The sequence below is a fragment of the Salvelinus alpinus genome, chromosome 27 (assembly GCF_045679555.1).
Source record: "Salvelinus alpinus chromosome 27, SLU_Salpinus.1, whole genome shotgun sequence".
NCBI classification, from domain to species: Eukaryota; Metazoa; Chordata; class Actinopteri; order Salmoniformes; family Salmonidae; genus Salvelinus; species Salvelinus alpinus.
In genome coordinates, this window is record NC_092112.1 from 13016660 (window position 1) to 13088537 (window position 71878).

Consider the following 71878-nt stretch of genomic DNA (forward strand, 5'->3'; position numbering starts at 1 on the left):
GCGACACGAGCGGTGTGGTAAGCATGTAAGCATACAGACAAAGCAATACTGGAATGGCTTCAGAACAAGAATGTGAAAGTCCTTGAGTGGCCCAGCCAAAGCCCAGACTTGAATCCCATTGAAAATCTGTGGGAAGACTTCAAGATTGCTGTTCACCGTCGCTCCCCATCTACCTTAACAGGGCTTGAGAAAATCTGCAAATCCAGATGTGCAAAGCTAATACTGACATACCCAAAGCTGTAATCGCCACCAAAGGTGCTTCTACAAAGTACAGACTCAGGGGTGTGAATACTTATGTAAATTAGGTTTTTGTTTTTCATTTTAAATACATTTGCAAACATTTTTAAAAACATGTTTTCACTTAGTCATTATGGGGTATTCTGTGTAGATGGGTTAGAAAATTGTTTATGTCATCCATTTTGAATTCAGGCTGTACCACAACAAAATGTGGACTAAGTCAAGGGGTATGGAATACTTTCTGAAGGCACTGTATATGGTGATATGAGAGGGCAAATGCATTCTATATGGTGATATGAGAGGGCACTGTATATGGTGATATGAGGGCACTGTATATGGTGATATGAGAGGACACTGTATATGGTGATAGGAGAGGACACTGTATATGGTGATAGGAGAGGACACTGTATATGGTGATATGAGAGGGCACTGTATATGGTGGTATGAGAGGACACTGTATATGGTGATATGAGAGGACACTGTATATGGTGATAGGAGAGGACACTGTATATGGTGATATGAGAGGACACTGTATATGGTGATATGAGAGGACACTGTATATGGTGATATGAGAGGACACTGTATATGGTGATATGAGAGGACACTGTATATGGTGATAGGAGAGGACACTGTATATGGTGATATGAGAGGACACTGTATATGGTGATATGAGAGGACACTGTATATGGTGATAGGAGAGGACACTGTATATGGTGATATGAGAGGACACTGTATATGGTGATATGAGAGGACACTGTATATGGTGATATGAGGGGACACTGTATATGGTGATATGAGAGTCACTGTATATGGTGATATGAGAGGACACTGTATATGGTGATAGGAGAGGACACTGTATATGGTGATATGAGAGTCACTGTATATGGTGATAGGAGAGGACACTGTATATGGTGATATGAGAGGACACTGTATATGGTGATATGAGGGGACACTGTATATGGTGGTATGAGAGGGCACTGTATATGGTGGTATGAGAGGGCACTGTATATGGTGATATGAGGGGACACTGTATATGGTGATATGAGAGGACACTGTATATGGTGATATGAGAGTCACTGTATATGGTGGTATGAGGGGAAATGCATGTGACATGAATAGGTCTGTGTAAAAACATAAACGCCTTGCCCGAGGCATTTTTGTTTAGTTTCTGAGAACAGATATTGCTGGGAAAAGAGACTCACTGCACTCGTTTTAGCTTCTGTTTATGAAAATACCTCAATGGGAAAAGATGTCCATCTGAATCATGCTATACCAATCTGTGTTGACTGCCATAACAAAAAAAGTTTGCACTCTGATAGGAAGAAAATGCACTCTTATGGCTCAGGCAGTAACGTTTGTCCTTAAACAACCTCGGATAACGGGACTGTAGCTAGGTTTGCATCCAATTGACGACATTTTCATGCGAATATTCTGAAATCCGCATTAAGAAAATATGCCCATTCCCCCCACCAGTGGCGTTTCCACCAAAGGACTTGTTGCATTTTTTTAAACAGTTCATGATGACGTAGGGCACACAAAATGTACTTTTTCGCTTAAGTTTACATATACCTTGTAAAAAAAAAAAAAATCACAAGTTCCGTGTGTTTCCTCTGTTTTCAACTCTACGGATAGTTTTGTCACAAAAACACCTTGCGTTAAATAGCAAATGTGGCTACTCTGGTCTTGACACGTGCGATCTAGCCAACTGGCAGATACAGTGCAGGTGGACTGGTCTACATGATGAGATTATTATGGATAAAATACTTTTGTATTTGTCAAACCGCACGACAGTTACATTGATCATCATATCACCAGAATCAGACCCTCGATATTAACTGGAAAGGTGCATCAAGATCACCATGCACTTTCATCATAATGTATCTGTCGCCTAAGAAACTGCATGGTTTCCTGAGTCGTAGTGGGAGGACCACACACAATATCATCACGTGACTCCAGTCTTACTTCGATATGATGGTTATTATATTAATATTTGGGCATGGAGGCGTTTTCACTGCCATTTATCGCACCATTAATTTTACCGACCAAAAATATCCCACGATGTCGAACGAACAAATTGTCGGCACTTCCTGTTTCCATCACAGCTGTCGTGATTTTTCTTTATAGGTATGGCTTTACTCGCATAAAAACTGTATGGAAACCTGGTTAATGTCTTTGATCTTGAGGGAAAAACAAACTAGCACGTAAATGGCCATTATCATAGATGCTTTCCATTATCATAGATGCTTTGACTATCGACAGATCTCTGTTTAGACAGGGAAGGTGCGTATTTCCGGGTGTCAGTAAGTTTTTTTTTTTATGTAGCAAGGTGACGTCAATATTTCCCGACGGCAGAGACAGCTGATGCAAAACGTACACCTGCTTGTCGGCTACATGATTTCAGCTAGTGTATTATAGTTATATAGAAAACGTATCCTTGTTGAAATACGGAAAGTAAACATGTTGCTGCATGGCAGACTATCAGAATTGTGTATTTTTCTACAGGCTATGTTTGTTTTAGCGTGCTGTTTTAGCGATATAGAATCGGGGCCTATCGCGACGAGTGGATCTGCTCAACCAAACGGGGATCGTTTCAAACTCGAGGGTCGGGCAATCGTTCCTGGAGTGAAAACACAAGACTGGATTTCATCAGCCCGAGTCACGGTAGAGGGAGAAGAGTATATAGGCTTTATGAGGTAAGACTTGAGGCTTGAACGAAGAAAAACAACTAATAGTTACAGCTGTCAGAATGTTGTGCAAGTTAAGGGCTAACACTAGCCGGGGCCCTGTGCTGTGGTCACTACTAGCAATCATCCTCGATGTTGCTAGGTTAGTTTGTTGTGGTACTTTTTACCACAATTTCGTGATATCCAATTGGTAGTTAGTCTTGTCCCATCGCTAGTTTGTAGTTGACAGCTAGCTAACGACGTTATCGGTGTCATCATCCCAGTCTATTTGCAGTCTGGCTTAACAAATGCCCTGATAATTGAGATGAAGAATAACTAATTGAGACTATGCTGAGTTTCCAACTTTTTCATGTGGTAAATTCCAAGTTCCACAGTGCATTGTCAAGGGGTTTAAGTAAATGTTTGCTAGTTAACTAGCACACACACACTTTGTTAGTTCCCACTCTGGCCAAGGGCCCAATTTGCCAAAGACTCCCAACACCTGTTTATAATGCTAGATCAAACTGAACATGGCTGTTACTGTATAATGTTAATTGATTCCTTAGTAAATCCCTAACCTGCAACTTAGAATTTCTCAATCCTCTCTGTCTCTCTGCAGAACTGATGGCAGCTTTGTCGTCAATGATGTTCCCTCAGGATCTTACGTTGTGGAAGTGATCTCACCTGGATACAAATTTGAAGCAGTCCGTGTAGACATCACGTCTAAAGGAAAAATGAGGTACAGTTGTTTTGTTCAGGGTGTGAGAGTCATTGAGGGAGGTGAACAAAACTGCATTTTTATACCGTATCAGCATATCTTCATTCATGATCTTCCACATGTATTGTCCACATACTTGGGTCCGATTTCCCATTGACATTATGAGACTAGTCTTATTCTGTGTCTGGCAGAAGTGCCCTTGATGTCTTGCCTCTTTGCCAGTGTAACAGTATAACTTTACGTCCGTCCCCTCGCCCCGACCCGGGCGCGAACCAGGGACCCTCTGCACACATCAACAAATGACACCCACGAAGCGTCGTTACCTATCGCTCCACAAAAGCCGCGGCCCTTGCAGAGCAAGGGGCAACACTACTTCTAGGTTTCAGAGCAAGTGACGTAACTGATTGAAACGCTATTAGCGCGTACCCGCTAACTAGCTAGCCATTTCACATCCGTTACACCAGGCGTATAGCTAGTGTACATGGTAGGGAAGGAGACGACTTGATGTCTTGCCTCTTTGCCAGGCGTATAGCTAGTGTACATGGCAGGCTCATAGCTAGTGTACATGCCAGGCGTATAGCTAGTGTACATGGCAGGCTCATAGCTAGTGTACATGGCAGGCTCATAGCTAGTGTACATGGCAGGCTCATAGCTAGTGTACATGGCAGGCTCATAGCTAGTGTACATGGCAGGCTCATAGCTAGTGTACATGGCAGGCTCATAGCTAGTGTACATGGCAGGCTCATAGCTAGTGTACATGGCAGGCTCATAGCTAGTGTACATGGTAGGGAAGGAGACGACTTGTTGTCTAAGCGGTGGTTGACTTCACAGGGCCCGCCTGGTGAACTTCATCAAGACGTCTGAGGTGATCCGCCAGCCGTACCCTCTCCAGCTGAGGTCTTCTGGGCCACACACCTACTTCATGAAGAGAGAGACCTGGGGGTGGACTGACTTCCTCATGAATCCCATGGTGAGATGATCAGATGTGAATGATGCATAGAATAGTGTTTACTGTGTCCCTTGGCACTTATTCTGAAAGAGGGCCATGCTGTGTCATCAGATTCTAAGTAAATGTGAAGTTGCCGCTTTGTGATTGGAGGAGAGTCCTACTCTGGTAATAGTGTAGTATTACTGTATTGTACTTGCTTTACTGTCCCATGCAAAGGTATCATACCGGTCCTTCAACACACATGCCTCCCTAACAGGTGTCATTTAACTAGTGCCTTTTTTTGCATGGTGTTTGTACTAGTGAGTAATAGAATAAAAGGTTTAGCCAATATCAGAAAAATAATAGGTGGTGCCCTCTGCTGTTTAACATTTGGCTGTCATCAAGGCAAAGGGTGGCTACTTTGAAGAATCTCAAATATAATATATATTTAGATTTGTTTAACACTTTTTTTGTTTACTATGTCATCCCATGTGTGTTATTTCATAGTTTTGATGTCTTCACTATTATTCTACAATGTAGAAAATAGTAAAAAAAAAATAAAGGAAAACCCTGGAATGAGTGGTACTGTGTGTGTAATATACACTACCGTTCAAAAGTTTGGGGTCACTTAGAAATGTCCTTATTTTTGAAAGAAAGGCATATAGATACTCAACTAGTCTAAAGAAGGCCAGTTTTATTGTTTCTTTGATCAGAACAATAGTTTTCAGCTGTGCTAACGTAATTTGCAAAGGGTTTTCTAATGATCAATTAGCCTTTTAAAATTATAAACTTAGATTAGCTAACACAATGTGCCATTGGAACACAGGAGTGATGGTTGCTGATAATGGGCCTCTGTACGCCTATGTAGATATTCCATTAAAAATCAGCCGTTTCCAGCTACAATAGTCATTTACAACATTAACAATGTCTACACTGTATTTCTGATCAATTTGATGTTATTTTAATGGCCAAAAAATTTGCTTTATGTTAAAAAACAGTGACATTTTTAAGTGACCCCAAACTTTTGAGTGTGTGTGTGTGTGGATAGAGAGATATTGTAGATATCATATTTTTTTTTTTTTACTCTGCATTGTTGGAAAAGGACCCGTAAGTAAGCCTTTCACTGTTAGTCGACACCTGTTGTTTACGAAGCGTGTGACAAATATTTGATTGATTTGATGCGTGTCTGATTCCCCAGGTCCTGATGATGGTCCTTCCTCTGCTCATTATCGTCCTGCTCCCTAAGGTTGTCAACACCAACGACCCTGAGATGAGAAAGGTAAACAAGGACAGCTGTACTCTGACACTATCTCTCTCTCTCTCTGACACATCTCTAGTCACCTGTCGTGAGTTGTCTGCCATCCAGGACATTCAGTGTTGTTCCATTTAGATAAACTTGCTCATAATCTAAGTGTATATTTCATAGTAAGGGAACTCACCTCATCCACCACCAATGTGAAGCACCTACATAATCTGTTTGTGCTGTCTTGCCAACTCTCATCGTCATGCCATAGCAGAAACAGATCTGAGACCAGGCTATAGGTCACACCATTGTCATACTAACTAATCTGGTGTGTTTATTCACTCTACCTTCCCAGGAAATGGAGCAGTCAATGAACATGCTGAACCCCAACCCTGAGCTACCTGACGTGTCTGAGTTCATGACCAAGCTGTTCTCCGGCTCCAAGAGCTCTAGCAGCAAGGCTGTAGGTGGCAGCAAGGCTAGTGGCCGCCCAGCAGTCAAGAGGAGGTAGTACCAGAACATTACATGTACCCCCGGGGCCTGAGGAACCACTCTAACTAGTCATGCCATGGAAATAATACAATTTTTAAAGAGATTTTTCATTTTGTCTGTTGTACAGTTGTTTTTTGAGAGGGGTCTTTTCATTTTGGTCTGAAATACAAGTCTGGCTGTCTGATAGTAAGTGGAATGACTGAGGATATGAGAAGGCTTGAGGTTTAATTAGTATTTTTTTTGCACTGCACTGTTGAAACCCATTTTACTCTTCATTTGATGTTTTGCATTGTACCTGTGAATGACTTTGTTATGCCTGCTTGGTCCCTTCATATACTCCTTATTGTTTAACCCTTGCCTCCTTGGATAGATGGGATAATTGTCTCTAACAACCCTTGGGTGTGTGTACTACTTTACTGCGGCATCATACATATATGTCAATTCTAATTCTTCCACTACTTGAATGAGAGATTGCATTAATATTCAGAGATTTTATTTTTTTGAGTTAGGGCCTAGGTCATTGGTATTCAACTCTGACCCTACGAGGTCCGTAGCCTGCTAGTTTTCGGTTCTACCTGGTAATTCATTGCACCCACCTGGTGTCCCAGGTCTAAAGCAGTCCCTGATTAGAGGGAAATATATATTATTATTTTTTAAGCAGTGGAACTGGCTTCGGGGTCCAGAGTTGAATATGAGGGGTCCAAGTAATACAACTGTGAATGGACTGTAAAATGGATATAATTTTAATTATCAAGAAGAAAAAATACTTATTTAAATACCAAGATGAAATAAAATGTAAATGGTGAAACTGTCTTGTTATCAGTTGTGTTCTGTGGATCGTGTATTCCTTGGGGAGGGAACTTGAAACATTTAAAGGAGAGCCACACACTCTAGGAGCTCAGATGCAATAATTGAACCTAATATCCAACGTTTCGACAGACAAGATGTCTTCATCAGGGTATAATGACACACTGCGGGGGTGACGAGTTTATAAAGTGTCAAAGGACACACACACAGGTGTCTGTAGTCATGGCTGGGTGTTGCCTGATATCATTGGTTCATTCTCAGATATAAAAATAACATACCAAAAACTTGAATGGATAGCATACGATCATAGATACAATTTGGCTACATAGGCCTACAAGCATTTACAATGAATAGCAAAATCACAATGATCACAAGAATGGCTTCTGATCAATGTCTGTAGACCGAAGGGAGCAAGGGTATTTAAATTAAAAGATCCAGGCAGCCTCTCATCTTAACAATACATTTTCAAGGTCACCCCCCCCCCCGATGCCGTTACAATGTAGGGGCGAAAGCGAGTGATTTTTTCCAAGAAGTGAGCCGCAACTGGATAAATCGTGTTTTTGCACCTAATGGTGCTACGATGCGCCGAGATTTGTACTTTTAATTCGCACTTTGTTTTACCCACACACTTTTTACCACAAGGACAAGTTATAAGGTAAATAACACGTGATAACACCTTTTAATTAATTGGGATCTGTTTCCCTGTTGGGGGTGTTTTTAAGGATCTACTTAAGTGCCATTGCATTGAGCACAGCCATTACACTTGTAGTTTCCATCAATAGATGTTGTGCAGGGATATTTTAGGGTGGTAAATCAGAGTTTACCAATTGATCTCTGAGATTTCTTCTGCCCCGTGAAAATATGACCAGGGGAGGGCCCGAAAACACATTACCAATACTGTCATCGGATCTTAGAATGTGCCAGTGTTTGTGAACGATTCCCTTCATTCGTTCAGAGCACTTTGAAAAGCGGCTAGATAGAATGCTTATTTTTGTGAGACTCCTTGAAAAAGATAATGTCTCGGTTTGTTTTGAATTTTCACAGTGGCAGTATTAATCTGACCATTTTTGTACCCCCTCTCCTTTAATTTTCTTTGCGTTTCAGCCATATTTCTGTCAATCTTTGGGAAGGGAACACCATAAAGACCGTTGGCACTACGTGTTGAATCACCACCGTTCGCCTACACACAGCAGTTTATCTAATGCGCACGGCCGCTATGGTGTGTTCCCTCTCTTTGACTGTCATGTTCTAAAACTGCCTTATTGGAATGTCTGGTGGTTTCTATGGGGATGTGGAACATCACTGATTAATAAACATTGATAAAAAATGTATCAACCAGTCAGTTTAATGGTTAACCCACATGAAAGTGGTTTAACTAGGCACAGTGTAGGTTATTTTCCAATTCTCCCGAGGTGAACACTGCTCTGGCCATGTATAAAGCATTGGATTGCTGTTTGTGGGCTAGAGAACCATATTTCTTACACCTGATACATCTTTTAATTGCTAGATTTCTGAGTGAAGTTCTTAGTTATCATACCTTGGTTTTGTGTTGTATTTTGCATTTATCATAAAGTGGTCCCTGGGGTTTATTTTAAAAAACAGTGTATCACCTGCACAGTTTGTAAAGTGTAAATGAATTGAGATGACATCGTCATCCACTAGCTACATCTCCCGACAACTTCTCCAGGCTTGGACAGCTGTTTAAAAAATAAATAAAAATGGAAGCAAACAGAGGCAAAGTGTAAATATACATATTAAAACGTATTGTCCATGATACATGTCCTCAATAAAAACCACTTGATGATCAATTACACTCAGGGTTGCTATAGGGACAACTGTTATGATTATTTACTATTTATAGACCAATCTAACATGGGAGAGATCGTTGTGTGTCCGAAAGGGCTCCGTATGTAATGCACTGCTTTAGCAAAGGGGCAGCCACCTGCTCTGTTCTGAAACACATCAGCTTGGGTAACATTTGCAATGGCCCACTATTCTCTGTCTAGATCCCTGTCCTCTAGGTGGGTGTTACTAGTCAATCAGATCGCTGAGGTGTCCCTCTGTTCTCTGTAAAACTCCTGGTACATAGGCAGGGTATGAAATGAATCCTGTCATTCACAGGAGAGATCATGTTGATGTGTTCCAGAAACAAAACAGTCGTGATGTGTTAGCGACTGTAGCCCAGGGACCAATGAACCACATGAGTCACCTCAGATCACTGTCTCCTAGGTAGTTGGTGTCTCTTTGTCCTCTGCAAACCCCTCCTGTTACATATGCAGAGGGTTTCAATCATTAATGTTCTATTATGTTATACATGAATAATAATAATTAATAATAATTACAGTCTGTGTAATAAAAGCAGAGTGTGCCCATGTTTATATTTTAAACAGTTTTGTAGGTGTCAGTGTGCTTGGCTCCCCCATGCTGGGAACCATGTCCTTAGATGTAGGGTCTTCCGTTGAGGTTCTGTTTCTGTAATAATAATACTTTCAACACGTTGTAAACAAAGCATTGTGTTTACAAAAGAACATTCAGAGAATCTCTACTGATATTTTTCAATTGGTATTATTTCACTGATCAGATCAAAGGGACACAAGCAGCATACTATACAGTAGAGAGCAAGAGAAACATAGCGTCATCATGTCCTCTGATCGCAACACAAGGCACAGAACTTATAGAGGAAACATTTTACATTAGAAAGAACGTATGTATTGCAATAGTATACAGCTTCAAAACCTACCTCAACCTCATGGGTACTTAAGGTACTGCAGGTGAGGAGTGAGCGTCTCACAATTAGATATGCTGTGTCCAGTATCCACGTTTTACAGTAGGGGCAATGACTATATGAAATGTAATATTTGTAGGAGGATGTTATTTTGGGTTGGGATGTGTTTACATCAGTGGAGGCTGCTGAGGGGAGAACAGCTCATAATAATGGCTGGAATGGAGCCAATGGAATCAAACACCTGGAAACCATGGAAACCAAGCCCGTCCTCCCCAATTAACGTGCCACCAACCTCCTGTGGTTTACATGTACGTACGGTGTATAATGTGATTCACCTCTGGCTCTGCTTACAGAGGTAAAGAGGAATGATGGTAATGAGTGTGTTCGCGATGAGTGGGCGTGTACAATCTCCACGAAGGCTTCTAATTGCCATTATATTGAAACTGCAGACCAGCATAACAACCTGTAAACATTGTATAATATTAGCCCTTGGATGCAAGATCAATCTACTTTAACTGAAAGAACACGACTAAAATGAATGAATTACGATTATAAATATTTAACTACTAGAAATGCACAAGGCAAAGTACGTTACATACAACTGTAAGTAAAATCTTTACAAAAACTTGAGGAAAATGCTTTTCTTTATACAATACAACAAACATACTTGTTGAACTGTGTGTAATGCGTTCAATATGTACATTCTATGAGAATCACAGAGTAGCTGTGATTATTTAAATTAGCCGTGTAGTGGGGGGGGGGGGGGGGGGGGCTCCAGGGCCAAGTTTGGGAAACCCTGGGGTACATGACAAATTATGAGTTTCGAAAGCCTCCATTTCATGTGCAACTTTTTATAATTTGATTAAAGCACAGATGCATTCACCAGACACTGCTCAAACGCTATGCCAGTTTTACAGTTCATAACGTTGGGTCAATTGTGCTTCGTTGATTAGTGCTTGGCACTAGCAACACCAGTTGTGGGTTTAATACCCATATGGGAAATATATGCTGAACATATCTGCTTACTGTACAGAGAGTAGTTTTGAATAAACAAAAGGGGTCTGCTGCTGAATGCCCAAATATATATATTCTCTATTCCGCACCACATCATGTCATCTTGCTGTTGATTGCCGGGTTCTGTCCGCACCAGTACAGTTTATCCTCCCCTCTCTTCTTCCTCCACTGACACATCAACAGCATCTTAAAGGTCTTCTGAAAAGTCTTATTACACAACGCATAACACATGGGGTTAATGGTGCTGTTGACATAGCAGAGCCAGTAGCCCAGGTGCCAGAGAGACACAGGGATACAGTCAGAACAGAAGGTGGAGATGAGCACCATGATGTTGTACGGCGTCCATGTTAGGATGAAAGCCAGGAGGATGGCACTGAGGGTCTGGGCAGCCTTCTTCTCCTTGATGAGGACCATCCTCTTCCTCTTGGTGATCTGGCTCTTCAAGACGGGGTCCATGGGCTTGGTGGTGGTTGTGGAGGATGATGGAGAAGAGTTCTGGTGTTGGTTCTGTCCTCCTGTCTGGTCAGACTCAGAGAGACACGGAAGGGCTGTTTTAGGGTCTGTGTTGGGTTTTTTGTCATTCTGAGGGCTGCTGGTATCCTTCGAGACCGGTTTGAACTTGTAGGAGATTCCCTTCTTGCTGGGGTTTTTCGGAGGTGGGGTGGCGGTCGGAAAGTACTTGCTTTCTTCGTCATCACTATAACCAGCGGGCGCCTGTCCGTTTTCAGTCTGACCTTGACCTTTGGATGACCCCTGGGAAGTTGCAGCGGAAACAGGATGATGAGTCTCCTCTTCAGATGAGGTGTAGCTGTTGAAGGATATGACCTGGTCGGCGCGGGCCCAGGCCAACTCGTCCGACCGGGTCGTGGTCTTGGTGACGTTACTCTGATTGGACGAGGACCACGAGGCCTGGTTCCTTCTGTCCCTCCTGTCGTTGCTGGAGCTGAAACAGGACCGTAACATAACTGTTTTCTGGGGTTTATTAGCAGTCTCTGGGTGACCAGATGTGGTGAGGCCCTGCAGCTCAGCCAGGTCCTTGGTGCGTTTCTCTGTCTCCTTGTAGATCTTACAGTAGAGGAAGGTCATGATGGAGACAGGGATGTAGAATGCTGCGATGGCGGTGCCGAACGTAATCACCGGCTCGGAGAAGAACTGGATCTGGCATTGGTCTGCCGGGACAGTCCGACCTCCGACAAAGTACTGCCAGCACAGAATAGGCGGTGCCCAGAGGACAAACGACACTAGCCACGCTAGACCAATCATAATAGCCGCCCTCTTCGGCGTCCTCTTGGCCCTATAGGTCAACGGCCTTGTGATGGAGAAGTACCTGTCGAAACTGATGACTAACAAGTTCATAACGGAGGCATTGCTGGCCACGTAATCCATGGCTAACCAGAGGTCACAGGCTAGGTTCCCTAAGGACCAATAGCCCATTAGGATGTATGAGGTGTATAAGTTCATGGACAGGACTCCTATAATGAGGTCAGCGAAGGCTAAGCTGAGAAGGTAGTAGTTGTTGACTGTCTTTAGTTGACTGTTGACCTTGAACGACAGCATCACAAGAACATTGCCTACAACTGTTATCAGGCTGACGATGGCTGATACGGTCGCTATGGTGATGACCTCCCATAGGTTGTGTGGGACGGGCTGAATGTCTGATGTGTTGCTTTCGAACGTGGAGTTTTTGATCTGGAGGTCCTTGACGTCCATTTTGAGTGGCTGACTCTTTATGTTACAGTGAGGCGATAGATAGGGAATTGTCTCTCTGTGGCTCCATTATTATTTACCGTGGGCTCTCCTGAAAGAAACGAAAAAACAAGGATAAGACACAATCTATATCTTGGTGTATCTTTCAAAAATCAGTTTAGGCTTTTTGACTTTAAAAAATTATTTAAAAAAATCATATGTAATTTGTTGTTTGATAAATGTTCATCACTGAAGTGTTCTATTTGGTTTATAATTATTTAAACAATTGGTCATTCATGTTTTTCATATCTTGTAATTTGTAAGTCATTCAATGATTAATCATTGTTAGGCGGAAACAATGACCCGAGGTGGAGGTGACAGCGGGACCTCGAGTGGTGAACACAAGGTACGGGGAAGACGGACAATATGGAATGGGAAGGGGCAAAAGGGACCATTATCGAGGCCGAGGTGTGCGGCGGGTCACCTGCCACATTTGGAAGGGTGAGGAGCTGGCTAAACTTATCACACTCAAATAGCTGTTGTTGTTGCGATATCGATAATCAGTTTATTAGCTAGCTAGCATGTTGAACATCTCCGGAAAGTCTTTGAACTAAAATTGTCTAGTTATCGATCACGTTTTCAAGTGAAACACACGTCATTGGAAGTCAGTCATTGCATGTGTGCAATGTTGTTGGTGTTGCTATGCACAGCGCATGCCGAATGGCCAGCGTGGGACACTTCTCACCTCGGCAAGGATGTAAACATATTGAGTTTCTTTTTTTTTTTACACATTTCATCAATACCAATGCCCTCATCCAACCTAATTTTCACATATGGAAAAAGTTGGATACAGCCTTCAACTGTAAGCTTGAGAGAAGTCCAAAAAATACTAGAGATGTACAACTCAGTCAAATTGTTACATGTTGTGTTTATATTTTTGTTCAGTGTAGTTTTAAACATGTCTATTGCAAATTGAGTTACAAAACCATGATGCATCTGCAAAAATCAACTATCAATCTGAAGACCAAGATGTCAAGTTTCTGACAAAGTATCTTACTGTCACGTTCGTCATAAGGAATGGACCAAGGCGCTGCGTGCGTAGAGTTCCACATATTTTAATAAATAGAAACTCACCAAACAAGTACAAACGAAACGTGACGTTCTGGCCTACTCACAGGCAGCTACACAAACACAAGATCCCACAAAGCACAAAGGGGAAATGGCTGCCTAAATATGATCCCCAATCAGAGACAACGATAAACAGTTGCCTCTGATTGGGAACCATAACAGGCCAACATCGACATATAAACGCCTAGATGACCCACCCTAAATCACACCCCGACCTCACCAACATAGAGAATAAAAGCTCTCTATGGTCAGGGCGTGACACTTACATTAAAAACATTTTAAATTTTTGCCTGAATTTTGTACGTTTTCACCCCAAAATTCTCAGGTCATTTTATAAAATTTTACTTGAGAAAAAAATGCATTTATTTGAATTAACCAAAAAAATATGTTGCTGTAGTTTGTCCATAAATCATACAAACTAGTTGAATTCGCTTATATGCGTTCAGAATGAGGTTCTTATTCTGATCAAAAAACATTATAAAATAGTTAAGTACAGATACTAATCTCGGTCATCCAACTTCGTAAAAAAATTACAACTTTTTTTTGGGTGGGGGGGGTCAAATGTCAGTTTCATGACCCAGGTAAGGAATGCCTGACGTTTTCCTTTTAAATGACCTAGCCAGTGTGGTCCTGACAACAGATTTAGCTCTGTCCTGACTGAGAATGTCATTCAGAATATTCTTGCTTGTATTACAAGCTTGAGCTTTGATGAACAGTGCTGTCAGTCCCGCCTGTCAGTTAGGCTAGTCTTACAACTTGTGATAGTTTCAGAAGACATGTCTTTCTCTGTCCTTATGTAGCCCATCCAGAATCGAGTAAATGTGCCAGACACTTAGCTAGACTTTTTCTTGTTTTGCCTTGGAAAGGCATATCATATTCCTTAGGAACAGCACTAGATTGGCTCATGCTTGAAGAATGAGAGGTAGGCATACTATATAAGATGGGCATTGGCCATTGTTCTCCAATTCTAAATACTGGCACTATCTAGAGAAGCAGTGATTCACTGACATAGCATAGCCTGAACATTCTATCCTAAATTAACTCCCTCAGATCACAAGTTGCACACAGCAGTTGCGCAACATTACATATTTATCCTTTTATTTTGGGGTGAAAGAGTATACTCTGTTGAAAGTATAATTACACATCATGTAAATTACAAAGCCATTATTGACCTCTGTTAGCAAACCTGAGACCTTTTTACTAACTCATAGCTGGTTAACTACGACCTATTATTAGGAAGAGTTCTCTCAAGCCTGCCTGGTTGAATATAAAAAAAGCTCTCCCTCAACCTAGAATAGTAAACATTTAGGACACTAGAGAGAGAGGTACTAGGGAGAGAGGAGGAGAGAGAGGTACTAGGGAGAGAGGAGGAGAGAGAGGTACTAGGGAGAGAGGAGGAGAGAGAGGTACTAGGGCTGGAGCAATGCTCTGATAAGGCCTCTGTGTGGAGGACATGAAGGTTAGGTAGACTTAAGTGATTTTATAACACAATTTCTTTCTCTTTCTCTACCTCCCGCTCCCTCCTTCTACCCCAGCATATCTCTCTATCCTTTCTACCTTGTTCCATTTGCCTTTCTCTCCCTCTATCTCCCTGCCCCTCTCTCCCCCTCTATCTCCCTGCCCCTCTCTCCCCCTCTATCTCCCTGCCCCTCTATTTCTTTGCCCCTCTTTCCCCCTCTCAGTGTCAGAGTGTTACTGTGGTGATGTGGCTTGGTGGCTCCAGTGCTTAATTTGAAACGGATCCTGCTGGAACAGGATTCGTCACCTCTCAGTTTTATGGACTGTTTCGTTCCAGAACCTATTTACCAGGATCCAGTACCTCTCATGGCATGAAACATAATTTTCACTGTTTGCAATGTAAATTCATAATTCAAGTTGCCTCCTCTGTAATTCTCCTGCCCCCTAAAAAAAAGGGTAGCCTAATGTGAAAATGAAGATTTTCTGCCAGCGCCTGGTATTCTAAGAATTTATTTGGTTTGGGGTTTATGGTTTACACAACACTGTAGCCTAGAGACCAGTTGCTGTGTGCCTGTATCTCTCACAGAACAAGAATGAAATTCACTTTCTATGATCTCTTTCCCTCTCTCTGCTCTGATAGTGACGAGCCTGCAACTCTCATCTCTCCGTAGTTGTACTTTATCATTTGTTTCCTGATAGAATCATAGTCGTGGGAGGGGTCTTGGTGGGGATGCAGCACCGCTGATAAATTAAAATACATTTTCCAAAGTTATAGAGTTATATTTATTTTCAGAAATAAATTAAATTATTCATAATACTACACCAGGAGTAGCCTATAATTTAGTCACAGAGGATCAATAGCTGTGGATAGTGTGTAGTCCAATCACAAGGCATGCCTACAGCCGAGAACGTGGGGCAAATCTGTCAGTGAACAGTATGCAGCCAAAACAGGCCTTATATTTTATCAATTTCCAAATAGCCCTATTGAGCGAACAGCATTGTTTTTACAAATGAAAACGAAAGAGATAGGCTTTTGGCACCAGCACATCGGCCTCTGCCGGTGAGTGAGCTGCTCATCATTGGGTGAGTCATTTGAAACTGTAAAGAGTTTTTGGATTGTAATTTCCTCTTCATATTGTACAATAGGTGTCTCCTCCACACACCGAGGCTATTGACGGATTCAATACAAGGTCGATATTAATGATATTCTCAGTTTGTCAGTGTCATGGTAGCCAAATTAAGAACTGAGTGGCCCATCTCTCCTCTCAGAGGGTTACTGTGGTGACGTGTTGCCCTGGTGGCCCCTCTCTCCTCTCAGAGGGTTACTGTGATGACGTGTTGGCCTGGTGGCCCCTCTCTCCTCTCAGAGGGTTACTGTGGTAACGTGTTGGCCTGGTGGCCCCTCTCTCCTCTCAGAGGGTTACTGTGGTAACGTGTTGGCCTGGTGGCCCCTCTCTCCTCTCAGAGGGTTACTGTGGTAACGTGTTGGCCTGGTAGCCCCTCTCTCCGCTCAGAGGGTTACTGTGGTGATGTGTTGCCCTGGTGGCCCCTCTCTCCTCTCAGAGGGTTACTGTGGTAAGTTGTTGGCCTGGTGGCCCCTCTCTCTCCTCTCAGAGGGTTACTGTGGTAAGTTGTTGGCCTGGTGGCCCCTCTCTCCTCTCAGAGGGTTACTGTGGTAACGTGTTGGCCTGGTGGCCCCTCTCTCTCTCCTCTCAGAGGGTTACTGTGGTAACGTGTTGGCCTGGTAGCCCCTCTCTCTCTTCTCTCAGAGGGTTTCTGTGGTGACGTGTTGGCCTGGTGGCCCCTCTCTCCTCTCAGAGGGTTACTGTGGTGACGTGTTGGCCTGGTGGCCCCTCTCCCCTCTCAGAGGGTTACTGTGGTAACGTGTTGGCCTGGTGGCCCCTCTCTCCTCTCAGAGGGTTACTGTGGTGACGTGTTGGCCTGATGGCCCCTCTCTCCTCTCAGATAATTACTGTGGTGACGTGTTGGCCTGGTGGCCCCTCTCTCCTCTCAGAGATTTACTGTGGTGACGTGTTGGCCTGGTGGCCCCTCTCTCCTCTCAGAGGGTTACTGTGGTAACGTGTTGGCCTGGTGGCCCCTCTCTCCTCTCAGAGGGTTACTGTGGTAACGTGTTGGCCTGGTGGCCCCTCTCTCCTCTCAGAGGGTTACTGTGGTAACGTGTTGGCCTGGTGGCCCCTCTCTCCTCTCAGAGGGTTACTGTGGTAACGTGTTGGCCTGGTGGCCCCTCTCTCCTCTCAGAGGGTTACTGTGGTAACGTGTTGGCCTGGTGGCCCCTCTCTCTCCTCTCAGAGGGTTACTGTGGTGACGTGTTGGCCTGGTGGCCCCTCTCTCTCCTCTCAGAGGGTTACTGTGGTGACGTGTTGGCCTGGTGGTCCCTCTCTCTCCTCTCAGAGGGTTACTGTGGTGATGTGTTGTTCTGGTGGCCCCTCTCTCTCCTCTCAGAGGGTTACTGTGGTAACGTGTTGGCCTGGTGGCCCCTCTCTCCTCTCAGAGGGTTACTGTGGTGAGGTGTTGGCCTGGTGGCCCCTCTCTCCTCTCAGAGGGTTACTGTGGTGACGTGTTGCCCTGGTGGCACCTCTCTCCTCTCAGAGGGTTACTGTGGTGACGTGTTGGCCTGGTGGTCCCTCTCTCTCCTCTCAGAGGGTTACTGTGGTGATGTGTTGTTCTGGTGGCCCCTCTCTCTCCTCTCAGAGGGTTACTGTGGTAACGTGTTGGCCTGGTGGCCCCTCTCTCCTCTCAGAGGGTTACTGTGGTGAGGTGTTGGCCTGGTGGCCCCTCTCTCCTCTCAGAGGGTTACTGTGGTGACGTGTTGGCCTGGTGGCCCCTCTCTCCGTGTTTTGCCCACACTGAAAGATTAGTCACTGTAGAGAAGAGAGAGGAGCAGCAGTCCACAGCTCTCTAGAGGACTCTTCGTGGGCGGAAATGTGTTTAGGAGACGCTTTTCTGGGCAATTAGTGTATCCATGAAATCAGGAATTGTGTCTACATAATGAGCCCCCCCCCCCTTTTCGCACTCTCTTTTTCTCATTCTCCCTCTGCTCTTTTTGTACTTCTCACTCTCTCCTCCCCTCTCCCAACCCCCACCCTTTCTCTCTCTCGCTCTCTATGTCTCCCCCCCCCCCCCCTTGACTGGTGCCTGCTCTGTAGCAGCTTTAACTGTGTGGTCATGCTGTATCCTAACCTGACTGTTGTAAATCCGAGGCGTTGTGTTGGAGTATCCACTTGTGTTTGTTATGCCGGGAGAACAGGACAAATCGTGACGATCTGGAGGCCGGTAGGTCACATCACATCAGGCTCCTCCAACTCTCATAGCTTGCACATAACTTTTCACTATGTTCACTAAGTAGCCTACACATTTGTTAAAATAAAAACTAAAAAACCATCAGTATTCTTTTATGTAAGAGGAAAATGAGAATATAGGAGCCTAGCAGGGCAGCATGTACACTATGTCTGACTGATCCAGACGGCCAAAATATGTATCTTAATGTCAAACTATGAAGCTAAATTTGTATTTATTTGAACCTTTTGTTTAACAAGGTAAGTCAGTTAAGAACAAATTATTATTTACAATGACAGCCTACCCCAGCCAAACAACGCTGTGCCAATTGTGCGCCGCCCAATCACAGCAGGGTGTGTTGCAGCCTGGATTCGAACCAGGGACTATAGTGACTCCTTTTGCACTGAGACGCAGTGCGTTAGACCGCTGCACCACTCGGGACCCCCCTAAATGAGACCTTGTCACGTTACCATCCTACAGAAGCACATGTTGATTAGCTGGATGCCAGCTTGAGGATGACATTTTTAGTTTGAACTTTTACCCATTTTTCTCCCCAATTTTGTGGTATTCAATTGGTAGTCACAGTCTTGTCCCTTCGCTGAAATGGGAATTGACAGAACCCTGGTAGCTATTCTTCTCTGGCTGTGTGCTCAGCTGTGGGTCAAGGAAAATAGAGGTGAGCCTCTGTTATCTTACCTTAACTATGTAAGAATGTTACTGTGACTTTACAATGACTTTACACTAATCATCATGCATCTAGCAGCACGAGGACATGACGAGGGCATGACTTCATACAGGACAATCTACAAATGTCAGGAATGTCAGGGGCGGCAGGTAGCCTAGTGGTTAGAGTGTTGCGCCAGTAACCGAAAGGTTGCCGGATCGAATTCTCGAGCTGTCAATGTAAAAATGTGTTGTTCTGCCCCTGAACAAGGCAGTTTAACCCACTGTTCCCCGGTAGGCCATCATTATAAATAAGAATTTGTTCTTAACTGACTTGCCTAGCTAAATAAAGGCTAAATTAAAAAGAATGTCTACTCAACTGCAATCATCACTTTGTAAAACTGCTTCTCCCACTTTCGAGAGAGGGAGACAGAAATGGGGTAGAAAAGAGGGTGAGACATACACACACCTGAATACCTGCATCCCCTCTAGTGTTCTGTTCAAACTCTGTATAGTCCATGACCTACTGCTCTAATAATAATACATTTTATTACTTTCTAGATTTAAGAATAAAATAAAATATTAAAATGGATATTAGCTTTAAAGCTGCAACAACAACAAAACATTCTCAGCCCCATGTCAAAATGTGTAGAATTGCAGGAAATTAGTTTGAAAATGGCAAAATGTTCTCTCCGATGCCAAGAGGTGGGCCTTGAAAATGTTCCTTCCAAGGGCCCGAGACTTGCTTCGTCCGGCCATGCACTGCCAAAGTCATAGTAAAACTCATTGTTTGCTATTTTTAGATCACTCGAGTTATAAATGGGTCCCGGATGAATTTGCTATCACAAAAGGGGTCCTCGGACCCGAAAAGTTTGAGAGTTCCCTTACACAATAGGAAGATAAAATGAAAGAATTCTAGATCGAGGTTTAAAACTTAAACTAATTCCCCAGAACAACTCTGTCATCCACATCTGCTGTGAAATCAACTGTAACCAGGGGACTGCTTGACTTTTATCAGTTCTAGACCTTCATTAAAATAACCCTCTCCTGTTCAAAGCTCTTATGCAATACACAGTCATCTAAAGTGGAACATCGTACAGTAGGTGAAACTATCAGAACATAAGTTTTAGTTGGAGTTTTATTTCCTGTCGTAGGCCTATACAGAGGCCTGAGTCATACGTAAAGCATGTGACGATCAAATCAAATTGTATTAGTTCCATGCGTCGAATACAACAGTGAAATGCTTACTTACAAGCCCCTAACCAACAATGCAGTAAAAATAAGAATAAGAAGTAAAGTAACAAGTAATTAAAGAGCAGCAGTAAAATAACAATAGTGAGACTATATAGAGGGGGGTACCGGTAAAGAGTCAATGTGCGGGGGCACCGGATAGTCGAGGTAATTGAGGTAATATGTACATGTAGGTAGAGTTATTAAAGTGACTATGCATAGATGATAACAACAGAGTAGCAGTGGTGTAAAAGGGGGGGGGGGCAATGCAAAAAGTCCTGGTAGCCATTTGATTAGCTGTTCAGGAGTCTTATGGCTTGGGGGTAGAAGCTGTTTAGAAGCCTCTTGGACCTAGACTTGGCGCTCCGGTACCGTTGCCGTGCGGTAGCAGAGAGAACAGTCTATGACTTGGGTGACTGTAGTCTTTGACAATTTTTAGGGCCTTCCTCTGACACCACCTGGTATAGAGGCACTGTATAGAGGTCCTGGATGGCAGGAAGCTTTGCCCCAGTGATGTACTGGGCTGTACGCACTACCCTCTGTAGTGCCTTGCGGTCGGAGGCTGAGCAGTTGCCATACCAGGCAGTGATGCAATCAGTCAGGATGCTCTCGATGGTGCAGATGTAGAACCTTTTGAGAATCTGAGGACCCATGCCAAATCTTTTCAGTCTCCTGAGGGGGGAATAGGTTTTGTTGTGCCGTCTTCACGACTGTCTTGGTGTGCTTGGATCATGTTAGTTTGTTGGTGATGTGGACACCAAGAAAGCTCTCAACCTGATCCACCCCATGAGAATGGGGGCGTGCTCTGTCCTTGTTTTCGTGTAGTCCACAAGCATCTCCTTTGTCTTGATCACGTTGAGGGAGAGGTTGTTATCCTGGCACCACACGGCCAGGTCTCTGACCTCCTCCCTATAGGCTGTCTTGTCGTTGTCGGTGATCAGGCCTACCACTGTTGTGTCATCGGCAAACTTAATGATGGTGTTGGAATCATGTCTGGCCGTGCAGTCATGAGTGAACAGAGAGTACAGGAGGGGACTGAGCAGGCCCCCCGAGGGGCCCCTGTGTTGAGGGTCAGTGTGGCAGATGTGTTGTTACCTACCTTTACCACCTGGGGGTAGCCCGTCAGGAAGTCCAGGTTCCAGTTGCAGAGGGAGGTGTTTAGTCCTAGGGTCCTTAGCTTATTGATGAGCTGTTGAACACTGAGCTGTAGTCAATGAATAGCATTCTCACATAGGTGTTCCTTTTGTCCAGGTGGGAAAGGGCAGTGTGGAGTGCAATAGAGATAGCATCATCTGTGGATTTGTTGGGGCGGTATGCAAATTGGAGTGGGTCTAGGGTTTCTGGGATAATGGGATAATGGTGTTGATGTGAGCCATGACCAGCCTTTCAAAGCACTTCATGGCTACAGACGTGAGTGCTACGGGTCGGTAGTCATTTAGGCAGGTTACCTTAGTGTTCTTGGGCACAGGGACTATGGTGGTCTGCTTAAAACATGTTGGTATTACAAACTCGGACAGGAAGAGGTTGAAAATGTCAGTGAAGACACTTGCCAGTTGGTCAGCGCGTGCTTGCAGTAGACGTCCTGGTAATCCGTCTGGCCCCGCGGCCTTGTGAATGTTGACCTGTTTAAAGGTATTACTCACATCGGCTGCGGAGAGCGTGATCACACAGTCTTCCGGAACAGCTGGTGCTCTCATGCATGTTTCAGTGTTGTTATTTGCCTCGAAGCGAGCATAGAAGTAGTTTAGCTCGTTTGGTAGGCTCGTGTCACTGGGCAGTTCTCTGCTGTGCTTCCCTTTGTGTTTGCAAGCCCTGCCACATCCGACGAGCATCAAAGCCGGTGTAGTACGATTCGATCTTAGTCCTGTATTGATGCTTTGCCTCTTTGATGGTTCGTCGGAGGGCATAGAGGAATTTCTCATAAGCTTCCAGGTTAGAGTCCCACTCCTTGAAAGCGGCAGCTCTAGCGTTTAGCTCAGTGCGGATGTTGCCTGTAATCCATAGCTTCTGGTTGGGGTATGTACGTACGGTCACTGTGGGGACAACGTCATTGATGCACTTATTGATGAAGCAAATTACTGATGTGGTGTACTCCTCAATGTCATTGGAGGAATCCCGGAATATAGTCCAGTCTGTGCTAGCAAAAGAGTCCTGTAGCTTAGCATCTGCTTCATCTGACCACTTTTTTATTGATCGAGTTACTGGTGCTTCCTGCTCTAATTTTTGCTTGAAAGAAGGAATCAGGAGGATAGAATTATGGTCAGATTTGCCAAATGGAGGGTGAGGGAGAGCTTTGTATGCGTCTCTGTGTGTGGAGTAAAGGTGGTCCAGAGTTTTTTTTTCCTCTGGTTGCACATTTAACATGCTGATAGAAATTTGGTAAGACCAATTTAAGTTTCCCTGCATTAAAGTCCCCGGCCACTTGGAGCGCCACCTCTGGGTGAGCGTTTTCCTGTTTGTTTATGGTGGAATACAGCTCTTTGAGTGCGGTATTAGTGCTAGCCTCAGTCTGTGGTGGTATGTAGACAGCTACGAAAAACACAGGTGAAAACTCTCTAGGTAGATAGTGTGGTCTCCAGCTTATCATGAGAAACTCTACCTCAGGCGAGCAAAACCTCGAGACTTCCTTAGATATTGTGCACCAGCTGTTATTTACAAAGATACATAGTCCGCCGCCCCTTGTCTTACCAGACGCCGCTGTTCAATCCTGCAGATACAGCGTATAACCAGCCAGCTGTATGTTGATAATGTCGTCGTTCAGCCACGACTCCGTGAAGCATAAGATATTACAGTTTTGAATGTCCCGTTGGTAGTTTAATCTTCCGCTTAGGTCATCAATTTTATTTTCCAAAGATTGCACGTTTGCTAGCAGAATGGAAGGTAGTTGGGGTTTATTCGATCACCTACGAATTCTCAGAAGGCAGCCCGCCCTCCGGCACCTTTTTCTCCACCTTCTCTTCATGCAAATGACGGGGATCTGGGCCTGTTCCCGGGAAAGCAGTATATCATTCATGTCGTGCTCGTCAGACTCGTTAAAGGAAAAAAAGGATTCTGCCAGTCCGTGGTGAGTAATCGCAGTTCTGATTTCCAGAAGTTATTTTCGGTCATAAGAGACGGTAGCAGCAACATTATGTACAAAATAAGTTTAAGAAAATAAGTTACAAACAACGCAAAGAAACACAATTGGATAGGAACACGTAAAACGTCAGCCTTCTTCTCCGATACCATCTTAACTCAGTCGGTGGTGATGATGATGATTGCATTCTGAATATAACTGGATGGAAAGAGTCTGGCGTTCTAGAGGAAATTGACATAATATCCACTTCAAGGTTGAACCTTTGTGTGGTCGAATATCTTAGATTCTATTGAATAGAATGTTTTTGTAAATGCAGTGCACACGTTACTGTCTGCAAGGATAACTTCCCAGATCTTGTCATTGTGCTAGTCTGGAGTGACAGGAAAAACGTATAAGACTTAGATATTGATTTATCTGAATGAAACTCATCATGTCAATGTATTGAGTTCAACAGATGAAAAGCTCAATAGCTTCTGGCCAGGCTGATGTAGGCTTAACAGTCTAATTGTGTCCATCCTCATCTCTATCAGATTTGTTTGTTCATACGCACCACAATGCACTTGTTCCTGGGCTATTTAACCTCTTTAGCACCTTGCCTCATCTGTAATACCGTATGCACGGAAGCACAGACAGACACACACAGACAGACACACACACCTCATCGGTCTATCTGTATACATTAACACTGAGGATCAATTGAAGCCCTGCAGGCCGTAGCACTACTAATGGAGGATCTATCATAGTGAGTCAAACTGTCTGTGTGTCTGTGTGTGTGTGTGTGTGTGTGTGTGTGTGTGTGTGTGTGTGTGTGTGTGTGTGTGTGTGTGTGTGTGTGTGTGCGTGTGCGTGTGCCGTGCGTGATTACATTAGGTCTTTGATGATTCACAAGAATGATTCACATAACATAACAAGATTGACAATCACTACCAGGACGTGTTCTCTTGCTTAACCAAGATTGATCTGAATTTCAATCCCCAAACGACAGTAATGTTGGCCTACAGCCTACTTTTTAGTGTTGTAATTACGAACGCTTGGTTACACTTCAATAGCAGTGTGTGGAGAGAGAAGACAGATCAATTAGGTAGATCGTTGGTCTGCTAAAAGATGGAAATAGAGCTAGTCTAGGCTAACTACACTGAATTATATTGAATGTGCCAGGGTTTAGACACCAGGACACTCCAGGTCGAGGTTGCCCATGCTAAAGGAGCTAGTTCTTAGTTGAGTCGAGGCTGTCGCAACAGCTAGTTCTTAGTTGAGTCGAGGCTGTCACAACAGCTAGTTCTTAGTTGAGTCGAGGCTGTCACAACAGCTAGTTCTTAGTTGAGTCGAGGCTGTCACAACAGCTAGTTCTTGGTTGAGTCGAGGCTGTCGCAACAGCTAGTTCTTAGTTGAGTCGAGGCTGTCACAACAGCTAGTTCTTAGTTGAGTCGAGGCTGTCGCAACAGCTAGTTCTTAGTTGAGTCGAGGCTGTCGCAACAGCTAGTTCTTAGTTGAGTCGAGGCTGTCACAACAGCTAGTTCTTAGTTGAGTCGAGGCTGTCACAACAGCTAGTTCTTAGTTGAGTCGAGGCTGTCGCAACAGCTAGTTCTTAGTTGAGTCGAGGCTGTCACAACAGCTAGTTCTTAGTTGAGTCGAGGCTGTCACAACAGCTAGTTCTTAGTTGAGGAGTCGAGGCTGTCACAACAGCTAGTTCTTAGTTGAGTCGAGGCTGTCACAACAGCTAGTTCTTAGTTGAGGAGTCGAGGCTGTCGCAACAGCTAGTTCTTAGTTGAGTCGAGGCTGTCGCAACAGCTAGTTCTTAGTTGAGTCGAGGCTGTCACAACAGCTAGTTCTTAGTTGAGTCGAGGCTGTCGCAACAGCTAGTTCTTAGTTGAGTCGAGGCTGTCACAACAGCTAGTTCTTAGTTGAGGAGTCGAGGCTGTCACAACAGCTAGTTCTTAGTTGAGGAGTCGAGGCTGTCACAACAGCTAGTTCTTAGTTGAGTCGAGGCTGTCACAACAGCTAGTTCTTAGTTGAGTCGAGGCTGTCACAACAGCTAGTTCTTAGTTGAGTCGAGGCTGTCGCAACAGCTAGTTCTTAGTTGAGTCGAGGCTGTCACAACAGCTAGTTCTTAGTTGAGGAGTCGAGGCTGTCGCAACAGCTAGTTCTTAGTTGAGGAGTCGAGGCTGTCGCAACAGCTAGTTCTTAGTTGAGGAGTCGAGGCTGTCACAACAGCTAGTTCTTGGTTGAGTCGAGGCTGTCACAACAGCTAGTTCTTAGTTGAGTCGAGGCTGTCACAACAGCTAGTTCTTGGTTGAGTCGAGGCTGTCGCAACAGCTAGTTCTTAGTTGAGGAGTCGAGGCTGTCACAACAGCTAGTTCTTGGTTGAGTCGAGCCTGTCACAACAGCTAGTTCTTAGTTGAGTCGAGGCTGTCACAACAGCTAGTTCTTGGTTGAGTCGAGGCTGTCACAACAGCTAGTTCTTAGTTGAGTCGAGGCTGTCGCAACAGCTAGTTCTTGGTTGAGTCGAGGCTGTCACAACAGCTAGTTCTTAGTTGAGTCGAGGCTGTCACAACAGCTAGTTCTTAGTTGAGTCGAGGCTGTCACAACAGCTAGTTCTTAGTTGAGTCGAGGCTGTCGCAACAGCTAGTTCTTAGTTGAGTCGAGGCTGTCGCAACAGCTAGTTCTTAGTTGAGTCGAGGCTGTCACAACAGCTAGTTCTTAGTTGAGGAGTCGAGGCTGTCACAACAGCTAGTTCTTAGTTGAGGAGTCGAGGCTGTCGCAACAGCTAGTTCTTAGTTGAGTCGAGGCTGTCACAACAGCTAGTTCTTAGTTGAGGAGTCGAGGCTGTCACAACAGCTAGTTCTTGGTTGAGTCGAGGCTGTCGCAACAGCTAGTTCTTAGTTGAGGAGTCGAGGCTGTCACAACAGCTAGTTCTTGGTTGAGTCGAGGCTGTCGCAACAGCTAGTTCTTAGTTGAGTCGAGGCTGTCACAACAGCTAGTTCTTAGTTGAGTCGAGGCTGTCGCAACAGCTAGTTCTTAGTTGAGTCGAGGCTGTCGCAACAGCTAGTTCTTAGTTGAGTCGAGGCTGTCGCAACAGCTAGTTCTTAGTTGAGTCGAGGCTGTCGCAACAGCTAGTTCTTAGTTGAGTCGAGGCTGTCGCAACAGCTAGTTCTTAGTTGAGTCGAGGCTGTCGCAACAGCTAGTTCTTAGTTGAGTCGAGGCTGTCGCAACAGCTAGTTCTTAGTTGAGTCGAGGCTGTCGCAACAGCTAGTTCTTAGTTGAGTCGAGGCTGTCGCAACAGCTAGTTCTTGGTTGAGGAGTCGAGGCTGTCGCAACAGCTAGTTCTTGGTTGAGGAGTCGAGGCTGTCGCAACAGCTAGTTCTTAGTTGAGTCGAGGCTCTCGCAACAGCTAGTTCTTGGTTGAGGAGTCGAGGCTGTCGCAACAGCTAGTTCTTGGTTGAGGAGTCGAGGCTGTCGCAACAGCTAGTTCTTGGTTGAGTCGAGGCTGTCGCAACAGCTAGTTCTTAGTTGAGTCGAGGCTGTCACAACAGCTAGTTCTTGGTTGAGGAGTCGAGGCTGTCACAACAGCTAGTTCTTGGTTGAGGAGTCGAGGCTGTCGCAACAGCTAGTTCTTGGTTGAGGAGTCGAGGCTGTCGCAACAGCTAGTTCTTGGTTGAGTCGAGGCTGTCGCAACAGCTAGTTCTTGGTTGAGTCGAGGCTGTCGCAACAGCTAGTTCTTAGTTGAGTCGAGGCTGTCACAACAGCTAGTTCTTGGTTGAGTCGAGGCTGTCACAACAGCTAGTTCTTAGTTGAGTCGAGGCTGTCGCAACAGCTAGTTCTTAGTTGAGTCGAGGCTGTCGCAACAGCTAGTTCTTAGTTGAGTCGAGGCTGTCGCAACAGCTAGTTCTTAGTTGAGTCGAGGCTGTCGCAACAGCTAGTTCTTAGTTGAGTCGAGGCTGTCGCAACAGCTAGTTCTTAGTTGAGTCGAGGCTGTCGCAACAGCTAGTTCTTGGTTGAGGAGTCGAGGCTGTCGCAACAGCTAGTTCTTGGTTGAGGAGTCGAGGCTGTCGCAACAGCTAGTTCTTAGTTGAGTCGAGGCTCTCGCAACAGCTAGTTCTTGGTTGAGGAGTCGAGGCTGTCGCAACAGCTAGTTCTTGGTTGAGGAGTCGAGGCTGTCGCAACAGCTAGTTCTTGGTTGAGTCGAGGCTGTCGCAACAGCTAGTTCTTAGTTGAGTCGAGGCTGTCTCAACAGCTAGTTCTTGGTTGAGTCGAGGCTGTCACAACAGCTAGTTCTTAGTTGAGTCGAGGCTGTCACAACAGCTAGTTCTTAGTTGAGTCGAGGCTGTCGCAACAGCTAGTTCTTAGTTGAGTCGAGGCTGTCGCAACAGCTAGTTCTTAGTTGAGTCGAGGCTGTCGCAACAGCTAGTTCTTAGTTGAGTCGAGGCTGTCGCAACAGCTAGTTCTTAGTTGAGTCGAGGCTGTCGCAACAGCTAGTTCTTAGTTGAGTCGAGGCTGTCGCAACAGCTAGTTCTTGGTTGAGGAGTCGAGGCTGTCGCAACAGCTAGTTCTTGGTTGAGGAGTCGAGGCTGTCGCAACAGCTAGTTCTTAGTTGAGTCGAGGCTCTCGCAACAGCTAGTTCTTGGTTGAGGAGTCGAGGCTGTCGCAACAGCTAGTTCTTGGTTGAGGAGTCGAGGCTGTCGCAACAGCTAGTTCTTGGTTGAGTCGAGGCTGTCGCAACAGCTAGTTCTTAGTTGAGTCGAGGCTGTCACAACAGCTAGTTCTTGGTTGAGGAGTCGAGGCTGTCACAACAGCTAGTTCTTGGTTGAGGAGTCGAGGCTGTCGCAACAGCTAGTTCTTGGTTGAGGAGTCGAGGCTGTCGCAACAGCTAGTTCTTGGTTGAGTCGAGGCTGTCGCAACAGCTAGTTCTTGGTTGAGTCGAGGCTGTCACAACAGCTAGTTCTTAGTTGAGTCGAGGCTGTCACAACAGCTAGTTCTTGGTTGAGTCGAGGCTGTCACAACAGCTAGTTCTTAGTTGAGTCGAGGCTGTCGCAACAGCTAGTTCTTAGTTGAGTCGAGGCTGTCGCAACAGCTAGTTCTTAGTTGAGTCGAGGCTGTCGCAACAGCTAGTTCTTAGTTGAGTCGAGGCTGTCGCAACAGCTAGTTCTTAGTTGAGTCGAGGCTGTCGCAACAGCTAGTTCTTAGTTGAGTCGAGGCTGTCGCAACAGCTAGTTCTTGGTTGAGGAGTCGAGGCTGTCGCAACAGCTAGTTCTTGGTTGAGGAGTCGAGGCTGTCGCAACAGCTAGTTCTTAGTTGAGTCGAGGCTCTCGCAACAGCTAGTTCTTGGTTGAGGAGTCGAGGCTGTCGCAACAGCTAGTTCTTGGTTGAGGAGTCGAGGCTGTCGCAACAGCTAGTTCTTGGTTGAGTCGAGGCTGTCGCAACAGCTAGTTCTTAGTTGAGTCGAGGCTGTCACAACAGCTAGTTCTTGGTTGAGGAGTCGAGGCTGTCACAACAGCTAGTTCTTGGTTGAGGAGTCGAGGCTGTCGCAACAGCTAGTTCTTGGTTGAGTCGAGGCTGTCGCAACAGCTAGTTCTTGGTTGAGGAGTCGAGGCTGTCGCAACAGCTAGTTCTTGGTTGAGTCGAGGCTGTCGCAACAGCTAGTTCTTGGTTGAGTCGAGGCTGTCGCAACAGCTAGTTCTTGGTTGAGTCGAGGCTGTCACAACAGCTAGTTCTTGGTTGAGGAGTCGAGGCTGTCGCAACAGCTAGTTCTTAGTTGAGTCGAGGCTGTCACAACAGCTAGTTCTTAGTTGAGTCGAGGCTGTCACAACAGCTAGTTCTTAGTTGAGTCGAGGCTGTCGCAACAGCTAGTTCTTAGTTGAGTCGAGGCTGTCGCAACAGCTAGTTCTTAGTTGAGTCGAGGCTGTCACAACAGCTAGTTCTTGGTTGAGGAGTCGAGGCTGTCGCAACAGCTAGTTCTTGGTTGAGGAGTCGAGGCTGTCGCAACAGCTAGTTCTTAGTTGAGTCGAGGCTCTCGCAACAGCTAGTTCTTGGTTGAGGAGTCGAGGCTGTCGCAACAGCTAGTTCTTGGTTGAGGAGTCGAGGCTGTCGCAACAGCTAGTTCTTGGTTGAGTCGAGGCTGTCGCAACAGCTAGTTCTTGGTTGAGTCGAGGCTGTCGCAACAGCTAGTTCTTGGTTGAGTCGAGGCTGTCACAACAGCTAGTTCTTGGTTGAGGAGTCGAGGCTGTCACAACAGCTAGTTCTTAGTTGAGTCGAGGCTGTCACAACAGCTAGTTCTTGGTTGAGTCGAGGCTGTCGCAACAGCTAGTTCTTAGTTGAGGAGTCGAGGCTGTCGCAACAGCTAGTTCTTGGTTGAGTCGAGGCTGTCACAACAGCTAGTTCTTGGTTGAGTCGAGGCTGTCACAACAGCTAGTTCTTAGTTGAGTCGAGGCTGTCACAACAGCTAGTTGTTGGTTGAGGAGTCGAGGCTGTCACAACAGCTAGTTCTTGGTTGAGGAGTCGAGGCTGTCGCAACAGCTAGTTCTTGGTTGAGGAGTCGAGGCTGTCACAACAGCTAGTTCTTGGTTGAGTCGAGGCTGTCGCAACAGCTAGTTCTTGGTTGAGGAGTCGAGGCTGTCGCAACAGCTAGTTCTTGGTTGAGGAGTCGAGGCTGTCGCAACAGCTAGTTCTTGGTTGAGTCGAGGCTGTCACAACAGCTAGTTCTTGGTTGAGTCGAGGCTGTCACAACAGCTAGTTCTTGGTTGAGTCGAGGCTGTCACAACAGCTAGTTCTTAGTTGAGTCGAGGCTGTCGCAACAGCTAGTTCTTGGTTGAGTCGAGGCTGTCGCAACAGCTAGTTCTTAGTTGAGTCGAGGCTGTCGCAACAGCTAGTTCTTAGTTGAGTCGAGGCTGTCGCAACAGCTAGTTCTTAGTTGAGTCGAGGCTGTCGCAACAGCTAGTTCTTAGTTGAGTCGAGGCTGTCGCAACAGCTAGTTCTTGGTTGAGGAGTCGAGGCTGTCGCAACAGCTAGTTCTTGGTTGAGGAGTCGAGGCTGTCGCAACAGCTAGTTCTTAGTTGAGTCGAGGCTCTCGCAACAGCTAGTTCTTGGTTGAGGAGTCGAGGCTGTCGCAACAGCTAGTTCTTGGTTGAGGAGTCGAGGCTGTCGCAACAGCTAGTTCTTGGTTGAGTCGAGGCTGTCGCAACAGCTAGTTCTTAGTTGAGTCGAGGCTGTCACAACAGCTAGTTCTTGGTTGAGGAGTCGAGGCTGTCACAACAGCTAGTTCTTGGTTGAGGAGTCGAGGCTGTCGCAACAGCTAGTTCTTGGTTGAGTCGAGGCTGTCGCAACAGCTAGTTCTTGGTTGAGGAGTCGAGGCTGTCGCAACAGCTAGTTCTTGGTTGAGTCGAGGCTGTCGCAACAGCTAGTTCTTGGTTGAGTCGAGGCTGTCGCAACAGCTAGTTCTTGGTTGAGTCGAGGCTGTCACAACAGCTAGTTCTTGGTTGAGGAGTCGAGGCTGTCGCAACAGCTAGTTCTTAGTTGAGTCGAGGCTGTCACAACAGCTAGTTCTTAGTTGAGTCGAGGCTGTCACAACAGCTAGTTCTTAGTTGAGTCGAGGCTGTCGCAACAGCTAGTTCTTAGTTGAGTCGAGGCTGTCGCAACAGCTAGTTCTTAGTTGAGTCGAGGCTGTCACAACAGCTAGTTCTTGGTTGAGGAGTCGAGGCTGTCGCAACAGCTAGTTCTTGGTTGAGGAGTCGAGGCTGTCGCAACAGCTAGTTCTTAGTTGAGTCGAGGCTCTCGCAACAGCTAGTTCTTGGTTGAGGAGTCGAGGCTGTCGCAACAGCTAGTTCTTGGTTGAGGAGTCGAGGCTGTCGCAACAGCTAGTTCTTGGTTGAGTCGAGGCTGTCGCAACAGCTAGTTCTTGGTTGAGTCGAGGCTGTCGCAACAGCTAGTTCTTGGTTGAGTCGAGGCTGTCACAACAGCTAGTTCTTGGTTGAGGAGTCGAGGCTGTCACAACAGCTAGTTCTTAGTTGAGTCGAGGCTGTCACAACAGCTAGTTCTTGGTTGAGTCGAGGCTGTCGCAACAGCTAGTTCTTAGTTGAGGAGTCGAGGCTGTCGCAACAGCTAGTTCTTGGTTGAGTCGAGGCTGTCACAACAGCTAGTTCTTGGTTGAGTCGAGGCTGTCACAACAGCTAGTTCTTAGTTGAGTCGAGGCTGTCACAACAGCTAGTTGTTGGTTGAGGAGTCGAGGCTGTCACAACAGCTAGTTCTTGGTTGAGGAGTCGAGGCTGTCGCAACAGCTAGTTCTTGGTTGAGGAGTCGAGGCTGTCACAACAGCTAGTTCTTGGTTGAGTCGAGGCTGTCGCAACAGCTAGTTCTTGGTTGAGGAGTCGAGGCTGTCGCAACAGCTAGTTCTTGGTTGAGGAGTCGAGGCTGTCGCAACAGCTAGTTCTTGGTTGAGTCGAGGCTGTCACAACAGCTAGTTCTTGGTTGAGTCGAGGCTGTCGCAACAGCTAGTTCTTGGTTGAGTCGAGGCTGTCGCAACAGCTAGTTCTTGGTTGAGTCGAGGCTGTCACAACAGCTAGTTCTTGGTTGAGTCGAGGCTGTCACAACAGCTAGTTCTTGGTTGAGTCGAGGCTGTCGCAACAGCTAGTTCTTGGTTGAGTCGAGGCTGTCGCAACAGCTAGTTCTTGGTTGAGTCGAGGCTGTCGCAACAGCTAGTTCTTGGTTGAGTCGAGGCTGTCGCAACAGCTAGTTCTTGGTTGAGTCGAGGCTGTCGCAACAGCTAGTTCTTGGTTGAGTCGAGGCTGTCGCAACAGCTAGTTCTTGGTTGAGTCGAGGCTGTCGCAACAGCTAGTTCTTGGTTGAGTCGAGGCTGTCGCAACAGCTAGTTCTTGGTTGAGTCGAGGCTGTCTCAACAGCTAGTTCTTGGTTGAGTCGAGGCTGTCGCAACAGCTAGTTCTTGGTTGAGTCGAGGCTGTCGCAACAGCTAGTTCTTGGTTGAGTCGAGGCTGTCGCAACAGCTAGTCTCGACAATGACTGTGTTTTCCCTATGTTTATTTAGCAGCGGTGAGCCTCCAGTCTTCTTAGGTATGACGCTACAAGCTTGGCACACCTGTATTTGTGGAGTTTCCCCCATTCTTCTTAGCAGATCCTCTCAAGCTCTGTCAGGTTGGATGGGGAGTGTCGCAGCACAGCTTTCTTCAGGTCTCTCCAGAGATGTTCGATCGGGTTTATGTCCGGGCTCTGGCTGGGCCACTCAAGGACAGTCATAGACTTCTACGGTGTCTTGGCTGTGTGCTTTGGGTGCCTTTTACTGAGAGTGGCTTCCTTCTGGCCACTCTACCATAAAGGCCTGATTGGTGGAGTGCTGCAGAGATGGTTGTCCTTCTTGAAGGTTCTCCCATCTTCACAGAGGAACTCTGGAGCTCTGTCAGAGTGACCATCGGGTTCTTTTTCACCTCCCTGACCAAGTTCCTTCTTCCCCCGATGTCTCTGTTTGGCCGGGTGGCCAGCTCTAGGAAGAGTCTAAAATGACTTAAACCAGATATGAAGTATGTAGAACAGATAATGGAGCAATATTTATTTTTTAAGTTGCACTATGCAGCAATCGCTCCGCCATTTCCTGGTTGCTAAAATTCTAATAGTTCACCTAATTTCAGTTTATGTGATAAAATAAGCTGGTATTGATTAGATAATCATTGTAGCATCTAAACCGCTGTGAAATATATTTTTCATAACCAAACATGTTGTATTTTCAGCTGTTTGAAGCTGGTGTACAAAAACAAAAGTAAAAGACGCAAAAAAAAAGAAACATAAGAACAGGAAGCATAGAAATAGAGCACATAGAACAGATCTACCGATTCTTAGACTTGCTTTCAATGAGAGTGACAGCGCTATAACATACATTTCTATGTGAATTTGGTCAGGTCACCCAAAAGTTACATATTTCAGCTTTAAATAAGATCATCTTTGAGAACTAACAAATCACCTAAATAAAAAAACTAGACAGTCAGGTCTAGTTAAAACAATAGCATGGGGCTCCCATTGACTTTGTTATAATGTTTGAGTCGCTCCGATAGCATAAGAACATGACGTATGCCATGGCAAAATGTGTAGAATTGCAGGAAATTAGTTTAAAACAACCAAAATGTTGTCTCCGCGGCCATTGACCACGCCCACTACCACACACCACTCCCCCCACACGCTAACTTTGCCAACACTGCTGAAAACAAATTCCCTAAGGGAAATACTGCAATGAACCGCGAGCGGTGAGTCTGTAACGACAAGTCTCCAAATGCCTCTGTGTGGCTGGATGTCTGTCTCCATTGTTTTAAAGATGCTTCCTCTTTAGAAACTCACCTCTCTAAACCTTTGTCAGTTCGAGGTTGAGGCAAGTTAAACGCCTATCAGAGTTCAAAACACGTGCACACAGCAGCGTTGTAGAATATTGGACTGTTGTCTTTCATAATTTTCATATTTTCAGAGCAGCTCTAGCTATTTCTCCAACTGTCTGGTGGGAATGTGATGAAACAAGTCGCATCCACTAGATTCCTCTGAGTTCTAAGTGATTAAAAGTTATCCTGGAAAGATCATATTCAATTTGTCTGTAGCAAAGTGATACAATCTGTTGATTTGTGTTTTGGTTCATCAGGCTTGCTTCCTAACTTTATACTATAGCTTAATGTACCCATACCTCGTTTACTGTACTATTGTCTGGGCCAGTACATATACCTCCTACTGACACAAATTACTCATCATACAAAATACATTTGCAAGACTAGCCACTTCCTCTAATTACATGGCTCCATCTGCACCTCTGTTTAAGAAACACAATATCTTGTCTATTTACCACATTAATGTACACCAAATTATGTACTTTTATCTACAAATACTCATACCTCCCAGACAGTTTACCTAAACCCTTCAATGGATTCTTCCAGATTAATTATGAAATCCATCTATACAACACAAGACACTGCAATAACCTTCACATAGTCAATTCTCTATCAGATACAGAGGAACCATACTCTGGAATTATTACCTTCACTTTGGATTCCTGAGTGGCGAAGCGGCCTAAGGCACTGCATCTCAGTGCTAGAGGTGTCACTACAGACCCTGTAGTGTTCGAGTCCAGGCTGTATCACAACCGGCCGTGTTTGGAAGTTCCATAGGACAGCCCACAATTGGCCCGGGGTTGTTAGGGTTTGTTTGGCGTAGGCTGTCATTGTAAATAAGAATTTGTTCTTAACTGACTTCTCTTGGAACTATAGGGGGTGCTGTTCCGCATTAGCATATTTGGGTCTCCAAATTAAACTGCCTCGTGCTAAATTCTTGATCGTACAATATGCATATTATTGTTATTATTGGATAGAAAACACTTTCTAGTTTCTATAGCCGTTGGAATTTTGTCTCTGAGTGGTACAGAACAATATCTACAGCACTTTTCATGACAGGGGTCAGATTTCAGAAATTTTTACCCCTGATCTGGAGTCTGTTTTTAAGGCGACAGTGAATGCTATGAAGAAACCGACACTGCCTACGTCTTCCTCTGGGTGTCTGTACGTCATCACGTTTTGAATGGAATCGATTGCACAATCACAGCCATTATAAAAGAACAAAACGTATAGGTACCTCCCTTTCTCGTCGCGCGCCTGAAGCGTGAAGGACATCGGACTTGCCTCATTCCAAATCGTTGTCTAACCAGCAATATTTCTCCGGTCATGTTTTCAGTCGTTATAGTTGTTAAAAACATCATAATGTAGTTAATTTGAACCGTTTTATAGCAATTTATATCCGTTTAGTGCGATTCTGAGGAATTTATTAGTCGTGCACTCTGAAACTTTGGACACGTTTTGTGGTCCCGTTCGATCGTTAGTGGATATTTCGAAGGACAGAGGACATCTATCGACCAAAAGAAGATTACAACATAGAAAGGATACATTGCCCAAGAATCTGATGGAAGAACAGCTCAAAGTAAGCAATATTTAATATGATAAATCGTTGTTCTGTCGAAATATTTTAAACGCATATTTCGCCATTTTGTTTGTTATCGCGTCACTTGGCGAACCCTGTATTGAAAAGTAAGGATAATTTTAAAAATGTAAGTCAGCGGTTGCATTAAGAACTAATTTGTCTTTCGATTCCTGTCAACCCTGTATTTTTTAGTCAAGTATATGATTAGCTTTCAATTAAACTAGATCACTCTGATAGATGACGTCAGACATATTGAGGCTTGATTTCCTAGTATTTTTATTGTGTAACCACGGTTTTGTATGGCTAAATATGCACCTTTTCGAACAAACTGTATATGTATGTTGTAAAATGATGTTACAGGAGTGTCATCGGAAGAATTCTGAGAAGGTTAGTGAAAAAATTAATATATTTTGGCGGTGATTACGTTATAGCGCTCTTTGGCTGGAATCGATGCTCTGGTAACGTTTTCACATGTGGTATGCTAACTTATCGATTTATTGTGTTTTCGCTGTAAAACGCTTAGAAAATCTGAAATATTGTCTGGAATCACAAGATCTGGGTCTTTCCATTGCTATGCTTTGTCTATTCTTATGAAATGTTTTATTAAGAGTAAATTGGTCATACACGTTGCTCTCTATAGTAATTCTAGTCGTGTTGTGATGGTCGGTGCAATTGTAAACTGTGATTTCTACCTGAAATATGCACTTTTTTCTAACAACACCTATCCTATACCATAAATATGTTATCAGACTGTCATCTGATGAGTTTTTTTCTTGGTTTGTGGCTATCAATATCTTAGTTTAGCCGAATTGGTGATAGCTAGTGGTGGAGAGAGAAAATGGTGGACAAAGAAAGATGGTGTATTTTGCTAACGTGGTTAGCTAATAGATTTACATATTGTGTCTTCCCTGTAAAACATTTTAAAAAACAGAAATGATGGGTTTATTCACAAGATCTGTATCTTTCATCTGGTGTCTTGGACTTGTGATTTAATGATATTTAGATGCTACTATTTACTTGTGAAGCTATGCTAGCTATGCTAATCAGTGTGGGGGGGGTGGGGGGTGCTCCCGGATCCGGGTTTCTGAGGCAGTAGAGTTAAATAAAGGTGATTTTTTTTTGCCAAAACCTCATCATCGCTCAATATCTTCAAGCGAAGACTGAGGGTCAGCCTGATTCACCAAATGACCCAATAATCCCCTCCATGAAGACTGGGGGTCAGCACGATGAACAAAACTACCCAATAATCCCCTCCATGAAGACTGGGAGTCAGCCTGATGAACAAAATTACCCAATAATCCCCTCCATGAAGACTGGGGGTCAGCCTGATGAACCAAACTACCCAATAATCCCCTCCATGAAGACTGGGGGTCAGCCTGATGAACAAAACTACCCAATAACCCCCTCCATGAAGACTGGGGGTCAGCCTGATGAACCAAACTACCCAATAATCCCCTCCATGAAGACTGGAGGTCAGCCCGATTAACCAAACTACCCAATAATCCCCTCCATGTAGCCTAACTCTCATACTCACACACACACACACACACACACACACACACACACACATAATCAAACATGGGTTTTCTTGTATAGTATATCATGTACAATTATAATTAATATGCTTTGTTTAACTGATTGAACCAACTTTTATTTTTTGTACTTATATTTGTGGTGTGGTTTTCATACCAGCCCTTTTGTGCTTCCAACCTCACCTGCACACCTGTTTTACCAGGTTTTAAATCTGTACTGTTTTGTCTTTCACTTATTTTGAATAAATAAAACCTAACTGTCAACACATTCAAATGAATATGCGGAGCCCCTCTGGTTGGAAATTTCGGGAGGTGTGCGCTCGGGCTGTGCGTCCAGCCCTATGGATGGTGGTTTTAGAGCCGCATAGCTATGTCACAATGGGACTCCGTACTATCGCTTCTCAGTATCTGTGGACTCCGAATTACGCTTTAGGCTCTTAGCGTTTAGGCGCACAATCAGGCATAGGCTGCATAAAGGAGAGGAGGGCATACCCATAAAAATATAATTGTATCTCTTTCTAATTATATAGGTAACCTATAGCTTACTTTTTATCATTTTGGGGGGGGTTTCCTCAGAAAAAAATCTAAGTGTAAGTTGTGCAATATTGTCATCAAATATTTATCAGACAGAGAAGTATAAACCAATCTACCTCATCATATAATCTAATTCAGGATAAACTCATCAAATATTGACAAATTCTTCTCATATCGGTCTTTTAATTATACCAGAGCAATTTCACTGTTATAATCAAACACTAGCAGCAGGCATACTATAGCTGAGCAATTCCCTTGTTCAGTATTTAATTTCCTGAGTCATTAAATGATGTGAAAGACAGGCTACTCACAGCTGATATCTCAGTCGTCTCCCAGATATGGTGTCTCTCCAGCACCAGAAGGACATCCACACAGTCACTCTCCTCTTCAATATGATGCTAATCCTTTACCTCTCCTCCAGGTGAGCTTTCTGTCTCTCTCTCTCCTTGTTTATCTCGCTGTTCCTCTCTCTCTCTCTCTTAATGCCTTCACTGCTTCCTTTACCTCTCCTCCTTTCTCCCTCTCTCTACTCTTCCTCTCTCCCTTTCAATTCCTATGTCTCCCTCCTCTTCTTCACCCTCTCTCTCGCTCTCCTTTTCAATCTCTTTCTCTAAGTATTAGTCTATTTTTCTCTTTTGTCTTCCTCGTACTCCACTCCCAAACCAGGTCAGAATGACCCCAGTAGAAAGGTAAAGGTATTCACTCTCACCTCATCCATATCAGGTAGTCAGTGTTCAGTGACTCCACTATTTCAGAGCAGCATGACCTGTTTACAGTACCTCCAGTCTGTAAGTGACAGACAGCCTCTCAGAGCCCACGCTGAATGGAGGCAGAGCGGTTCTCTTCCCTAGTGGCCAGTAGAAGAACTTCCCCAGTTGTAGCTGTGACATCCTCCTTTACAGCAGGGAGGAGATGTTGAAATGGGATGTCTTCTCTGTAGATCTGCTTTTACAATTGAAAGGGAAGAAGGATGATGTCTTCTCTCTGTGCATGCCAGTGAGATCTCCCAGTCTGTCAGCTGATGTCCTTCTGGGAGAAGTGGAGTGTGAGCTAGATTACCTCTGGTGTCCTATGAAAATAAATTGTGCAGATAGTCAGCTGTCCTACTACTACTTTTTACATTTATTTTACCCGTTGACTGAGAACATATTCTCATTTACAATCTCCCCCGATGGCATTGAGGAGTTTAACCACGTCAGTCACTGGCTTCATTAATAAGTGCATCAACGGCGTTATCCTCACAGTGACCATACCTACCAGGGTTTCTGTTAGCCGGCAATTGACGGCTTCGGGAGAAAAAAGAAAAGCCAATAAATAAATCTGTTGCCGGCCAAAATGACCGTGAGAATAAAGTCACATTGCAAATTAATGCTTTTTGTTAATTGACGTAAATTCGGAAAGTATTCAGACCCCTTCCCTTGATTGGAGTCCACCAGCGGTAAATTCAATTGATTGGACATGATTTGGAAAGGAATACACCTGTCTATATAAGGACCAACAGCTGACAGTGCATGTTAGAGAAAAAACCAAGCCATGAAGTCAAAGGAATTTTCCGTAGATTTTCAAGACGGGATTGTTTCGAGGCACAGATCTGGGGAATGGCACCAAAACATTTATGCAGCATTGAAGGTCCCCAAGAACACAGTGGCCTCCATCATTCTTAAATGGAAGAAGTTTGGAACCACCTAGACTGTTCCTGTACTTGTCCGCCCGTCCAAACTGAGCAATCGGTGGTAAATGACTTTGGTCAGGAGGTGACCAAGAACCCGATGGTAACTCTGACAGAGCTCCAGAGTTCCTCTGTGGAGATGGTATAACATTCCAGAAGGACAACCATCTCTGCATCACTCCACCAATCACGCCTTTATGGTAGTGTCACATCTGCTCCTGCAACACCCTCTACTGCTCATCCTGTGTCTCCTTGACCTGCCGCCACTCCCCCAGTACTCTCCCCCTTTCCCTCTCTCTCTCTCTGTATGTGTGTGTGTGATTGTGTGGGCGGAGACAGGTGTGCTGGAGTCAGAACAGATCCCCACCAGCTGCAACCTGTTCCATAACCAAGACCTCTACAAATACTCAGCCCTGCCACTTCCACGCTGCCAGATCGTAATCTCTGCTCAGTCTGTCTACGTTTCTAGCCGTTTGTTGCTATTCAGATCCTATTATCCTGTTGTTCCTGTTTTCCTTGCCTGATGCTGTTTTCCTCTCCGGTACAATTCTTCCCGCTCTGACTCTGGTCCCTGTCTCCTGTCCCACGTCTCGTCATCCTGCTACTCTGTCCTGGATTCCCCACTCTACTACTCCCTTGGATTCCCCTTCGGACCTGCTTACCCTGTCTCAACCCTTCTCGCTCCAGCCTCAGCCTCCGGACCTGCTTACCCTGTCTCAACCCCTCTCGCTCCAGCCTCAGCCTCCGCACATGGATTCCAGCAACACGCCCGAGCTTCCCTGAACTGCACTCCATCTCCCCCTTGTGTTTCAATAAATACCGTGGTTACTTTATCCCAGTCTCCTTGTCTGAGTCTGCCGTTGGGTTCTCCTGTTCCGCTCCTCGTAAAAGTACAATCTGGCCCAAGAGATGAACCCAGCAGACTCTGCTACTCTCCACCAAACCCTCGTCGGCCAAGGCGCCCTGCTCGGGCAACATGACCAAGCCCTGAAGACCCTTCTGGAGCACATCAAGGAGTTTTCACAGAGCCTGTCTGACCTACAGGGCCGACCCTTTTCCCAGAGCTCCCAACCAGTTCCAAGTCCTTCTCCTCCGCTCCAGGAGCCGTTTGTTCCAACTCCCGAGCATTAAGATGGCAACCTGGAGTTTGCAGAGCTCACTAGTATTTGAGCAACAGCCCTATTCTTATGCTAGCGAACGGGCCAAGATTTCCTTTCTGATTAGCTGCCTCCGTGGAGCAGCGCTTTCCTGGGCCACAGCGATGTGGGAGAGACAGTCCCCCATCTGCTTCTCCTACTCCAGATTCACGGAGGAAATGAAGAAAGTCTTTGACCACCCGGTTTGCAGTAAGGATGCCGCTAAATGACTCCTGTCCCTCCGTCAAGGCCCCCATAGTGTTGCTGAGATGGCATGTGAGTTCCGCACCCTCGTCGCTGAGAGCAACTGGAATGAGGAGGCCCTTCAGGGAGTATTCCGGAACGCGCTCACTGAGAACCTCAAGGACGCATTGGTGTCCAGAGATGAGCCTGATGGACTTGATGAACTCATCTCTCTTGCTATCAGCATCGTCAACAGTCTCCGTGAGCATTGGAGGGAGAAGGTAGGTAGGGTTGCATGTCCCATAACATCTGTTTCAGTGCCTTGTCCTCCTTCTCCAACTGCATACCATCCCCAGGTTCATCAAGGTCCTGAACCCATGCAGCTCGGCCTGGCCCGCCTCTCTCCAGAGGAGAGGCAACAATGAATCAGTGCTAGGAGCTGCCTATTCTGTGGCCAGGTTGGTCACTTTGTCTCCACTTGTTCCCTGCGTTCAGCAAAAGAGGGGGCTCGGCAGTAGTGGGGGATATACTGTTGAGCCAAATTGCCTGCCCATCTTCCCCCAGACCCCTGCTTGAAGACAACCTTGTGTGGCAGAGCCAGGCTTTTCCTCAATCTACTCTCATCGATTCGGGCGTTGACGAGAGCTTCCTGGACCGAGGTGTCGTTACCCAGTAGGGCCTGGACACTGTCCCACTCGATTCACCCCTCGATGCCAACGGTCTCAATGGACAGCTCCTCGCCCGTGTCTGTGAGAGAACCATCCCTGTCATCCTGCGTCTCTCTGGAGGTCACCATGAAAAGATCAGTTTCCACATAATCGACTGTACTTACTCTCAGAACCCACAGATTGACTGGTCCGCCGGAAAGGTAACCACTTGGAGTTAATTTTGTCACTAATTGTTTACATTCTGCCCTTCCCCCTGCCTTGTCTCTGCCCCGGTTCATTCCAGAACCTCCGGACCTGTCATCAGTTCCTCCTGAGTATCACGATCTAGCGCCTATGTTGAGCAAGCACCACGCCCTGTCGCTGCCGCCTCATCGGCCGTACGACTGCGCCATTGACCTCCAGCCTGGAGCTCCTCTCCCCAGTAGCCGGTTGTTTAACCTCTCTCGTCCCGAGCAAGAGGCTATGGAGAGGTACATCCAGGATTCTCTGGCTGCAGGACTTATCAAGCCATCTTCCTCACCGGTGGGTGCTGGGTTTTTCTTTGTGAAGAAGAAGGCATGGTCACTGAGGCTGTGCATAGACTTCCGTGGGCTGAATAATATCACTGTTAAGAACAAGTACCCCTTGCCACTCATCAGCTCTGCTTTTGACCCCCTCCATGGTGCCACGGTGTTTACCAAACTCGACCTCCGGAATGCCTACCACCTTGTCAGCATAAGAGAGGGGGACGAGTGGAAGACTGCGTTCAACACAAGACTTGGTCACTTTGAGTATTTGGTCATACCTATTGGTCTTACTAACGCCCCTGCTGTTTTCCAGAACCTAGTCAATGATGTGCTGAGGGATGTGATTGGACGCTTCGTTTTTGTCTATTTAGATGACATCCTGATTGTTTCCAAGGACCCTGAAGCTCACCAGCATCACGACAACTTCTTCAACGACTGTTGGAGAATAAGCTGAAAAATGTGAGTTCCATGCTTTTCTTTTTCTTTTTCTTTTTAAAATTATTTTTAAGGGGTGGATCAGCTTAATATTGCAGATAGATTGTTGCCTCCATCAATGTAATTGTCTGCATCATTTCCAATCCCCCATATATATATTTTTGTAAATATATCCATATACATACACATATGCATACATATACACATATAAACATACAGATACCTATATTGATATACATACTTTTTTAAAATAATATACCTTTATTATTCCCCCCAAACCCTACCACCCTTCCCCCAATTGGAGTAAACTAATAAACAATAAGAATTCCAGAAAATGATGTCCATGTTCATCTGTACAAACAATAGTATGCAAGTATAAACACCATGGGACCACGCAGCCGTCATACCGCTCAGGAAGGAGACGTGTTCTGTCTCCTAGAGATGAACGTACTTTGGTGTGAAAAGTGGAAATCAATCCCAGAACAACAGCAAAGGACCTTGTGAAGATGCTGGAGGAAACATGTACAAAAGTATATTTTTCCACAGTTAAACGAGTCCTATATTAACATAACCTGAAAGGCCGCTCAGCAAGGAAGAAGCCACTGCTCCAAAACTGCCATACTGCACATGGGGACAAAGATCGTACTTTTTGGAGAAATGTCCTCTGGTCTGATGAAACAAAAATAGAACTGTTTGGCCATAATGACCATCGTTATGTTTGGAAGAAAAAGGGGGAGGCTTGCAAGCCAAAAAACACCATCCCAACCATGAAGCACGGGGGTGGCAGCATCATGTGGCAGCAAAATGGCTTAAGGACAACGAAGTCAAGGTATTGGAGTGGCCATCACAAAGTCCTGACCTCAATCCTCTAGAAATTTGTGGGCAGAATTGAAAAAGTGTGTGCGAGCAAGGAGGCCTGCAAACCTGACTCAGTTACTCCAGCTCTGTCAGGAGGAATGGGCCAAAATTCACCCAACTTATTGTGGGAAGCTTGTGGAAGGCTACCTGAAACAATTGACCGCAAGTTAAACAATTTAAAGGCAATGCTACCAAATACTAATTGAGAGTATGTAAACTTCAGACCCACTGGGAATGTGATGAAAGAAATTACAGCTGAAATAAATAAATAAATAATTCTCTCTACTATTATTCTGACATTTCACATTCTTAAAATAAAGTGGTGATCCTAACTGACCTAAGACAGGGAACTTTTACTCGGATTAAATGTCAGGAATTGTGAAAAACTGAGTTTAAATGTAATTTGGCTAAGGTGTATGTAAACTTCCGACTTCAACTGTATATATATCCAAATACATACACATATGCATACATATACACATATATACATACACATATAAACATACACAACTGTGCTGTGATGCTTCACAAAAGTACTAAACCTTTCTATTCTCATAGCTTCTACAGATTGTAAATTAAAAATACAAATTTTTGCTAAAATAATTATTATATTATTGATTGATTGACTATGGCTTTTCAAATCACCCAGTATTTCTATCTGCAGCGTTAGTTCTAGGCAAATGTTGCAATTCCTCAGCCATTCCTGGACCTGTGACCAAAAACGAGCTACATATGGACAATACCAAAATAAATGATCTAATGACCCTGCCTCCTCACAGCAGAATCTGCAGAGCTGGGAAGATTGTATCACCCATATATATAACATTCTATTGGTTGCAAGAATTTTGTATAGTAATTTAAATTGAAACATTCGAAGTTTTGAATCCGGCATAACTCCACCAGTCCTATTTATGATATCATTCACAAAAATTATACATTTATTTATTTATTTTTTTTTTTTTCGAAAAATAAGTTTAAAAAAAATCAATTACTATATTTGAGTTTAACCACAATATGTGGTGTATTATTTGTTCTGAAAAAGTAACATGATGATTGAGTGTCTATATAGCTGTACCATGATATTTGCATGGCTACTAAGTAAACCTCCAATTGGTCCCCACTATTCCACCCGCTAAAAGCCCTCCTCATCCCGAGTTGGGTTGTCAGGGCATTGGGTATCCCATAGCCCTGAAGAGTCTGGGATCCATCCTTCGAAAAGAGCACACAGTGCCATTTACAGAACAGAAGTAGATCATCCGCCAAATGCATTTCCATCACCCTCACCTCGATTTGTATTATATATAGCCAATTATTATTTTTTATTTTTTTTAAATCCTGTTTCTTATTTTCCATAATTAACTATTAATATTTGTGGTAATGTAGGCAATTTATGCAAAGGATTTTACCTCTAACCAGTCTCGCCATTACCAAAATTACATTATTGCAAGCAATTATTATGTTAGCAAACAACTATTGTGAATCATCCTATATTGTCCCCAACATCTTTAACTTCTTCTCAACAGTTGTGGGATACGCACATACATCCACACTCATACACACTTAACCCTTTTCCTCCACACAACCATAGGCTCACATTTTCAACAGTTCCACCATCCCAGAGTCCAACACAAGAAAGGTCTTGATTTACGAATGCATATACAGTTGCAGCTGTATGAGAAGGCCTGCAAAACTGCGCAAAAAAATGGGCAGAAATGGGGAGATTTGATTAACCATTGTGAAGTCCTAGATGATGGAGGTCAAATGTACCCCTTTTTCCCTGAAACACCCACAACACGGTCCCCCGTATTAACCCTATTCCCAAGCATCTCCATACAGTCAGACGTTTGATTTTGTGCCACCAGGGCCACAATAATATACCCCCTCTCTGAATGTCAGAGTGTGACCCCCTCCCCATCAGTTACAGCAGCTAGTGTTGCCAGCACTGCCACTGCCTGGGGGCCCCCCACCGGAATCACCACCGGCTAGGTACAAGGTCGTCAAGCTTCTCATTAGCAGCTTTGAGAATTTCCTTGTATATTATGCTCTCCCTTTAGGGGGCTTTGGCTTTGCAGGACCAACCCTGCCAAGCAGGCTCAGAATCTTGAGGGGGCAGTGCTGCTCTAGGTCTCTGACCGCATTTTGGCTGCACCGCTTACAGCAGGCCCATAAAACAGTTAGGGACTTCTCCTTAGTATCTGGGTCATTCAGGTGGGTGTCTAGGGTGTAGGGTTGAGGACCGTTCCATCAATACAGGGCCATAAATAAATAAATTAGATGTATAATTTTTTGAAAAAATTATAGGACAATAAATAAATTATAGGACAATAAATAAATTAAATGTATAATTTATTTTAAAACGCTGTTCCACCATGATAGGACAATAAATTCAAAAATAAATAAATAAAAATAAATGTATAATTCATTATAAAAAGTATATCCATCATCTGAACAACATTGAAAGCTCTCTCACAACCCCTGCTCACAGCAATACATTGGTTCTGGGATATGCAACCATTTCCTTTCTCACTCAACGCCACACTTTCCCAAACATCAAATTACACACACCACACCATCCACACATACTGTGCCTTCTGTTCATTGAGTTTTTATCTTCACCATGTTGAATTAGTGCTTTTGTGTTCGCATTAGTTATATTTGAAGATAGATAGAAAAGCTATATTTTTTGATGTATTATTACAATCCATAACCGGGCTAGAATGGTGTGTTTCATTATTTTCCATGTCTATAAGAACATTGTAATTTTTAAAATAGCCATGGAGTAGTCTTTGTGTCTCTGAACAACTGGTTATCAATATATAGTTTATTGACGACGAGAGCTACTCGTTTCCCTTTTAATCTATTTTCCTTAAATTGGATACAGAACTTTACGCCGTTCTGCAATTTCCTTCGGGAACTGGTCATTCATGCTAATTTGGGTTCCAGCAAGTCTTTTACCCAAGCTTTTAACCATTATTTTATCTTTAAAGGAAGCAAATTTGGCAACGATTGGGCGCTCATACCTCTGCCCTCTCTGTCCGAAGCGGTGTACACGTTCGAGTTGGATATTGTCGATAGCTTCACGTGGAATCTGAAGCTCTGTAAGGAGGAACTCTCTAACTACAGATTCAGGAACTTCTCCTTCTTTCTCCTGGATACCTGTAAGTACCAGATTCTCTCTCATGGATCTAGTCTGTATGTCAAGTAAGGCTTCTCTTAGAACGGTGTTCTCCTTTTTAAGTTCATTCACTTCAGTTTCAATCTTATTGACTGTCCCTTTTAGCTTGTTTGTATCAGTCTCCAATGTCGCAGCTTTTTCATCACTCATCTCGAGGCTTGCCTTCAACTCTTTTATCTTTACTGACTAATTCAAGTATACCCAGTTTGTCATTTATTGATTTTAACAGATCGGTTTCGACCTTTACCATTCCTGGTGGTGAAAATATGAAATTGTCTGTGTCTGTAGAAGAGTCACGTCTTTAGGGGGGGGTGCTTTGGTGGTGGTAAAGTGGGAGATTTGTACAGGGTTAAAGGGATCTTGAAGAAGGAAGGCTATCACTCCATTTTGCAACACCATGCCATACCCTGTGGACGGCGCTTAATTGGAGCCAATTTCCTCCTAAAACAGGACAATGACCCAGAGGCACAGCTCCAAACTATGCAATACCTTTTTAGGGAGGAAGCAGTCAGCTGGTCTATAATGGAGTGGCCAGCACAGTCATCAGATCTCAACCCTATTGAACGGTTGTGGGAGAAGCTTGACCGTATGGTATGTAAGAAGTGCCCATCAAGCCAATCCAACTTGTGGGAGGTGCTTCAGGAAGCATGGGGTGAAATTTCTTCAGATTACCTCAACTAATTGACAACTAGAATGCCCAAGGTCTGCAAGGCTGTAATTGCTGCAAATGGAGGATTCTTTGAAGAAAGCAAAGTTTGAAGGACACAATTATTATTTCCATCAAAAATATTTATTTATAACCTTGTCAACGTCTTGACTATATTTCCTATTCATTTTGCAACTCATTTCATGTACACTACCGGTCAAAAGTTTTAGAACACCTACTCATTCAAGGGTTTTTCTTTATTTTTACTATTTTCTACATTGTAGAATAATAGTGAAGACATCATAACTAAGAAATAACACACATGGAATCATGTAGTAACCCAAAAAGTTTTAAACAAATCAAAATATATTTGAGATTTGAGATTCTTCAAATAGCCACCCTCTCAACCAGCTTCACCTTGAATGATTTTCCAACAGTCTTGAAGGAGTTCCCACATATGCTGAGCACTTGTTGGCTGCTTTTCCTTCACTCTGCGGTCCAACTCATCCAAATCCATCTCAATTTGGTTGAGGTCGGGGGATTGTGGAGGCCAGGTCATCTGATGCAGCACTCCATCATTCTCCTTCTTGGTAAAATAGCCTGGAGGTGTGTTGGGTCATTGTCCTGTTGAAAAACAAATGATAGTCCCACTAAGCCCAAACCAGATGGGATGGCGTATCGCTGCAGAATGCTGTGGTAGCCATGCTGGTTAAGTGTGCCTTGAATTCTAAATAAACCACAGACTGTTTCACCAGCAAAGCACCCCCACACCATAACACCTCCTCCTCCATGCTTTACGGTGGGAAATACACATGAAGAGATCATCCGTTCACCCACACCGCGTCTCATAAAGACACGGCGGTTGGAACCAAAAATCTCCAATTTGGACTCCAGACAAAAGGACACATTTCCACCGGTCTAATGTTCATTGCTCGTGTTTCTTGGCCCAAGGAGGTCTCTTCTTATTATTGGTGTTCTTTAGTAGTGTTTTCTTTGCAACAATTTGACCATGAAGACCTGATTCACGCAGTCTCCTCTGAACCGTTGATATTGAGATGTGTCTGTTACTTGAACTCTGTAAAGAATTTATTTGGGCTGCAATTTGTGAGTGTGGTAACTCGAATGAACTTATCCTCTTCAGCAGAGGTAACTCTGGGTCTTCCTTTCCTGTGGCGGTCCTCATGAGAGCCAGTTTCATCATAGCGCTTGATGGTTTTTGCAAATGCACTTGAAGAAAATAGGGCTATCTTCTGTATACCCCCACTACCTTGTCACAACACAACTGATTGGCTCAAACGCATTATTAAGAAGGAAAGAAATTCCACAAATGTACTTTTAAGGCACACCTGTTAATTGAAATGCATTCCAGGTGAGTACCTCATGAAGCTGGTTGAGAGAATGCCAAGTGTGCAAAGCTGTCATGGTTACTACATGATTCCATATGTGTTATTTCATAGTTTTGATGTCTTCACTATTATTCTACAATGTAGAAAGTATTCAAAATAAAGAAAGACCCTTGAATGAGTAGGTGTGTTCTAAAACTTTTGACCAGTAGTGTATGTTTTCATGGAAAACAAGGACATTTCTAAGTGACCCCAAACTTTTGACCAGTAGTGTAGTTCTCTACTGCACAGTAGAACAGCGTGGAGTAGAGTTCAATACAGTGTACATATAATTAGGAATAAAGTGATAGATAATAAACAGTAGCAGCAGTGTATTGGATGAGTCACAGAAGTTAGTGCAAAAAGGGTCAATGCAGATAGTGCAGGTAGCTATTGGTTAACTATTTAGCAGTGTTATGGCTTGGGGGTAGAAACTGTTCAGGGTCCTGTTGGAACCAGACTTGGTGCATCGGTACCGGTTGCCGTGCAGTTGACAATTTTTAGGACCTTCCTCTGACACCGCCTGGTACAGTGGCTTGCGAAAGTATTCACCCCCCCTTGGCATTTTTACTTACTTTTGTTGCCTTACAACCTGGAATTAAAATGGATTTTTTTTGGGGGGGGTTGTGTCATTTGATATACACAACATACCTACCACTTTGAAGATGCAAAATATTTTTTATTGTGAAACAAACAAGAAATTAGACAAAAGAACTGAAAACTTGAGCGTGCATAACTATTCACCCCAAAGTCAATACTTTGTAGAGCCACCTTTTGCAGCAATTACAGCTGCAAGTCTCTTGGGGTATGTCTCTATAAGCTTGGCACATTTGGCAACTGGGATTTTCTTCCCATCCTTCAAGGCAAAACTGTTCCAGCTCCTTCAAGTTGGATGGGTTCCGCTGGTGTACAGCAATCTTTAAGTCATACCACAGATTCTCAATTGGATTGAGGTCTGGGCTTTGACTAGGCCATTCCGAGACATTTAAATGTTTCCCCTTAAACCACTCAAATGTTGCTTTAGCAGTATGCTTAGGGTCATTGTCCTACTGGAATGTGAACCTCTGTCCCAGTCTCAAATCTCTGGAAGACAGAAACAGGTTTCTCTCGAGAATTTCCCTGTATTTAGCGACATCCATCATTCCTTCAATTCTGACCAGTTTCCCAGTACCTGCCGATGAAAAACATCCCCACAGCATGATGCTGCCACCACCATGCTTCACTGTGGGAATGGTGTTCTTGGGGTGATGAGAGGGTTTGGGTTTGTGCCAGACATAGCGTTTTCCTTGATGGCCAAAAAGCTAAATTTTAGTCTCATCTGACCAGACTGCCTTCTTCCATATGTTTGGGGTTTCTCCTACATGCCTTTTGGCAAACACCAAATGTGTTTGCTTATTTTTTTACTTTAAGCAATGGCTTTTTTCTGGCCACTCTTCCGTAAAGCCCAGCTCTTGTGGAGTGTACAGCTTAAAGTGATCCTATGGACAGATACTCCAATCTCCGCTGTGGAGCTTTGCAGCTCCTTCAGAGTTATCTTTGATCTCTTTGTTGCCTCTCTGATTAATGCTCTCCTTGCCTGGTCTGTGAATGTTGGTGGGCGGCCCTCTCTTGGCAGGTATGTTGTGGTGCCATATTCTTTCCATTTTTTAATAATGGACTTAATGGTGCTCCGTGGGATGTTCAAAGTTTCAGATATTTTTTTATAAACCCAACCTTGATCTGTACTTCTCCACAACTTTGTCCCTGACCTGTTTGGAGGGCTCCATGGTGCCGCCTGCTTGGTGGTGCCCCTTGCTTAGTGGTGTTGCAGACTCTGTGGCCTTTCGGAACAGTTGTATATATACTGAGATCATGTGACAGATCTTGTAGCAATTAGATTGCACACAGGTGGACATTATCTAACTAATTATGTGACTTCTGAAGGTAATTGGTTGCTTCCATGTCTTATTTAGGGGCTTCATAGCAAAGGGGGTGAATACATATGCATGCACCACTTTTCCGCTTTTTTATTTAGTATTTATTTATTTATTTAATTTCACTTAACCAATTTGGACTATTGTGTGTATGTCCATTACATGAAATCCAAATTAAAATGTATTTCAATTACAGGTTGTAATGTCAGAAAACAGGAAAAACGCCAAGGGGGATGAATACTTTGCAGGGCACTGTATAGAGGTCCTGAATGACAGGGAGCTTAGCCCCAGTGATGTACTGGGCCGTATATGCACTACACTCTGTAGCGCCTGAAGGTCGGCTGCCAAGCAGTTGCCGTACCAAGCGGTGATGCAGCCAGTGAAGATGCTCTCAATGGTGCAGCTGTATAACTTTTTGAGGATCTGAGGGCCCATGCCAAATATTTTCAGCCTCCTGAATGGGAAGAGGCATTGCCGATTCTGTCTTTGGACCATGATAGGTCTTGAACTTGAGGAACTTGAAGCTCTCGACCAGCTCTACTACAGCCCCATCAATGTGAATGTGGGCGTGCTCGACCCTCCGTTTCCTGTAGTCCACAATCAACTCCTTTGTCTTGCTGGCGTTGAGGGAGAGATATTTGTCTTGGCACCACACTGCCAGGTCTCAGACCTCCTCCCTATAGGCTGTCTCATCGCTGCCGTGTTGTCGGCAACCTTAATGATGCTGTCGGAGTCTCGTGCAGCCACAGAGTTGTGGGTGAACAAGGAGTACAGGAGGGGACTAGGCATGCACCCCTGAGGGGGCCCGGTGTTGAGGGTCAACATGGCGGATGTGTTGTTGCCTACTATCACCACCTGGGGGCGGCCCGTCAGGAAGTCCAGGATCCAGTTGCAGAGGGTATTGTTCAGTCCCAGGGTCCTTAACTTAGTGATGAGCTTTGAGGGCACTATGCTGTTGAACGCTGAGCTGTACTCAATTAACAGCATTCTCACATAAGTTTACCTCTTGTCCAGGTGGGAAAGGGCAGTGTGGAGTGCAATAAAGATTGTGTCATCTGTGGATCTGTTGGGGTGGTATATGAATTGGAGTGGGTCCAGGGTGTATGGGATGATGGTGTCGATGCGAGCCATGACCAGCCTTTCAAAGCAGTTCATGGCTACAGATGTGAGTGCTACAGGGCGACAGTCATTTAGACAGTCCCTGTGTCCCAGAACGCCAAGGTAACCTATGAATCATGTAGGTATTACAGACTGGGTCGGGGAGAGTTTGAAAATGTCAGTGAAGACACTTGCCAGCTGGTCAGCACATGCTCTGAGTACGTGTCCTGGTAATCCATCTGACCCTGTGGCCTTACTCACATCGGCTACGAAGAGAGTGATCCCACAGTTGTCCGGAACATCTGGTGATCTAATGCATGGTTCAGTGCTGCTTGCCTCGACACGAACATAGAATGCATTTAGCTCATCTGGTAGGCTCATGTCACTGGGCAGCTCGCGGCTGGGTTTCCATTTGTAATCCATGATAGTTTGCAAGCCCTGCCACATCTGACGAGCATCAGAGCCGGTGTAGTAGGATTTGATCTTATTCCTGTATCGACCCTTTGCCTGTTCGATGGTTTGTCTGAGGGTGTAGCGGGATTTCTTATAAGAGTCCAGATTAGTGTTCTGCTCCTTGAAAGCGGCAGTTCTAGGATTTAGCGCAGTGTGGATGTTGCTTGTAATCCATGGCTTCTGGTTGGGATATGTATGTACGGTCACTGTGGGGACGACGTCGTTGATGCACTTATTAATGAAGTCGGTGACTGATGTGGTAAACTCCTCAATGGCATCGGATGAATTGTGAACATATTCCAGCGAAACAGTCTTGTAGTTTGGCATCCATTTCATCAGACCACTTCCGTATTGTGCGCCTCACAGGTACTTCCTGTTTGAGTTTTTGCTAATAAGCAGGAATCAGGAGGATAGAGTTATGATCAGATTTCCCAGAACGACAAGGCTCTGTGGAGAAGAGAAGATAAAGTCCGAAAAGAAAGAAGATGCCCGACCCTCAACGCAACGGAAATGCACTGTTTTTCACCAGAATATGAGCTTCTTTTGTTTTCAACTCACTCTCCAGGCTGGCCAGTGTCTGAAACAGACGGAGTTCACACCACCCTCCACAGGGGGAGAGAAAAGCTCCTGTCACACCAGATACTGTTTTTGGCAAGATGGCTGCCAGGGGAGAAGGGAGGAGAACCCACTGACTCTCCGGCTGTCTCAATCTTCATGTCCTTAAGCTTGGGAGTGAGATACTAACTGATACTGATGGAGAGTCAGTGACACTGCACCTGGAAGTAGGTTCTCTCACTTCTCAGTACTGTCTCGCCACACGCTGTGTCACCTTGGCCTCAGGCCTGAGGTCTGTCCTCGTCTCTCTGTCACCTACAGCTGAGTCCGTCATCATCCGTCATCACCCACGTCAGTCAGTCAGGACTAAATAGATGCTTGGTTGCTCACAGTATGGCTTTGGGTGGATAACACTGAGTCCATAACACTTTATTTGGAAAATCGCCTGCAGACGATCTTCAGATATTCAACTAACTTCACGAAATCAGCAACAATAAAAAAAAAACATGATCCAATTACAGCATTGTGAGACTGAGTAAAGTTATATTTTGGCGAGGTTAACCTGTGCACAACACAATATTGTAAAGCTTCGGAGGTTGTAGCCATTTCGTTTCTAACATTCCACTTTTTCCCCCATCCTATACTCATCCATAAATATATACAAATTGTGATGACATAAAATCTAACTTTTTTTTAAAACGCTGCACCAACACCAGTTAAGTGTTATTCCTAAAATTAGACAATAGACAACCAGAATGGTTGTGTGCTTCAATTAAAGATAATTGGGATGCGGGCGAGGCTCCCATCCCATCCGCCCACACTGTATCCAGCTCTGTCACTATCTATTGGTTGTAACTAACTTGTTGTAGCTGTTGATAATGATGGTCCATTAGGTCCTCTTGATAGTCTACATCATGGGCACTATACAACACTCTACATCTCCAGATAGTGTGGTGAGATCACAGAACAAAAACACACACACACACACACACACACACACACACAAACACATGGACACACACACAAGTCCTGACACATTAACACAAAACAAAATGTCATAATACAACACACAACTCAGAAATCACAACGTGTCTCCTGCTCATTTGCGGTGGCTATCCAAATGTGACATTTTAAGACTCAAATTGGCAATTTAAAACAAAACACGAGACAGTCAGATACGCTTAGAGAATCTCTCAGAAAGCCCACAAACAGACCTGTTAACTCTAACGATCTGGAATAACCTTAAATAACACTAAAGATTCTTAATAATTAAACATTTCCCCTCCACTCACTGAATTTGATTGATACTGTAGCCTTTGCCTAAACCTGGTAGTTCTCTCCCCAGTTTATAACAAATGATCAATATAATCTGGACGATCAAAGGACTGTGATTCTGAGTGTATGTCAAGGAATTGGCCCAATTATCGCAGTTTGCGATTGGATACTTCCATGAGTTTATAGATATTTTTCACCTCATTCACCGCATTGTGAAAATACATATTTCACCTTGCAGCTCGTTCTGCCACTGAGTGTTTATGCTACTATGGAAATGGAACTTGACCTCAAACTGCCGACGGAGAAACAACATGGAACCTCATCCTGCCCCTGAGTCATGTTGACTATGGGAAATACAATTTGACCTCAAACTGCAGAGGGAGAAACAGGGAGTAGACATCTCTTACCTCGTTCTGCTCCTGACAGTGTTCTACTATGGAAATGGAACTTGATCTTAAACTTAAGCGGCAGTATAAACAAGATGGATGTTAGTGATTAGTTGCCTCAGAGTGAAGAAGTGAGAGTCTTGACTGCAGGGGGTTCTGTGTAGTGACAGCTGCTGAGGACAAGACGGACAGCCCTGTGAAGAACAGACCCCCTGTCGTGAAAACAACAGAGACGGGGATCTGTTTATCTGCTCTGATGCTGTTCGCTTTGTCTTGATTCCATTGCGATCGCTGTTCATTCTCTCCATTTGCTGGAATTGCAGTTTGTTAGAATTGCCATTTGCTTGGAATTCTCATTGGTTGGAATTAGCATTAGTTAGGAATTGCCATTCGATTCCTTTCCCCAAATACAGCTCTCCCTACACAAAAAAAGGTAATGAAATAGCCCTAACTAGTCTTTGAAAATATCTGTAAGGTAAGAAGTGCCCACATCCGCAGAGGGCTATTCAGTCAGTCAGTCTGTCGGTCATGCTTGCTACAGTACAGTCGTGGCCACAGGTTTTGAGAATGACACAAATATAAATTTTCAAAAAGTCTGCTGCCTCAGTTTGTATGATGGCAATTTGCATATACTCCAGAATGTGATGAAGAGTGATCAGATGAATTGCAATTAATTGCAAAGTCCCTCTTTGTCATGCAAATTAACTGAATCCCCAAAAAACATTTCCACTGCATTTCAGCCCTGCCACAAAAGGACCAAAAGGATCACATCATGTCAGTGATTCTCTCGTTAACACAGGTGTGAGTGTTGACGAGGACTAGACTGGAGATCACTCTGTCATGCTGATTGAGTTCGATTAACAGACTGGAAGCTTCAAAAGGAGGGTGGTGCTTGGAATCATTGTTCTTCCTCTGTCAACCATGGTTACCTGCAAGGAAACACGTGCCGTCATCATTGCTTTGCACAAAAAGGGCTTCACAGGCAAGGATATTGCTGCCAGTAAGATTGCACCTAAATCAACCATTGATTCAGCTGCAGGATCGGGGCACCACCAGTACAGAGCTTGCTCAGGAATGGCAGCAGGCAGGTGTGAGTGCATCTGCACGCACAGTGAGGCGAAGACTTTTGGAGGATAGCCTGGTGTCAAGAAGGGCAGCAAAGAAGCCACTTCTCTCCAGGAAAAACATCAGGGACAGACTGATATTCTGCAAAATGTACAGGGATTGGACTGCTGAGGACTGGGGTAAAGTCATTTTCTCTGATTAATTCCCTTTCCGATTGTTTGGGGCATCCGGAAAAAAGCTTGTCCGGAGAAGACAAGGTGAGCGCTACCATCAGTCCTGTGTCATGTCAACAGTAAAGCATCCTGAGACCATTCATGTGTGGGGTTGCTTCTCAGCCAAGGGAGTGGGCTCACTCACAATTTTGCCTAAGAACACAGCCATGAATAAAGAATGGTACCAACACATCCTCTGAGAGCAACTTCTCCCAACCATCCAGGAACAGTTTGGTGACGAACAATGCCTTTTCCAGCATGAAGGCAAACGTGATAACTAAGTGGCTCGGGGAACAAAACAGTGATATCTTGGGTCCATGGCCAGGAAACTCCCCAGACCTTAATCCCATTGAGAACTTGTGGTCAATCCTCAAGAGGCGGGTGGACAAACAAAAACCCACAAACTCCAAGCATTGATTACGCAAGAATGGGCTGGCATCAGTCAGGATGTGGCCCAGAAGTTAATTGACAGCATGCCAGGGCGGATTGCAGAGGTCTTGAAAAAGAAGGGTCAACACTGCAAATATAGACTTTTTGCATCAACTTCATGTAATTCAATAAAAGCCTTTGACACTTATGAAATGCTTGTAATTATACTTCAGTATTCCATAGTTACATCTGCCAAAAATATCTAAAGACACTGAAGCAGCAAATTTTGTGGAAATTAATATTTGTGTTATTCTCAAAACGTTTGGCCACGACTGTATATCCTCTTCTGTGACCCAGAGAATTGTCAACCACTTTTCTCTCACTTGGCTCTCTCAAGCAAACACAATTATCACCCTCTTTCCGCCCGTGTCTACAAGCAGACAGTTTCCTTGACCCACATTACCACATGGGGCAGAGGCCTGACACCAGGGGCCACCCTAGTGGTGCTGGAGGCACAAAATGTCAGACAACATTTGGCAAGGCATTGTTTCGGAAATTTACAACACGTTGACAATGATGGAATTCCAGCCTGTAGTGTTTATGGTGTATAAACCTTTGTGGACTTCAACTGACCTTTACCTTCTTTCCAGACTGGCTGCATGTAGCCTACAGGTCTATAAGCCAATTAGTTTCTGCTATCTTGGGTTTGCTTGTCAAGCAGACAGTGGGTGGCTTAATATCATATTTATGTGACTTTGTGTCACGACAGTCTATTTAGAGGCAGGTGTCATCTATTCCTCATGTGTCTTTTATTAAAAAAAATATATATAACCTTTATTTTACTAGGTAAGTCAGTTAAGAACAAATTCTAATTTACAGTGACGGCCTACCCCGGCTAAACCCGGACGACGCTGGGCCAATTGTGCACCGCCCTATGGGACTCCCAATCACGGCCGGATGAGATTCAGCCTGGATTTGAACCAGGGTGTCTGTAGTGACACCTCTTGCACTGAGATGCAGTGCCTTAGACCGTTGCCACCTGGACTATTTACATTGACCCCCCCCCCCCCCCGTTTTTACACTGCTGCTACTCACTGTTTATTATCTATGCATAGTCACTTTACCCCTACCTACATGTACAAATTACCTCAACTAACCTTTACCCCCGCACATTGACTCGGTATCGGTACCCCCTGTATATAGCCTCGTTATTGTTATTTAGTGTTACTTTTTATTTTATTTAGTAAATATTTTCTTAACTCTATTTCTTGAACTGCATTGTTGGTTAAGGGCTTGTAAGTAAGCATTTCACAGTAAGGTCTGCATTTGTTTTATTCGGCTCATGTGGCAAATAAAATAAAATTGGATTCGATTTTGTATTTCTCTGTATCTATTATCTAAATTACATAATATATTCATAGCTGTCCTCTACCGACTTGCTTCCTTGACTCGAGTTTAATTGCAATTATCTTTGCAGTGATTTATTGATGGCTAAGTCCCGCTACAGAGTCGCAGGGTGTTAATTGCTTTGATTGGGGTGGCAGGGTAGCCTAGTGGTTAGAGCGTTGGACTAGTAACCGAAAGGTTGCCAGTTCAAACCCCTGAGCTGACAAGGTACAAATCTGTTCCTAGGCCGTCATTGAAAATAAGAATTTGTTCTTAACTGACTTGCCTTCAAAAGATACAGCTGCTTGGTTTAATAGAAGGCCAGGGCTTTAGTGGTGATGAGCACTGCTTGGTTTAATAGAAGGCCAGGGCTTTAGTGGTGATGATCGCTGCTTGGTTTAATCGAAGGCCAGGGTTTTAGTGGTGATGATCGCTGCTTGGTTTAATCGAAGGCCAAGGTTTTAGTGGTGATGATCGCTGCTTGGTTTAATCGAAGGCCAGGGTTTTAGTGGTGATGATCGCTGCTTGGTTTAATCGAAGGCCAGGGTTTTAGTGGTGATGATCGCTGGATTCTTTGAAAATGCTACCATCTATCCGTCGTCGCATTGCAACAACCACTGCTCGAACAGAACTCTGACTTAATTCCCGGTTTACAAAGTCTATGATCAGTAGGCTATTTACTCGGAAGGAAGGAAGGAAGGAAGGAAGGAAGGAAGGAAGGAAGGAGAAAAAGGAATGGTGTATTATTAAAGTATTGTATCAGGTCCTGCCTCACTTTGTCTCAGAAAGACTGTTTAGCAGGGAGACCTGCTGCTGTACAATAACATCAATGGATACCTCTCTCTCGACGACAGGCTTTGCTTACACAGAGGGTGCGGCCTGGTTAACGTGTGTGTGTGTGTGTGTGTGTGTGTGTGTGTGTGTGTGTGTGTGTGTGTGTGTGTGTGTGTGTGTGTGTGTGTGTGTGTGTGTGTGTGTGTGTGTGTGTGTGTGTGTGTGTGTGTGTGTGTGTGTGTGTGTGTGTGTGTGTGCGCGCATCACATCCAACAGGATGTGACATGCTCTGCTGGTCTGGCTGTGCACTGCAGGGGGCCGGCGATTTGAGGGTTTGTGTGAGTGTGAAACCGGACATCAGCCCAGGACTGAAGACATACACATAACAGGATATCACACCAGGCCTCCCAGTGTGCTTGCCACTTCTGGGGATTAAAAAATAGAAAAAAAGAAACATCAAAAATTATATATATATATAAATAAATAGATAAATGTTTTATTGTCACATACACTGGATAGGTGCAGTGAAATGTGTTGTTTTACAGGTTCAGCCATAGTAGTACAGCGCCCCTGGAGCTAATTAGGGTTAAGTGCCTTGCTCAAGGGCACATCGACAGATTTTTCACCTTGGTTCCTGGGAAAGTCAGGGATATTCATGTCTCTAATCTATATACCCTTTAATGCTCATGGCTTCACAGCAGAGTCCTGTAATTTATTGTTCCATCACTATCTACTGTTAAGTTATTTAGTGCATTACTTTTGACCAGAGCCCATAGAGCACTTTGTAGGGAATAGGATGCCATTTGGGACAAATGCTAAAACAGGCCACAAACAGAGGTCAGAGCAGAGCAAGCTACAGGGCTGCCATGCTGTCTGACGGTGGGTCAGCACCACATCAAGACTTACAGCAGGGCAGAGCACCACACTTTACAGCAGGGTTACCCAACTGGCGGCCCGCGGGCCGAAGTTGGCCCGCGAGTGGTTATATTTGACCCTGCAATTTTTCTGAGCGAAAGAAAAAGTTGTATTTAAATATTTTTTTTAATCTTTATTGTTGTACATAAAAGACTGTAAAAACAAAAGGAAATGAGCTCCAAGTGATTTTAATTTAATAAATCTGTTCCCAAGTATTCCCACACATAGAGAGACACGTGATCATATTCAAGAGACACGTGATCGTATACAAATGTAAGAAAGGTTTGAAATGATTAGGTTTTAGTCAAACAATATATCTGTTTGGGCATCTTGCAGTCAGTATGCAGTCTTCAAATTATTTGTAATTATAAACTAGGTGGTTCGAGCCCTAAATGCTGGTTGGCTGACAGCCGTGTTATATCAGTCAGTATACCACGGGTATGACAAAACATGTATTTTTCCTACTCTAATTACGTTGGTAACCAGTTTATAATAGCAATAAGGCACCTTGGGGGTTTGTGGTATATGGCCAATATACCACGCCTAAGGGCTGTGTCCAGGCACTCCGTGTTCGTCATGCGTAAGAACAGCCCTTAGCCGTGTTATATTGGCCACACCCCCTCGGGCCTTTTTGCTTAATTATGTTCCGGCCCCCCGATCATTTGCTCAATAAAAAAATCGACACGTGACTCAATCTAGTTATGCCTGCTTTACAGCATGTACAGACCCAAGCCAGTGTAGATCACATTACGTACGTGTGCACTTAACCATACATCAGTCATTTAAGTAGGCCCAACATTAAACTATTATCTGAATCATCGTGTTTACATAGTATTATGACAGTGCGTCTTATGTGAATCCTACAGGTAACCGCCAAAATAAAGGAAACTCCAACATAGTGTCCTAATAGGGTGTTATGTCAGAACAGCTTCAATAGATTCTACAAGTGTCTGGAACTCTATTTGATGCGACACCATTCTTCCACGAGAAATTCCATCATTTGGTGTTTTGTTGATGGTGGTGGAAAACACTGTCTCAGGCACCGCTCCAGAATCTCCCCTAAGTGTTCAATTGAGTTGAGATCTGGTGACTGAGACGGCCATGGCATTTGGCTTTACATTGTTTTCATGCTCATTAAACCAATCAGTGACCACTCATGCCCTGTGGTTGGGGGCATTGTCACCCTATGGGGGGGGCATAGCCGTGATATCTAAAATAATGGCCTGCCCAGCATTTTCAAACATGACCCTAAGCATGATGGGATGTTAATTGCTTAATTAACTCCGGAACCACACCTATGTGATAACACTACGACAGTGGCTTTGATATAAACTAGGTGGATGTTTACATGTATCCTATTTCACACATATACAAGTGTGTGAATTGGACATAGTTGTTTTTGCACATCCCACTCTGCCTAACCAATTAGGGTTAAGTGCCTTGCTCAAGGGAACATCAACAGATTTGTTACCTATTCGAACAGGCCACCTTTCGTTACTGACCCAACGCTCTTAACCGCTAGGCTACCTGCCGCCAATCATATGCCAATTCATCTAAGACACGTTAAATTCAACTGAAAGAAACTGACCGATGCTGAGACAGAGACCGTGCAGGGAAGACGAGACAGAGGATTTAAATCATTTGAAGTCAGTTTGGATGAAGCAAGGAGATGTGTCATGGAGCAGTGGTGGAAAAACTATTTAATTGTCAAACTTGAATAAAAGGAAAGATACCTTAAAATAGAAAACGACTCAAGTATATTTTAGCAAGTCCATTTACTTTTGATACTAAAGTATATTTAAAACCAAATACTTTTAGACTTTTACTCAAGCAGTATTTTACTGGGTAAGTATCAAGTATCAAAAGTAAAAGTATTAATAATGTCAAATTCCTTATATTATGCAAACCATAATATATATATTTTACATTTACGGATAGCCAGGGGCACACTCCAACACTTAGACATTAATTTACAAACTAAGCATTTGTGTTTAGTGAGTCTGCCAGATCAGAGGCAGTAGGGATGACCCGGGATGTTCTCTTGATAAGTGTGTGAATTTGACAATTTTCCTGTCAAAATGTAATGAGTACTTTTGGGTGTCAGGGAAAATGTATGGAGCAAAAAGTACATTATTTTCTTTAGGAATGTAGTAAAGTAAAAGTAAAATTTGTCAAAAATATAAATAGTAAAGTACAGTACAGATAAGTACTTAAGTAGTACTTTAAAATATTTTTTACTTAAGTACTTTCCACACTGCAATGACGTCTCGCTCTCCTCTCATCTCATCCCCCCTCTCTGGAACTCTGAGAGCACTGTCTCTCATCGCCTTGGCAGCTGTTGCCATGGTTCTGTCACCGTCGGCTACGACATCGCAGCGTGAGCCGCAGAACAAACTGGATGTCATGTCCACACAGATCAGGTTGACACTGGTCTACGTCTCCACGGTGATGACGTTGTGGGGTTCTGAAGCGTCAGCTCAGCAGTTGCCTTATCAACGGAGCTGTCCGCTGTGGAATGGATGAAGGCTTTAGAGGGAAGGAAGGAGCGAAAGAGAGGCAAAGGAAGAAAAAGGGAGCCAGGGAGAGACAGAGAGTGAAAGATGCTGGCCACCTGATCCAGTACCTGTCAATCCAACTCCTCAACTGTCCTGTCATGTCCAGTGTTGTAACAGAAGATAAATATTGACCATTGGCAATGGATTGATTGGTTTAAAAAAAACAGCCTATTAGCCGTCTGCATTGACTATATCAGTAATTCACCCTTCGCTAAACCCCGTCCCTCTTGGTTACAGTCGCAATCTTGAACAACATTTTCCGTTGAGGCCCAAATCCCCTCACAATGATCTCAAACTGTGCTTCTAATTCACAATGAAATTTAACACAGACTACTCCTCGCTAATCAGGAAACTATTGGGTATGTTGTGGTGGACTGTCATTACAATTACAATCGTGACCTGTTAATTTATTTTGCCATTTAAATATGTATATATATTTTTTAAGCTGGTGTATCATACATAATCACTATCTATGTATTATTTATTTGACAAGACATTGTCAATAAATAGTGTACATATATCAAATTGTGAGTTTCTTGACTACAAGCACAATCAATCACTTCGAGCCGTGATGACTCAAAGCAGTTACAGCCTCCGTTCCATGTAGTAATGACCTCTGGTGGCACCGTTATGATCATTTCACACTATTTTTTGCAAACAGGTGTGTAATGAAATAAGCCAAATCTTCCCCCAACCCCATTTTAGAGCGACACGGCGCACCCCCACTACTCCTCCAGCAGGTGGCAGAGATGGAACGTGTGATGTCTTCAGCTTGATTTTGTTAGAACGGGAAGAAAATAAACTTTCTGTTAGTATATAAACACTGATTTTTTATTTTTTTTGCACAACATGTAAAGTGTTGTTTCATGAGCTGAAATATAATATCCCTGAAATGTTCTATACGCACAAAAAGCTTATTTCTCTCAAATGTTGTGCACACATTTGTTTACCTCCCACTTAGTGAGCATTTCTCCTTTGCCAAGATAATCCATCCACCTGAGGGGTGTGGCATATCAAGAAGCTGATTAAACAGCATAATCATTACACAGGTGCACCTTGTGCTTGGGGACAATAAAAGGCCACTCTAAAATGTGCAGTTTTGTCACACAACACAATGCCCCAGATGTCTCGAGTTTTGAGGGAGCGTGCAATTGGCATGCTGACTGCAGCCATGTCCACCAGAGCTGTTGCCAGATAATTTAGTGTTAATTTCTCTACCATAAGCCACTTCCAACATCGTTTTAGAGAATTTGGCTGTACGTCCGAAGCGGCCTCACAACTGCAGACCACGTGTATGTCATTGTGTGGGCGAGTGGTTTGCTGATGTCAACATTGTGAACCCGAGTGTCCCATGGTGGCAGTGGGGTTATGGTATGGGGAGGCATAAACTATGGACAACGAACACAATTGCATTTTATCGATAGCAATTAGTGCACAGAGTTACCGTGAGGAGATCCTGTGGCCCATTGTCGTACCATTCCTCCGCCGCCATCACCTCATGTTTCAGCATGATAATGCACGGCCCCATGTCACAAGGATCTGTACACAATTCCTGGAAGCTGAAAATGGCCCAGTTCTTCCATGGCCTGCATACTCACCAGACATGTCACCCGTTGAGCAAGTTTGGGATGCTCTAGATGGATGTGTATGACAGCGTGTTCCAGTTCCCGCCAATATCCAGCAACATCACACAGCCATTGAAGAGGAGTTGGAGAACATTCCCACAAGCCACAATCAACAGCCTGGTCAACTCTATGTGAAGATGTGTCGCGCTGCATGAGGCAAATGGTGCTCACACCAGATACTAACTGGTTTCTGATCCACGTCTCTAGCTCTTTAAGGTGTCTGTGACCAACAGATGCAGATCTCTATTCCAGTCATGTGAAATCCATAGATTAGGGCCCAATTAATTTATTTCAATTGATGGATTTATGACTGTAACTCAGTAAAATATTGCGTTTATATTTTTGTTCGGTGTGTGTTTGTATATATATGTAATAGGTGACCTGGAAAGTATATTTTTGTTGGCGTAATTAAGGTCAAGTGTACATAACACTGAGCTAGCAAACAATGAAACAAAAGTATAATTTGCGATTTGAAAAATCCTCTAACTGCATTTCAGGAATCACAGTAGTCCAGGTGCACTTTTCAATTATTTATCCATTTAAACATGTGATTTACGTGTGAGGTTGACCAATGTGTCGGACTCGACAACAGTTGCTATCCATTGGAACGCTGTGATTGGTTGCCCAATATTCTTGTGACGGCCGGCCGCCCAACAACCTGCCCGCTTGACCCTATCCCCTCCTCTCTTCTCCAGACCATTTCCGGAGACCTTCTCCCTTACCTCACCTCGCTCATCAACTCATCCTTGACCGCTGGCTACGTCCCTTCCGTCTTCAAGAGAGCGAGAGTTGCACCCCTTCTGAAAAAACCTACACTCGATCCCTCCGATGTCAACAACTACAGACCAGTATCCCTTCTTTCTTTTCTCTCCAAAACTCTTGAACGTGCCGTCCTTGGCCAGCTCTCCTGCTATCTCTCTCAGAATGACCTTCTTGATCCAAATCAGTCAGGTTTCAAGACTAGTCATTCAACTGAGACTGCTCTTCTCTGTGTCACGGAGGCGCTCCGCACTGCTAAAGCTAACTCTCTCTCCTCTGCTCTCATCCTTCTAGACCTATCGGCTGCCTTTGATACTGTGAACCATCAGATCCTCCTCTCCACCCTCTCCGAGCTGGGCATCTCCGGCGCGGCCCACGCTTGGATTGCGTCCTACCTGACAGGTCGCTCCTACCAGGTGGCGTGGCGAGAATCTGTCTCCGCACCACGTGCTCTCACCACTGGTGTCCCCCAGGGCTCTGTTCTAGGCCCTCTCCTATTCTCGCTATACACCAAGTCACTTGGCTCTGTCATATCCTCACATGGTCTCTCCTATCATTGCTATGCAGACGACACACAATTAATCTTCTCCTTTCCCCCCTCTGATAACCAGGTGGTGAATCGCATCTCTGCATGTCTGGCAGACATATCAGTGTGGATGACGGATCACCACCTCAAGCTGAACCTCGGCAAGACGGAGCTGCTCTTCCTCCCGGGGAAGGACTGCCCGTTCCATGATCTCGCCATCACGGTTGACAACTCCATTGTGTCCTCCTCCCAGAGTGCTAAGAACCTTGGCGTGATCCTGGACAACACCCTGTCGTTCTCAACTAACATCAAGGCGGTGACCCGTTCCTGTAGGTTCATGCTCTACAACATTCGCAGAGTACGACCCTGCCTCACGCAGGAAGCGGCGCAGGTCCTAATCCAGGCACTTGTCATCTCCCGTCTGGATTACTGCAACTCGCTGTTGGCTGGGCTCCCTGCCTGTGCCATTAAACCCCTACAACTCATCCAGAACGCCGCAGCCCGTCTGGTGTTCAACTTTCCCAAGTTCTCTCACGTCACCCCGCTCCTCCGCTCTCTCCACTGGCTTCCAGTTGAAGCTCGCATCCGCTACAAGACCATGGTGCTTGCCTACGGAGCTGTGAGGGGAACGGCACCTCCGTACCTTCAGGCTCTGATCAGGCCCTACACCCAAACAAGGGCACTGCGTTCATCCACCTCTGGCCTGCTCGCCTCCCTACCTCTGAGGAAGTACAGTTCCCGCTCAGCCCAGTCAAAACTGTTCGCTGCTCTGGCACCCCAATGGTGGAACAAACTCCCTCACGACGCCAGGTCAGCGGAGTCAATCACCACCTTCCGGAGACACCTGAAACCCCACCTCTTTAAGGAATACCTAGGATAGGATAAAGTAATCCTTCTAACCCCCCCCCTTAAAAGAGTTAGATGCACTATTGTAAAGTGGTTGTTCCACTGGATATCATAAGGTGAATGCACCAATTTGTAAGTCGCTCTGGATAAGAGCGTCTGCTAAATGACTTAAATGTAAATGTAAATGTATTCTGGGGCGGGGCATAGCGAAGGGTCAATTATGCCTCTTTCTTTCCTTAATGTTTTTTGACGTGACCTTATTAATGCATAAATCACCTCAGTCAGTGTGTCTCATTGACATAGAGACAAAAGCCCTGCTCTTCTGTTTCCCTCTCTTGACAATGTTTAGGGATAGAGGGTTAGGGAGAGAAGCTGTGACCTTGGGACTGTTCTGCTATCTCTAGTCTACCTCACTCTGACTAGGGTAGCTGTGAGTGACGGCAACATTATTATCTATTAGAAGTTAAGCTAATTGATAGAGCTAATTGGACAATTTAATTAATAAATATTGTATCTAACATCCGTTTCGGACCAAACTTTTTTCTAACAATGAGTAAGACATGAGGAATCCAAATAAATAGTCAAAAGCTACCCACAGACCCCCCCACAGAAATCCCACCCTAACAACCAATATACAATATCAGTTCTCTATGTCCGACAGGTAGTATAGAGCTATGACTATAAATATTGTTTTTTCATCCTATGTGTAACGTCCTGACCAGAGTTATTATGTGTTTTGCTTGTTTAGTGTTGGTCAGGACGTGAGCTGGGTGGGAATTATATGTTGTGTGTCTAGTTTGTCTGTTTCTATGTCCAGCCTAATATGGTTCTCAATCAGAGGCAGATGGTAATCGTTGTCCCTGATTGAGAATCATATATAGGAGGCTTGTTTTGTGTTGGGATTTTGTGGGTGTTTGTTTCCTGTCTCTGTGATTGTCTGCACCAAATAGGTCTGTCTCGGTTTTTGCACATTTGTTATTTTGTATTGTTGTTTGTAGTGTTTCACTTGTTCTTTATTAAACATGTTTAACACTAGCCGCGCTGCACTTTGGTCCTCTCCTTCACCCCTGGAAGAAAACCGTTACAGAAACACCCACCAAACCCGGACCAAGCAGCGTGGCAACGGGCAGCGACAGCAGCAGAGACAGACAGAGGAATGGACATGGGAAGATGTCTTAAACGGCAAGGGTTGCTACACATGGGAGGAGATCCTGGCTGGAAAGGATCGCCTCCCATGGGAACAGCTGGAGGCAGCGAGGAGAGCAGAGGCAACCGGAGAGAGGAACCGGAGGTATGAGGGTACGCGACTAGCACGGAAGCCCGAGAGGCTCACCCAAAAATTTCTTGGGGGGGTGTGGCTAAAGGGGAGTGTGGCGAAGCCGGGTTGGATACCTGAGCCAACTCCCCGGGCTTACCGTGGAGTGAGAGGGCGTCGTACTGGTCAGACACCGTGTTATGCGGTGGAGCGCACGGTGTCAATCAATTCAATCAATCAATTTTATTTTATATAGCCCTTCGTACATCAGCTAATATCTCGAAGTGCTGTACAGACACCCAGCCTAAAACCCCAAACAGCTAGTAATGCAGGTGTAGAAGCACGGTGGCTAGGAAAAACTCCCTAGAAAGGCCAAAACCTAGGAAGAAACCTAGAGAGGAACCAGGCTATGAGGGGTGGCCAGTCCTCTTCTGGCTGTGCCGGGTGGAGATTATAACAGAACTATGCCAAGATGTTCAAAAATGTTCATAAGTGACAAGCATGGTCAAATAATAATCATGAATAATTTTCAGTTGGCTTTTCATAGCCGATCATCAAGAGTTGAAAAACAACAGGTCTGGGACAGGTGGCGGTTCCGTAACCGCAGGCAGAACAGTTGAAACTGGAATAGCAGCAAGGCCAGGCGGACTGGGGACAGCAAGGTGTCATCATGCCCGGTAGTCCTGACGTATGGTCCTAGGGCTCAGGTTCTCAGAGAGAAAGAGAGAACGAGAGAATTAGAGAGAGCATACTTAAATTCACACAGGACACTGGATAAGACAGGAGAAGTACTCCAGGTAACCAACTGACCCTAGCCCCCCGACACAAACTACTGCAGCATAAATACTGGAGGCTGAGACAGGAGCGGTCAGGAGACACTGTGGCCCCATCCGAAGAAACCCCCAGACAGGGCCAAACAGGAAGGATATAACCCCACCCACTTTGCCAAAGCACAGCCCCCGCACCACTAGAGGGAAATCCTCAACCACCAACTTACAATCCTGAGACAAGGCCGAGTATAGCCCACAAAGGTCTCCACCACAGCACAAACCAAGGGGGGGCGCCAACCCAGACAGGAAGATCACGTCAGTAACTCAACCCACTCAAGTGACGCACCCCTCCTAGGGACGGCATGAAAGAGCACCAGCAAGCCAGTGACTCAGCCCCTGTAACAGGGTTAGAGGCAGAGAATCCCAGTGGAGAGAGGGGAACCGGCCTGGCAGAGACAGCAAGGGCGGTTCGTTGCTCCAGAGCCTTTCCGTTCACCTTCACACTCCTGGGCCAGACTACACTCAATCATATGACCTACTGAAGAGATAAGTCTTCAGTAAAGACTTAAAGGTTGAGACCGAGTCTGCGTCTCTCACATGGGTAGGCAGACTGTTCCATAAAAATGGAGATCTATAGGAGAAAGCCCTGCCTCCCGCTGTTTGCTTAGAAATTCTAGGGACAATTAGGAGGCCTGCGTCTTGTGACCGTAGCGTACGTATTGGTATGTACGGCAGGACCGACTCGGAAAGATAGGTAGGAGCAAGCCCATGTAACGCTTTATAGGTTAACAGTAAAACCTTGAAATCAGCCCTTGCCTTAACAGGAAGCCAGTGTAGGGAAGCTAGCACTGGAGTAATATGATCAAATTTCTTGGTTCTAGTCAGGATTCTAGCAGCCGTATTTAGCACTAACTGAAGTTTATTTAGTGCTTTATCCGGGTAGCCGGAAAGTAGAGCATTGCAGTAGTCTAACCTAGAAGTAACAAATGCATGGATTAATTTTTCTGCATCATTTTTGGACAGAAAATTTCTGATTTTTGCAATGTTACGTAGATGGAAAAAAGCTGTTCTTGAAACAGTCTTGATATGTTCGTCAAAAGAGAGATCAGGGTCAAGAGTAACGCCGAGGTCCTTCACAGTTTTATTTGAGACGACTTTACAACCATCAAGATGAATTGTCAGATTTAACAGAAGATCTCTTTGTTTCTTGGGACCTAGAACAAGCATCTCTGTTTTGTCCGAGTTTAAAAGTAGAAAGTTTTCAGCCATCCACTTCCTTATGTCTGAAACACAGGCTTCTAGCGAGGGCAATTTTGGGGCTTCACCATGTTTCATTGAAATGTACAGCTGTGTGTCATCCGCATAGCAGTGAAAGTTAACATTATGTTTTCGAATAACATCCCCAAGAGGTAAAATATATAGTGAAAACAATAGTGGTCCTAAAACGGAACCTTGAGGAACACCGAAATGTACAGTTGATTTGTCAGAGGACAGACCATTCACAGAGACAAACTGATATCTTTCCGACAGGTAAGATCTAAACCAGGCCAGAACTTGTCCGTGTAGACCAATTTGGGTTTCCAGTCTCTCCAAAAGAATATGGTGATCGATGGTGTCAAAGGCAGCACTAAGGTCTAGTAGCACGAGGACAGATGCAGAGCCTCGGTCTGACGCCATTAAAAGGTCATTTACCACCTTCACAAGTGCAGTCTCAGTGCTATGATGGGGTCTAAAACCAGACTGAAGCATTTCGTATACATTGTTTGTCTTCAGAAAGGCAGTGAGTTGCTGCGCAACAGCTTTTTCTAAAATTTTTGAGAGGAATGGAAGATTCGATATAGGCCGATAGTTTTTTATATTTTCCGGGTCAAGGTTTGGCTTTTTCAAGAGAGGCTTTATCACTGCCACTTTTAGTGAGTTTGGTACACATCCGGTGGATAGAGAGCTGTTTATTATGTTCAACATAGGAGGGCCAAGCACAGGAAGCAGCTCCTTCAGCAGTTTAGTAGGAATAGGATCCAGTATGCAGCTTGAAGGTTTAGAGGCCATGATTATTTTCATCATTGTTTCAAGAGATATAGTACTAAAACACTTAAGTGTCTCTCCCGATCCCAGGCCCTCGCAGAGCTGTGCAGATCCAGGACAGCTAAGCCCTGGAGGAATACGCAGATTCAAAGAGGAGTCCGTAATTTGCTTTCTAATGGTCATGATCTTTTCCTCAAAGAAGTTCATGAATTTATTACTGCTGAAGTGAAAGCCATCCTCTCTTGGGGAATGCTGCTTTTTAGTTAGTTTCGCAACAGTATCAAAAAGAAATTTTGGATTGTTCTTATTTTCCTCGATTAAGTTGGAAAAGTAGGATGATCGAGCAGCAGTGAGGGCTTTTCGGTACTGCACGGTACTGTCTTTCCAAGCTAGTCGGAAGACTTCCAGTTTGGTGTGGCGCCATTTCCGTTCCAATTTCCTGGAAGCTTGCTTCAAACCTCGGGTATTTTCTGTATACCAGGGAGCTAGTTTCTTATGACAAATGTTTTTCGTTTTTAGGGGTGCAACTGCATCTAGGGTATTGCGCAAGGTTAAATTGAGTTCCTCAGTTAGGTGGTTAACTGATTTTTGTCCTCTGACGTCCTTGGGTAGGCAGAAGGAGTCTGGAAGGGCATCAAGGAATTTTTGTGTTGTCTGAGAATTTATAGCACGACTTTTGATGCTCCTTGGTTGGGGTCTGAGCAGATTATTTGTTGCGATTGCAAACGTAATAAAATGGTGGTCCGATAGTCCAGGATTATGTGGAAAAACATTAAGATCTACAACATTTATTCCATGGGACAAAACTAGGTCCAGAGTATGACTGTGGCAGTGAGTAGGTCCAGAGACATGTTGGACAAAACCCACTGAGTCGATGATGGCTCCGAAAGACTTTTGGAGTGGGTCTGTGGACTTCTCCATGTGAATATTAACTTTTACTGCCTCAGAAACCCGGATCCGGGAGCACCCCCCACCCCCCACACACTGATTAGCATAGCTAGCATAGCTTCAGAAGTAGATAGTAGCATCTAAATATCATTAAATCACAAGTCCAAGACACCAGATGAAAGATACAGATCTTGTGAATAAAGCCACCATTTCAGATTTTTAAAATGTTTTACAGGGAAGACAAAATATGTAAATCTATTAGCTAAACACGTTAGCAAAATACACCACTATTCTAACTCCATCAGTTTCTTACTCCTTCAGGTGCTATCACCAATTCGGCTCAACTAAGATATTGATATCCACTAACCAAGAAAAAACCTCTTCAGATGACAGTCTGATAACATATTCATGGTATAGGATAGTTTTTGTTAGAAAAAAGTGCATATTTCAGGTAGAAATCACAGTTTACAATTGCACCCACCATCACAAATCGACTAGAATTACTAGATAGAGCAACGTGTATGACCAATTTACTCATCATAAAACATTTCATAAAAATAGACAAAGCATAGCAATGGAAAGACCCAGTTCTTGTGATTTCAGACCATATTTCAGATTTTCTAAGCGTTTTTCAGCGAAAACACAATAAATCGATAAGTTAGCATACTACATGTGCAAACGTTACCAGAGCATCGATTCCAGCCAAAGAGCGCTATAACGTAACCACCGCCAAAATATATTAATTTTTTCACTAACCTTCTCAGAATTCTTCCGATGACACTCCTGTAACATCATTTTACAACATACATATACAGTTTGTTCGAAAAGGTGCATATTTAGCCATACAAAACCGTGGTTACACAATAAAAATACTAGGAAATCAAGCCTCAATATGTCTGACGTCATCTATCAGAGTGATCTAGTTTAATTAAAAGCTAATCATATACTTGACTAAAAAATACAGGGTTGACAGGAATCGAAAGACAAATTAGTTCTTAATGCAACCGCTGATTTACATTTTTAAAATTATCCTTACTTTTCAATACAGGGTTCGCCAAGTGAAGCTATACCAAAGCTATACCAAACAAAATGGCGAAATATGCGTTTAAAATATTTCGACAGAACAACAATTTATCATATTAAATATTGCTTACTTTGAGCTGTTCTTCCATCATATTCTTGGGCAATGTATCCTTTCTATGTTATAAACGTCTTTTGGTCGATAGATGTCCTCTGTCCTTCGAAATATCCACTAACGATCGAACGGGACCACAAAACGTGTCCAAAGTTTCAGAGTGCACAACAAAGAAATTCCTCAAAATCGCACTAAACGGATATAAATTGCTATAAAACGGTTTAAATTAACTACCTTATGATGTTTCTAAGTCCTATATCGAATTAAATTACAGACGGATACATTTCAAGTTGATAACCGAGCCTGTGAAAATGGCGTCCGGAGGTCCCATCCTGCGTAAGGGCGAGCGTCGAAAGGGGGGCTACTCTCACTCCTTGGTGTTTTATAACCTCTGAGAGCTACCTAGAAGGCCCATTCCACTTCTCATTGGTTACTGACATCCAGGGGAAGGCGGGTGCAGTTCGTGTCGTTCCATAGGATAGACAGAGACCTTAAAAACTGATCTGAAACCAGAGCTTCGCTCTCAGACCTTTCACTGTCTGTCATGGATTTCGCTGTAGAAAGTGTTCTGGGTCACCCACAGACATAATTTCAACGTTGTATGAAACTAGAAGGTGTTTTCTATCCAATATAATTAATAATATGCATATTGTACGAGCAAGAATTGAGTACTAGGCAGTTTAATTTGGAGACGACAAAATGCTAATTCGGAACAGCACCCCCTGTAGTCGCAAGAAGTTAAAATCACCAAAAATTAGAATATGATCTGCTATGACTACAATGTCTGATAGGAATTCAGGAAACTCAGAGAGGAACGCTGTATATGGCCCAGGAGGCCTGTAAACAGTAGCTATAAAAAGTGATTGAGTAGGCTGCATAGATTTCATGACTAGAAGCTCAAAAGACGAAAACGCCATTTTTTTTTTTTGTAAATTGAAATTTGCTATCGTAAATGTTAGCAACACCTCCGCCTTTGCGGGATGCACGGGGGATATGGTCACTAGTGTAACCAGGAGGTGAGGCCTCATTTAACACAGTAAATTCATCAGGCTTAAGCC

General features: G+C 44.3%; 2 protein-coding genes across 3 annotated transcripts; one reads left to right on the forward strand and one right to left on the reverse strand.

Annotated features, from left to right (window-relative positions):
* Positions 1-2542: 2542 nt before the first annotated feature.
* LOC139555981 (endoplasmic reticulum membrane protein complex subunit 7-like) lies at positions 2543-7089 on the forward strand. The gene is made up of 5 exons (XM_071369415.1): positions 2543-2930; positions 3520-3639; positions 4450-4588; positions 5745-5825; positions 6145-7089. The coding sequence occupies exons 1-5, from the start codon at positions 2695-2697 to the stop codon at positions 6298-6300; spliced, it is 732 nt and encodes a 243-aa protein (XP_071225516.1). The 5' UTR covers positions 2543-2694; the 3' UTR covers positions 6301-7089.
* A 3350-nt stretch (positions 7090-10439) lies between these two features.
* LOC139555980 (muscarinic acetylcholine receptor M5-like) lies at positions 10440-37814 on the reverse strand. Of its 2 annotated transcripts, none has more exons than XM_071369413.1 (2): positions 13648-13716; positions 10440-12625 (listed from the first exon to the last, which is right to left on the reverse strand). In XM_071369413.1, the coding sequence occupies exon 2, from the start codon at positions 12535-12537 to the stop codon at positions 10921-10923; it is 1617 nt and encodes a 538-aa protein (XP_071225514.1). In that variant the 5' UTR covers positions 12538-12625; positions 13648-13716; the 3' UTR covers positions 10440-10920. The 2 variants fall into 2 exon arrangements, with proteins under 2 accessions (XP_071225514.1, XP_071225515.1); XM_071369414.1 differs by lacking the exon at positions 13648-13716 and adding an exon at positions 37689-37814 and having other exon boundaries at positions 10793-12625.
* Positions 37815-71878: the final 34064 nt, after the last annotated feature.

Excerpts from the sequence above, each read along its gene's own strand:
- LOC139555981 (XM_071369415.1), top strand. The coding sequence starts at position 2,695 with ATGTTGCTGCATGGCAGACTATCAGAATTGTGTATTTTTCTACAGGCT. Across the intron at positions 2,931-3,519 it reads GAGTATATAGGCTTTATGAG|AACTGATGGCAGCTTTGTCG; the intron begins GTAAGACTTGAG and ends GTCTCTCTGCAG. Across the intron at positions 5,826-6,144 it reads ACGACCCTGAGATGAGAAAG|GAAATGGAGCAGTCAATGAA; the intron begins GTAAACAAGGAC and ends CTACCTTCCCAG.
- LOC139555980 (XM_071369413.1), bottom strand. The coding sequence starts at position 12,537 with ATGGACGTCAAGGACCTCCAGATCAAAAACTCCACGTTCGAAAGCAAC.